The sequence below is a fragment of the Ctenocephalides felis genome, unplaced genomic scaffold (genome assembly GCF_003426905.1).
Source record: "Ctenocephalides felis isolate EL2017-DRISC unplaced genomic scaffold, ASM342690v1 CF-g0.4_SCAFFOLD_01886, whole genome shotgun sequence".
Classification (NCBI taxonomy): domain Eukaryota; kingdom Metazoa; phylum Arthropoda; class Insecta; order Siphonaptera; family Pulicidae; genus Ctenocephalides; species Ctenocephalides felis.
Genome location: NW_020538040.1, coordinates 47,095,124 through 47,167,212, shown reverse-complemented (window position 1 = coordinate 47,167,212; position 72,089 = coordinate 47,095,124). Strand labels below are relative to the sequence as shown.

The 72,089-nt window shown below is 28.4% G+C and overlaps 5 protein-coding genes and 1 long non-coding RNA gene across 6 annotated transcripts in view; 5 read left to right on the top strand and 1 right to left on the bottom strand.

The window, feature by feature from the left end:
* Positions 1–224: 224 nt before the first annotated feature.
* On the top strand, positions 225–1,306 carry LOC113375018 (maternal protein exuperantia-1-like). Its single transcript, XM_026614971.1, has 2 exons — positions 225–588; positions 666–1,306. The coding sequence occupies exons 1-2, from the start codon at positions 225–227 to the stop codon at positions 1,304–1,306; spliced, it is 1,005 nt and encodes a 334-aa protein (XP_026470756.1).
* Positions 1,307–17,567: 16,261 nt separating this feature from the next.
* LOC113375017 (maternal protein exuperantia-like) lies at positions 17,568–18,740 on the top strand. The gene has a single exon (XM_026614970.1). It carries the CDS (start codon positions 17,568–17,570, stop codon positions 18,738–18,740), a length of 1,173 nt encoding a protein of 390 aa, XP_026470755.1.
* Positions 18,741–30,913: 12,173 nt separating this feature from the next.
* LOC113375016 (maternal protein exuperantia-like) lies at positions 30,914–32,032 on the top strand. The gene has a single exon (XM_026614969.1). The coding sequence runs from the start codon at positions 30,914–30,916 to the stop codon at positions 32,030–32,032; it is 1,119 nt and encodes a 372-aa protein (XP_026470754.1).
* A 15,501-nt stretch (positions 32,033–47,533) lies between these two features.
* On the top strand, positions 47,534–48,715 carry LOC113375014 (maternal protein exuperantia-like). Its single transcript, XM_026614968.1, has one exon. It carries the CDS (start codon positions 47,534–47,536, stop codon positions 48,713–48,715), a length of 1,182 nt encoding a protein of 393 aa, XP_026470753.1.
* Positions 48,716–63,545: 14,830 nt separating this feature from the next.
* On the top strand, positions 63,546–64,724 carry LOC113375013 (maternal protein exuperantia-like). Its single transcript, XM_026614967.1, has one exon. It carries the CDS (start codon positions 63,546–63,548, stop codon positions 64,722–64,724), a length of 1,179 nt encoding a protein of 392 aa, XP_026470752.1.
* A 7,023-nt stretch (positions 64,725–71,747) lies between these two features.
* The window catches only part of LOC113376821, an 18,668-nt gene continuing 18,326 nt past the window's right edge, over positions 71,748–72,089 (bottom strand). The window contains exon 3 of the long non-coding RNA XR_003367060.1: positions 71,748–71,894. This is a non-coding gene — a long non-coding RNA (uncharacterized LOC113376821). The remainder of the gene's footprint in view (positions 71,895–72,089) is intronic.

Sequence of the window (72,089 nt, the reverse complement as noted above, 5' to 3'; positions counted from 1 at the left end):
GAAAACAAATGACAAACTCGCAATCTGTCGTTCGATAAACAAATACAGAGTAGAAATCAAATCTCATTCTAAAATTAATTGATCGGGGAATGTTTACCGTTGTAACAATGATTCGGTAAGCTCTGAACAAGTATACGATTGACTTTTAAACTCACCTTGTTTGATTATTTTCTTACATATAAAATATTTGACAACGTTTCAGAGGTGATCAAAGTAAGGACAACATGGTGAAGCCAGAGAGTAAGAAAGCTACAGAAGGCAAAAAGCATAAGCCTGAATGCCTTCCAGCAGGAAAATACTGTCTTATCAGTTGCGATATGGATACAACTAGACGGAGGTTAACAGATGAAATATTTCATATAGCAGCGTACAATTTAAATAGACAATTTTCCCAATACATCATGCCATATGCAAATTTAAACCCAAGTGTTAAACGAAGACATAATATTCGTGTTACATCTGATGACCGTTTTAGAGTTTTGAGAAGCAATATAAACAATAAGGTTATAAGAACGAAGTCAGAAATATTTGGGTTATTAGATTTTTTGAATTGGTTAGAAGAAGTCAACTCAGAGTCAGATGGAGCAGGTGTAATTCTCATATTCCATGAACCTAAGAAAATTGTAAATTTTAATTGTATGTTAAATCTTACATGCTCTTACAAGCTCTCCAACGTTACGATTTACTTGGAAAGTTTAATGAAATTGTTAAGGGTTTTGCAAATGGACATGAATTAGCCGAAAAGAAATGTTCAACTACCATGAAGTCTTTTAACCTTAAAGTTTTATCTAGAGTTTTACTAGATCAAAAAGAACAATTCGATAATGCTTCAAATAGAGCAAAAATTATTTGGGAAATAGCTCAACATCTTGGTCAAGGTAAACAAAAGGACTTAGCAGCTGGTATTGAAGATCCAAATCGTGTAATATTAGACAACATGGTAGAAGTAGTTCGCCTGTATTCTTATCCTACTTCTGTAGAATTAGGTGAACTGAAAGAACTGCGCAAAGTAGCTGAAAGAAGCAGTTCATTTCAGCCAATATTTAGTGCAGCGGGCAAAATGAATTATCGGGATATTCAGCACATAAATGCTTTAAGATCAGTATTGGCTGAAGGCAAATCTGATTATAATACCATGAAAAGTACATATGAAACAGATGGAAAACAAGGCCTAATAAAGGAATTGACCAATTTGAAAATTACAAGAAAAGATCAACAACATGATTTATTAGAGATATTGGACTCCCATTTTGATCCAAAACGTACTGCCACTTTCCCCAATACAAAAACGCAAAAAAAAAACTGAAAATAGGAAATTAAAGAAGACTGTTAGCAGTGATGATAGTGGAGCTGTGTCTCTTGATAGAACTAGAACAACTTCTCCTTTAAAAAATGCTGCAGATTAAACTGTGAAGACTAATTAATTTTAATGCCAGATAATCTTGATTTTTGATATACATATGTTGGTATGCAGTTATGAATTTAATATATTTAGTAAAACTCATTCAAAAAATCACAATTCATATTTTTTAAAGTTGATTTAAGAAATCTTAATTTTTGTTTATTTTGTTTTATTTAGAGTTTTACGATACATTTTTAACTCAAAACTTTTCATAAATTTAGTTTTTGTTAATATACAGAAGTCGTACAGATTATGTTTATATGGATTGCGATTTATCGGGTTGGATTTACTAAATGGACATTATTGAATAATTTTATTTTAAATTGTGCCATATATTCATTAAACTTTTTCTTAATATAATCTTAAGATGTTTTATTTATCTTGCAGAATGTATGAATTTATGAAAAACTATACATTTGAAATTACTTGAAAAAATACGAATTGTTTAATTTTTTCAACTAAAAATTGATAATTTTGTAATAAGGGAATACTGCAATTTATTGTGTAATGTGATAAAAAGTAAATACTAGTGGGGCGCATGGCATCGGGCCTTAAGGCAAATTGCTGGAACTTCCCATACTAAAACTTATTTTTTTAAAAACGATTAACATTTTTGAAAAAAAATTACTTCAAAAAAATTAGATTTTTGAGAAACTATAAATTTGTCAAAAAATTACTTTTTTTCTAAAAATTTTAAAAAAATATGTTTTTTTTATTTTGACATATTTTGGAAATTCTGAGCTTTTTTTTCAAAGCAATCGTACTGCTTAACTGTATAGAGACAAAATCTCGAAGCACGTAAGTGCCGCGTCGCGCGTCTAACAAATAAACATTGGTACGGAACCAATAAAAATGTAAACAAAATTTATACTTGTTTTTAAAATCTCTATAAAATATCTAATAATTTGATGTGCATATGTCTAATGATCATTTTTGACCGCCAAATGGCATTTTTCTTTTACTTTTTTCATTAGATCTCCGAAACCGCTAGACCTGCCTTTATGAAAATTTGATCAATTCTTCATCTTGTCAATACAAGTGAAATGTTTATTGAATTATTAAAATCGGACCTTTTTCTCTTAAAAACTGAGTTACCATTTTTGGTACTTTTTGCCCCGTATCTTCGGAACGGCTAGACCTGCCATTGCCAAAATCTAATCAACATGTCTTCTTATCAATACGAATCGAATGTTTTTTGAATTATTCAAATCGGTGTTCCCAAAATTGCGACGAAAATTTGTATCCGCACACACACACACGCACGCACATACACCTACATCATTTTTTTCTAAAGTATGCCAAAATATTCAGAAACCTTTGAAACGTAATGCTAATGAATAAGCTTTGAATGAAAAGAAAACAAGACATTATAAATTCATTACCTAAAAGTTTCAACAAAATCCGCTTTGTTATGAATTTAAACATTTGGCCAGACTTTGGACCTGGAAAATCACATAATAAACGAACATAAGGAACGAAGTACGTTCCAACAATTTAGAAGATTGTGGTATATAAAATTAAAATAGACTTAAAGTCAATATGGACAACATACGGCATTTTTCTTCGGGGTAGCTCAAGTCAAATCAACAAACATTTTGCATAGGTCACAGAATAAAATTCTTAATAAAATATTAGAGGTTTGCAAGTATGCCAAGTGGGCTGATCTACCAAAGTCGAATATATACATAATAAACGAGACTTAGGGACCGATTCCGCTGCATAACATGCCAATGTTATGGTTCAACTTGCATATATTATACTACTGAATTATACTCAATAATGTCAAAATGTCGTTTATTTGCTGTGCATTCAGGCGTTTTACACAAAAACTGCAACGTCACTTGTGTGTTATGAAGCTGAGTCAGAAAGACACGGTTATCTAAGATCTTTTCTTTCGACAATTTTTATGAAACTGTTTTTGGTAACAGATATGGCCTTATAAAACATACTAAAATAATACGGCCCTACGTAAAAAGTTTACTTTTAAAAAATCATCAACCTTTGAAAAAAATAGTGGCGTTCTACAAATTAGTTTAATTATATAAATTAATTAAAATTTATAATAATAGGCTACAGTTTTAGGACATACAAGCACACGTGCCTGTGCACTATAATTAATATAATTACAGAAAATTAAATGTGTTTGAGAAAATTTATTTGGAATTACCAATGTTTAGAATTAAGTGGAAGCGGAAGCGAAAACTTTATTTTTGAAATAAACAGTTACAAATTTTATCTGAATATTTGACTCATTTTAGTTGACTAATTATAGGTCAATTATTACACATTTCGGGAAGTTGACACTTTCCACTCGTTTTGCTTCTTGGTTTAAAACCAATATTTTATAAATCTGTATTCTCTACATAATTAGCTCTATTCGTCATAATAATCTAACATTTTAATAATATTAAATCAAATTTTCAAGATACGATTCAATTATACTTATTATTGTATCAACACGAGCCGAGCCAAAATATTATCACAATTGCGTAAAAGAATTTTAAATGTTTGGAAAGCAATCTTCACGCTTGTACGTGAGTTCGGTAATTTTGATAAAAATAACATGAACAACGTTTTTCGACGTTAATGCCATTCCAGAAAATCCGTGATAAATAAATAGCGAGTTTTATTCGTGCGGTCACGTCGCGGTTATTGCGTGCGATGTGACACGTGCAACAATGTAGGGTGCCGTTTGGGCGTTAGTTTTTGGCAATCCCGCAGCAATCAAAAATTAATGTCCATTTCGGGAATGATTTATACGACGGTTGCTGCCGTAAACGAATACGCTGCAATTTGACGGCGGCGGTCAGTCAGCCGACCGGTGCTTTGCGATTTATTTTCGCACGTTAATTGCGCGGCCGATGCGTCGAAACTGTTGTTTAGCTTCACAAGCAGCAGCGATAATAAATAAATTAGAGTGGGCCTCGGTAAAGGATAATGCGATTGTTACAAACAACGTTCTTTAAACATTTCTTCTACTAAACAATGAAACGCGTTAAAAAGTCAAGCCGTACCTCGTGCAAATGTATTCTTAAAATTACTAGAAATAACAAAAGCTTACCTTGTGATTGCGATTTTCCCTCACATAGTCATTGATTTGTAGTAAATTGCTGGCGGTAGGAATCGATTAGATGCATATGTGTCACAGGGTAAAGTGTCCGATCTCTATTTACCTGTAGGATATGTATATATGTAATTTCGGCTAAAGGATAATACATAGTAAATGAACGTCGTATAATCAAGTTGATTAGACACGTAATGAAGAATTACATAGTTTATTTAAAACTTTAAACACATTTTTCTTAAAACTATCTTTTTTGATACGGTACCCACGATTTCTCAACTTGTACTGAACTGATTTACTTGAATTTTTTTCTTCTTTATAGACTTTTCATCATGAATAAACTAAGCTCATCCCCAAATTTCAACTTTTACCATTTTAAAAAAATACGACAATATTAAAAAAAAATGTTTTTACAGTCGCTATTTGCGAAAGAAAAATCTTTGTTCTTGTCCGCTGTTTATACAAATGCGACAATATTCTAGATATTTTTTTCTTCAAATTCTGAAAGGTTTACCCCTATCATGGGTACGTGACAATTTTTGAGACCCACTACCATTTTGCTAGCTAGATTTATGACTTTTCTAATTTTTATTTTATTTCTGTATTTTTAAATTATTATTTAATTACCTAAACGATAGTAAAAATATTTACCTTCTCACGGCCTTTAAAAAAATACAAAAAATTCATGCGTCTAGACTAGAATAGGGTAGGTCGGGTTAAAATGCTCTAATTTGTCTTTAAGTAATTATACTGCCTAAACTAATTAAATTACAACAAAACACATAACACAAATAACTATTATACTATGTTCAGTAAATATAAAATTCTCAGATAATGCCTAATTATAGAAATATGTTTTTTTACTATTTTTCTAATTATAATAGAATTATTTTAATTAATTTTTTGTAAAATTGTTTTTTGAGTTAAATTTACATTTTTGTGTACTTTTTTATTGTTTACATCTTTGCGAAGTTTAAAGATCAGTTGATGCTTTTTTACCCCAATCACATGTACGATTTATAACGGTTATATAGAAAAAAATATGAATTTTAACTTAAAATTAACAATTGTATATTACATCTACAATTACAAGACAATTACAAGACAATTACAAAACCGATACCTAACAATTATATTTATTAAGGTCTCCTAAACTAAACAACATATTAGGTGATTTCCTGATTTTAATTCTAATTAATCAAATTATAGAGACTACAATTGAGTCGTTAAGATTTTAAAGCAACAGATGCCTCACCAAGTACGTCGAGTGATAAATATTTTAACTATTTAATTGTGAAAAATAACTGTTGTTTAAAAAAGTATAAACTCACCATCATAGTGAATAAATTTCTAGAAGTAAGTATTTAAATTTTAGAAAAATTTAAATTGAACAATTTAATATTAAATAATTTCAAGCAAAATTTCAAATAATCAAATTCAATTTTTTTTATTTTATTTTATTTTATTTTATTGGCCTCGCTTACTCGAGCATTTAGCCACCTACATTATTCTATACAATCATATATCTTATACAATTTTCAATATTATACTATCTTCTCCAAATAATCATATTCTTTATATACTTCTTAACTTATGTTCATTCTTCTTTCTTCTTCTTTACTATCTTCTCATTTCGTCTTCTATACACTTTCTCTTTTTCTACTATATTTCTCATTTCATTTTCTAAATTTTTCTTACTTTTATACATTCTGATTATTTTTACATACACATTTTTATTACAATACATAATGCTATTATAATTCCAGATTAACTACTTAATATTTTTCAATTTCTTGGCGGAGATTCGAACTCAGAACCTCCAGCGTTTGAATCGGAAACGCTACTCTGTGAGCTAATCCCGCCATAAATTCAAGATTATTCTATTCGAAATGTCTCGTTTCACAAATAAACATTTAGATTTTGCTCTACGCCTCTGTGAAGTTCAATTACATGGTCCTTTCTGAGGAATGACCAGCTTCCCATCTATGCTGTTTGGTCCCACATGCCAACACGATAATAAACGTATTGCGTATGACAATACCGCTACCGCAAAGCGTCCATTTCATGCATCTACATACAATTCGTTATTGCGAAATGGTAATATATATCAATAATTAAATTTATAATCATATTAAATCGAATTCATTGTATGGACAGGCTGTCACGTAAAGGATTTCGCAAAAATTTAACAAAAATATTTACTAAATTATAAATGTTAACCCATTTTCAAATGGATGGAACACGATATTGTTCTGTAAGATTGTTAAAGCTAAAGAAAAATTTAGATGTCTGCAACTAAGATATCACCACAGATGTTATTTGGAATGAAATAGGGAAGACTGGGTCCGTTTTTTTTCAGGGTACAGAAGTGACAGTCGTCATAGCAGCTTATCTATACATATTTTGAAAGAGGGTCCTAAGGGAGAAAGTTGAAGTTCCTGAAGATTATTGCATGCAGCAGGGCTCTACATTAACATGAGCTGTAGACCGCATTGACATTGTGTTTAAAGACAGATAATCCACGTAGACAAATGTTCAAATTACTTTTTATTTTACTTTTCTTCCAGCTGTCTGGTATATGAGATTCTATCAAAAAACTTATTTAATTTTGTGTCAAACATACGAGAAGATAATGTGAACGAAAAAAATGTAAACCTAAAAGCGCATTAACGTAGAAAAGGGCAATGAACAAAATTCGCCCAGAAAACTGATTATTTGCAATACACATCTATAGGATGCAAAATTATTTTGTTATATATTATATTATTTATTATCACCATAAAAAGTTATCATATAAATAATGTATTGTAATACAAATGGACACGACCCTCTTCTCGTTGAGTATATGTTCAAATAACTTATAAAAACATCTTTAATTTATTTTTTTTTCTTACAACATTTATTGATGCAACATTTCTCCTCATAGTACTCAATATTTTACATTACATACAATGTATAATTAACTAATTCGATGCTTTTGTAACTATTGTATTCGACAAAACCACAAAAATTTCCATTTCATTGTTAAAAGTTAATCTTACTAAATTGTCCCAAAGTTCTACAATGTTACTGAAAAAAATTGAATCCAAAATGTTCCGGCTCAAGTTACTACGAATAGCAAGTAATATATTCTACAAGTGGCGTGCAGTTTTAATATAGCACATATTTACAAATAAAGTGACTTTATCCGGTATAGTAAAATAAATTTAGCTTTAAGGTGCAAAAGAACTATCTCAACAGTTTAACAATCATTATCAAATTATAACACATATCAAACAAACAACTATCTGACTATATTCATTAAAACTCTCACATAATCCATCATTGCAAAAATGCGTTTTTTTGTTGTTTTTCAAAAATTTGTAATCTGGTTCTTTTTACTCTATAATTGGGGTAAATTGAAACGACAGGAAGCAAACAATTAAATTTTTGTATTTAAATTTTAAGAAAATTTTTACAAAATAACAGCTACATTATTCAAGAAATGCAAAATATAAATTTTATGGTTTCATTTTTGTTTAGAGATAATAATGGGTTCATAATAAATATTAAAAAATAACCTTTTATCAGCGGAGTTGGAATAGGTATTTATTATCTTTTTTAACTTAATTTACTTTTTTATCTGCTTTTTTTACACTTTTGCCGGGGTATAGGTTCAGTTTGTCTATTTTAGCCTACCCAGGTGTAAACATTTATGAAGGTTATATAAAAAAAATTGTTGAATCTAAAATTAACAATACATCTTATAAAACAATTAAACAACAACAAATCATATTATAATAAAATTCTTTACGCTAAAATATTTAATAAACGTCTTGTACAAGAATTAAAGTAAAAATTGTAAGATAAGTAGGTACTGTATGACAGTATCTTATCTTGTCAGAATAAAAGTAAAATTAGTCTTTGCTTTGATTAAAACTTTCATATATTTTTGTTTAATAATAAATATATGCCCTGTAAATATACATGCAGTAATGGTACCATATTGTACGGATAGCACTATAAACTTTTATTACACAAATTACAGTTTTAATAGCAAACCACTTTAAATTAAAGCAAACTGTTGAATGTGCATTTCATAATTTGCTAGATGATTGTGTACTATCGCTTGACTTTAGCTTTTATTTTATATGTGCATTTTCACTGTGCAGAATACCCTAGTGAAAAGATACCCCGTAACCACAAGGGTAGATTCTAATAAAGTGCTTCGAGTAAAAGTTGAAAGAACAAAAGCGATCATGAATAAATTGCTTTTAACTGTATTTGTTATATACACGATTCTTCTGTCATAGTAATGAACGAGCAAATTGCATATTAGTCTAGATATCGAGTCAAAGGATGTTATTGAAATGAATAATATTACGATATTGATGTTATTCGAACTAATATTATTGTAACATATTCAGTATAGTGAGCGAATTTTGCTGTCATATGCAGAATTATTACATGAATTTATATATGCAGCAAGCGTTATATGCGTTGTATTAAATTTTAATAAGCATTGTATCAGTAAGATTATTAATAATGCCTCTAAATATTATATATTTTTGTGATTATAAGGTTCGGTTATATGAACTATAGTTGTCATTAGTTGAAAAAACTACAATAAACAAATTTCATAGTGAAATTAAGTATATAACTAAATTTATATTTAGGCTGAAGCAGTGCTCATAGGTCCGCGTAATAGAAAGGTCCACCACCAATATCTCAAAAATAATTTTTTTTTAACAACAATATTTAAAAGTAGAAGGCAAAAGATGTGAAACCAGCTATCACCTTAATACAAGCAAAGTCGCTCTCAGGAGATGAAAAGCTTTGTTAAAAACTTTTAACAAAAGTATTATCTTGTCTGCGCTGTTTAGTTTATGACACATATAGGGTAAAAAAGGCCAATTAGAACTTAAACCTAGCAAAGGTATCAATAATAAAAAAAAGTAAATCAAGTAAAAAAAACAGTTTTAAAATTGAATATTCCTGGCAAAATACCAGATCAAGGTTATATACAATGTTATCTCTGTATAAATGTGCCTATAAAATTTATATTTTACATTGGATGAATAATGTAGCTATTAATCATTAATATTATTATCATTAATCCCCTTAAATTTAGACACATTGAATCAGTTCGACATCTGCATACCCAGCCTAGGGCACCTAAATTAAATAAAAGTAAATGACATTCTGGCTTAGAATAAGTTTAAAAAAATTTCGCTGGTATAATTGACCCAATTAATAAAAAATTAAAATTCAGTTTGAAATGTCATGTTTTCAGAAATTTTGACAGGGACCATTAACAAAATGTTGATGATTTGTTAGAATAAAGTAACTTTTTAAACCTTCAATATGTTAGTCTAATTTAAACATTACATCATAATTTATTAGTATTATTTTTTTAAGAATTAATTGCGAAAAAACGTCCCAACCCATCTTTAACAAAACTAATCAGCACGATTCTTAACTAATACTTTTCGAAAGGTTTTTAAATTTTCAAAATCTCTCGAAATTTGGCACTCTTTTTACAATTCTAAAATCAGCTCGGCCAACAGTGTTTAAAGTTTTGCCATTGATGCAAGTCCTTATCTATTTTCATTGAATTATTATTAAATTTGGAAATCGCTATATCCGTTTTTGAGAAAATTCAGATGAAAGGTAAAATTTTGGAATAGAACCACATGCACACTTATTCTAGCTTCGAACTCAAATGATTCAGAATGACTTGAAACGTCGAGAAAACAAAATACCAAATCTAGAAAATATGCAAAATTCTGATTTTCTACAAGAACTATACGGGAAGGAGATTATAAATTAACTTGAAATGAAATATATAAATGAAAAATATACCCATTAATTAAATCGGCGTGTGAAATCATCAATTCTGCATGATTTACGAAGAATTTTTAAATTTTTATCTCACACTTTAAACATTTATTGTTTTGTTACCGAATATTTGACTGTTACTTTTAATTAGCCTCATTTATTTCTTGTTTTTATAAGCGCTCTTAAAATTTTATAGTTATAATATAAATCTTATAGTTATAACGATTGCTTACGCCAATGGAAACATGTGACATGGTGAATAAATAGAACAAAAATAAGATCAATATAGAAAAACGCGAATCTGTTTGGATCAATCATAATTTACAATAGTAGTTATATTTTAAATATAAAAGTATTATTTATTCTAATTCTATCAAAATTAAATGAGAAAGCTTGATAGAACCACAAATCTATCAAGTTCTTCAATAAAACCATCATTTTCAACATACACCAAAAACAACAATATTGATATCTATTTTTTCTTACTATTAAAGAAATTAACTTTCATACTGTAAATTACCCTTCACATTGTAAATTAATATTTCAAATTTGAAAGTAGGATTTCAAACAATACCACTTTATTGGCTTCTCAAAAAGTTTCTTATATTATTCATTTAACAAATTGATTCCTATATAGAGCTCAGTTTTAGCCAACTCTAACTTCAATTAATTTGTTAATTGCGCTGCACAATATGGCATAGTGGCATAGTGACGGAAGCGGAACTATCCCAACTTGCGTGATTGCTAACAATAAGCCACACTATTAATTCAAGAAGTTACTCATACACTTTCAATTATCAGGTGAAAACTATTTGCTTTTAACGCAATACTGCTCTCGACCATTAAAATGTAGTGTGTATCGTTTCAAAACAGATTCATCAAAAAGTTCAGAACAAATTAGTTGTTGAATAATTGGTGATTTAATTTGAATTCTACACGTGACAGAAGTCAAGAGCTCTCTATATCACTTTTGATAGGTTTTCAGGTGTAGATTCATAGTAAATTATAAAAAATCAAAATATATTGTATTTGTTGTATATATATATATATATATATATATGTTAGTGGCAATTCTCCTCCAAAACGGACTGACCCATTTTTAAAAACACTTTCAGTATGACAAAATCGGACACACTGCATTTTTCATACCCATAAAGTGTTGATCAATCAACTTTTTCACCAATTTATTTTATATTATTTTTGCAGACCTAAATTTTCACCATCATACTCACCTAACACAGTTTAATTTTTTATATCTTCATAATAGTTGAATTATAGTTTTCTTTGTGTATAGATCTCGGTTTATTTTAATTTAAATATTTTTAGTTGACGAAAATGCTAATTTTTTTCTACAACAATATTTTTTTTTAAAAAAAGTTTATAGACAGTTTATTCCAGTTATAGTTAGTGTTACTAGTGACAGATGGTTTATTCCGATAATGATGCACAAATATTGCAGATAGAGCAAAACATATATTGCAATCTTACCGAAAAAATATAAAACTTGAATATTTAAAGCTGTAAATACAACAGTTTTTGAAAGACTGTTAGATACTTTACAAACCTATGGCTCTAATTTTTCCAAAAATTTATTATCTCCTTCCTGTATGGTTTTTGTAGAAAATCAGAATTTTGCAAATTTGCTAGATTTGGTAATTTTATGTTTTCTCTACGTTTCAAGTCATTCAGAATCATTCGAGTCCACAGTTAAAAAAGGTATGTAAGTGTGTAGGTGTATTTATTCCAAAATTTGACTTTTCTTCTACATTTTCTCAAAAAAGGATATAGAAATAACCATTCAATGAAAACAAGGAGTTTTTGAAACATTCGATTTACTAGGCATCGCACAGGCATAATTCAAAAATACATATTGGGAGTTCACTTCGGAAAACCGCATCTATTCAGTTGAAATAAAATTAGTTTCAGATTATTAATGTGCGCCATGAATTATATGTGACATGGTTCGCAGTGGGTAAACTATTCATAATATTTGTGTTAGCTAACCCTTTACCTTATATACTACATATATATATATATATATATATATATATATATATATATGTATATATATATATATATCATAGTAGTATTTTTCAAATGCTTAATAACGTTCACATCAAACATCATTTACAGCCAATATGTATCGTACAACACAAAATAATTAAAAACATTAATTATATCATTTACGACGTACTGACACCAAATGCCATATGAAATGTATACCTTTTATTAGCAAAATGTTATAAAGCTGATCATATTCACGGATGGTCGTAAATGTTATACACTTCGAGGGAGGTGCATTAGTGAGAGCATCGGGAACATAGAAAATCTAATAAATAACTTTTATTTAAATCTTTCTTTAATTCTAATATCTTAAATCTTTCTTCAATAATCTAAAATTTCTTTATAGCAAACACATTTACTTTTCATAACGGCATCACAACTAAAATTATATCTATCAAGCGCTTATTGCGAGCTTTTATGAGAAAAATTAAATACGACAATGACAATTCAAAAAACCCGAGAACTATAAAATTTGTTTCATAGTAGATTTTTATATCCACAAAGATGTTTACATTTCAAATATCCAATACACAAGTAGAAAGTTGACATGTAGGGCTAAACGTATATAAAAAAGTAATTACAATCAATGATGTTAGTATTTCCTACTCTTTCCCTATTTTTCAGTTTTTAGTTTCACCAAAGAATAATCAATACCTAACTCACTACTTCCTTAAAAATAACCAATACCAACCAAATAACGCTTTATTTCTGCACTTTATTTGAGCTCAGTTTATATTTCTTAAATATATATATATATATATATATATATATATATATATATATATATATATATATATATATATATATATATATATATGTTCTATAAGCGATTTTGTTTATATATAGCAATTTGATTGTTTCTTGAGCATTTTTTTTTGTCTTTTACTCAATTCGTTTTTGTCAATGATAATAAAAATCCATTCATTTATTTCGGCAGATTTTCGAAGAATATTTTTTGTCAATGTTTTGGCATCAGAATGTATGAATAGCAGAAAATGATAGTGCCGCAAATATTTTAAAAACACCTTAGTTTTGAATATTTCGTAACATTATTGCAAGAGTGGGATTCCTGAACAACGACTAAAAATGGATTGAACTTTATTCTGACAAAGAAATATTATTGTTAGTATTGATATTGAAATTCAATTACCGTTGTATCGCCCAATGCAATTATTATAAATACATATATATATATCAGTATGATCTAATGATAATTCTATTTAAAAGATATTATAGAAAATAATGAAGATCTAGAAGTAATTCTTGAAAATATGAACTTTTCAAAATAATTGAAACAATATTTTTTCATTTATTATACTTCTTTGATATCAAACTTTTATCTCGAGAGAATTGCTATTAGCTCTCTATCGAAATTTATATAGATATATTTTACTACAATTTTACGATACGGTTTGTCCCCAAAAAATTAGACAAAATAATTACTATTAGCAACGGTGTCATGTACGCGTAATAAAACATACTGATAAGGAAGCTATATTCTTTTACGACTGTTTGGCGAATATTAATATGAAAGATGGCATATAAAGTACTACGAGGAAACATGAATAAAGAAATATTTCCTGAAAAAGGACGTCGATTAGAGGCCAAATAGGATTTTTGGCATAAGCGATGTTTAAAAATGTGTTTTTTAGCGCTATGATTATTTTTATTCTCATACAAATGAATTTCTTTATATCAACATACTTTGTAAAGGTAACATTGCAAATGGTAGTTGAATTTTTCTCATAAATTACTAATGAATGTATATTAACTAAATTATTAATTTTGAGGCTGGAGCCTATCGTAGTTACAAGTTCTTGCAAAAATATTCTTTTAAAACATTTGGTTTAAGGCAAATTAGTGTATAAATGGCATAGCTAAATTATGTGATTTGTGCACATCTTGACAAGAGACTAAAATAATATCTATTATTATTGATTACGGCTTGCTTATGAATAAATAAATAAATAAATAAATTGATGTAAGACAGTATGAGGATGAGAGAAAATTTCATGTCAATCATTTGGATAAATTTAGTATAAATTTATAAATCTTTGCCTCTTATTTGATGTATCGCCTAAGAAGACCTTATTCCTATACGTCTATATCTACACAAAAATTTGCTACCCGAACAAATATATGATACATATTTAATTACTAGAAAGATGTTTGTTTGTCGAATTGGATTAGGAAAGTATCTTATTGTTTATGTACTTCAATGTACAAGCTGCCCCTCATTTTAAAATTTAAAAAAATAACCGTATAAATTATACAGTATGTTTTCGAATATCTAATTAATTGCACGAGAAGAGGAAAATGTTTCAATTATAAGGGAAGACGTAAACATAAATCCGTAGAATATATATTTGCATTTAAAAACTATACATCCTACGGCCGTGAAAATTTGGGAAACTGTTAGGTAAACCCAGAAAGGATTTCATATATTTTTGCAACTCTAATTTTTCACCCTCTTACTACAAACTTATTTTAACCTTATTTAAAATATTTTTTTAATGTATCATTTACTAAAATATATGCAGCTCCCAATTCCTTCATATAAAGAAATAACTATTTATAACAAAACTGCATTTTTATGTAAATTTTTAATCGATTGTATAACATGGCAATGTGTGATAGGGTACAGCTAGTTTATACTTATATTTGTATATGTTTTTTGAATATTTTTGACATTAACGTTCAGCTTTGTAATTTTTATCTAAATATTTTTAAGTTTTATCTACTTTGTATAGAATAAATAACAAAAAAAACAACTTAACTAAAACTGTTTATTAACCGTCCTGAAGTGAATTGCTTGAACTGAATCATATTTCGAATAATTGCATAGGATTATTTCTATACATTATTTAGCAAAAATGAATTTAATTATAAATTGGTTATGTAAATTTCTATTTTATAGCAGCTAAACTATATTATTCAAAATATCGCGTTTATGCATTTCATTCAGAGAGGCTGCATAGATTAGAAACTTAAAGCAAATGATTTTGCACATTCCGAATTTCCTGGCTCTGTGCCATTTGTTTGTTCAGTTATTTGGTACATTGCGCTAGCTTCCTGCATTGTTATTTATACTAGAAGTTATTTAGAAGTTCTAGTACGAGTGGTAAACTATATTCCTGAGTGTAATATTTTCCATAGACATATTGAACTCTTAAATTTTTAGTAATGGAGTTAATATAAAACAATAGTACCGGATGATATAGTAGTAATTATATTTATTAATGAGAGAAACAAATCTACAATACATCGTAGTTATATAGAAGAGTAGCATATTTACATGACGATATTTATTTTTTTTAATGTGAAGCCTTTTAATATATATATACGAATTTAATATATATTACATTTAATATATTTATAATAGGACGGGTCGATTTAAAAGTTGCTTAGGCCCATATGATTTTTGCATACAATGGATCAAAACAAGATACTTTGCTGAAGAAACTATATCTCAAAATAAATTCTGATGTCCCGTATATATATATATATATATATATATATATATATATATCATTGTTTATGTAGAAGTTATATCCACTTTTGAAAGAAAATATACAACCATATTATGTTGCCATATTTGGTTACAATATCGAGTAGCAATATGCAGAAGAAAACGTATCACATTAAACTTCCCTGATTAAAGTTATAGTTTAACTCAACTCACAAAACTGCCCTCGGGTAAAACAGGTATTATATAATGATAATAATGATCCGAAGGTCTAGAACCGTGAACTAAGTCTCTAAATTGATACAGAAAAGTTTACTATGAGATTTTTTGTTGTTCGTTAACTCGAGAATAATTCGCATTTAAAAACATTTTGTATCTCTATTTTAAAGAAAAATCGGAGATTGTGATACCATATTGGCATAGTAGAAAATTTGCACAACACCGCTGATCACCCGATACATAGAGTGTACCAATAGTAAATTTAGTTTTGGTTTTCAGTACATAATAAAAGATAATAATAAAATAATTTAAGATTCAGTTTAGTATTAAAAAAAAATCTGCTCTAGTTGGCAGCATTGTTAAAATTAATAATGGCCACGTTGTGATAATGATATCAGTTCCCAAGAATAGGGTAGAGCGGGGCTAGAAGAGCCGCGAATAAAAAGGTTTGCCACCGATATCTCAAAAACAAGTAAAGCTAAAAATTTTTTTAACAATAATATTTAAAAATCGAGAGAAAGATGTATAACTATTTATCATCTTGATTTTTACAACGTCTCTATCGGGAGATAAACGGCAATATTTGAAAATTCATAACAAAAGTATTTTCTTTTGTTGCTAATTTTTAATCACCTATATGTTATTTAAATGTTTAATAAGATGTATTGTTATTTGTAAGTTCGATTCAATAGTATTAGGTTAGTTTTTTTATATGACCTCTATACAAGTTTGCATGTGGCTGGAGTAAAAAAGACCGGCAGAACATTTCCTCTGGAAAAGGTGCGAACGATAAAAAACAGTAAACTAGTGGGGAGCATGGTATCGTGCCTTAAGGCAAATTGCTGGAACTTCCCGTGCCGTAATTAAATATTCGAGGAATGAAAATAATCAATAATTGTTTTGAAGATTATTATTATATATACATGCTGTAAATTTATAAGTGCTTGAGCGATGAGCGTATTTTATAAACAACTCATGTGTACGTTTACAAGAGTCCTTTTTTTTAATTTTTTTTTTTGATTTTTGAATGTACATTTTCCTACTGTTGAAAACTTCTATTGGTTCGAGTGTAACTCTACATTTGAATTTTATTATCTATTACTTTCTTACTTAATTCTGAATTCCTAATCCGTATGATGATTAAAAAATGATCAAGTTAAATGAAAGTAGAAATTAAAGACAAATCTATCAAAGTGATATTGATATGTCTGGTTAATATAAAGCTTGATGCGTATTAAGTTTCACAATATTAAACATTTAGACAGATGATGCCGAATATATTTTTTGTAAAATGTTCTGAAAACAAATGACAAACTCGCATTCTGACGTTAAACAAAAACGGTGAAATAGAAATAAAATCTCATTCTAAAATTAATTTATCGGTGGATGTTTTCCGTAAATAATTCAATTAATATACAATGATTCGGTAAGCTCTTAACAAGTATACGATTGACTTTTCAACTCATCTTGTTTGACTATTTTCTTACAAATAAAGTATTTGTCAACGTTTCAGAGGTGATCAAAGTAAGGACAACATGGTTAAGAAACCAGAGAGGAAGAAGGCTACTGAAGGCAAAAAGCATAAGCCTAATTGCCTTCCAGCAGGAAAATACTGTCTTATCAGTTGTGATATGGATACAACTGGACGGAGGTTAATAGATGAAATATGCCATATAGCAGCATTCACTCCAACTAGCCAATTTTCTCAGTACATAATGCCTTATGCAAATGTAAACCCAAGTGCCAGACGTAGACATAATATTCGTGTTACAACTGATGACCGTTTCAGAGTTTTGAGAAGTAATATAAACAATAAGGTTATAAGAACAAAGTCAGAAATATTTGGGTTAATAGATTTTTTGAATTGGCTTGACGAAGTCAAGTCAAAGTCAGATGGAGCAGGTGTAATTCTCATTTTCCATGAACCCAAGAAAATGGTATCTTACATGCTCTTAGAAGCTCTTCAACGTCACCATTTATTTGGAAAGTTTCATGAAATTGTTAAGGGTTTTGCAAATGGACATGCATTAGCCGAAGAGAAATATTCAGCTACCATGAAGTCTTTTAAGCTTAAAGTTTTATCCAGAGTCTTACTAGATCGAGAAGAACAATTCGATAATGCATCAAATAGAGCAAAAATTATTTGGGAAATAGCTCAACATCTTGGTCAAGGTGAACAAAAGGACTTAGCAGCTGGTATTGAAGATCCAAATCGTGTAATAGTAGACAACATGGTAGAAGTAATTCGCCAGTATTCTCATCCTACTTCTGTAGAATTAGGTGAACTGAAAGAACTGCGCGAAGTAGCTGAAAGAAGCAGTTCATTTCAGCCAATATTTAGTGCAGCTGGGAAAATGTATTTTCGGGATATTCAGCGCATAAATGTTTTAAGATCAATATTGGCTGAAGGCAAATCTGATTATAATACCATAAAAAGTACATATGAAACAGATGGAAAACAAGGCCTAATAAAGGAATTAGCCGAATTGCAAATTACAAGGAAAGATCAACAACATGATTTATTAGAGATATTGGATTCCCATTTTGATCCAAAACGTACTGCCACTTTCCCCAATACAAAAATGCCCAAAAAAACTGAAAATAGGAAATTAAAGAATACTGTTAGTAGTGATGATAGTGGAGCTGTGTCTCTTGACACAACTAGAACAACTTCTCCTTTAAAGAATAAAACTGTGAAAACTATATAATTTGAATGCCAGATAAACTTGATTTTTGATATACATATGTTGGTATGTAGTTATGAGTTTGATATACTTTAATAAAACCCATTCAAATAATCATATTTCATATTTTTTAAAGTTGATTTAAGAAATCTTAATGTATAACATTATTTTGTTTTTATTTAGAGCTGTAAAGTTTTATGATACATTTTTAGCTCAAAACTTTTTATAAATTCAGTTTTTGTTAATATCCAGAAGTCATATAGATTATGTTCATATGGATTGTAATTTATCGGTTTGGATTTACTAAATGGGTATTTTTGAATAGTATTTTAAATTGTGCCTTATATTCATTAAACTTTTTCTTAATATAATCTTAAGATGTTTTATTTATCTTCCAGAATGCATGAATTTATAAAAAACTGTACATTTGAAATTACTTGAGAAAATATGAATTGTTTAATTTCTCAACTGAAAATTCATAATGTTGTAATAAGGGAATACTGCAATTTATTGTGCAATGTGATAAAAAGTAAATACTAGTGGGGCGCATGGCATCGTGCCTTAAGGCAAATTGCTGGAACTTCCCGTACCAAAAATTATTATTTTTTTAAAAACGATTAATATTTTTGAAAAAAATGTACTTCGAAAAAATTAAATTTTTGAGAAACTATAAATTTGACAAAAAATTATATTTTTTGGAAAAATTAAAAAAAAAGTTTTTTTTATTTTGACATTTTTTGTAAATTCTGACCTTTTTTCAATGCAATCGTACTGCTTAACTGCATAGAGACGAAATCTCGAAGCACGTAAGTGCCGCGTCGCCGTCTAACGGATAAACACTGGTGCGGAACCAATAGGAATGTAAACAAAATTTATACTTATTGTTAAAATCTCTATGAAATATCTCCGAATTTGATGTGCATATGTCTAATGATCATTTTTGACCGCCAAATGACATTTTTTTACTTTTTTAATTAGATCTCCGAAACCGCTAGACTTGCCTTCATGAAAATTTGATCAATTCTTCATCTTGTCAATACAAGTAAAATGTTTTTTGAATTATTAAACTCGGACGCTCCGTTCTCTTAAAAACTGAGTTACCATTTTTCGTACTTTTTTCCCCGTATCTTCGGAACGGCTATTCCTGCCTTTGCCAAAAACTAATCAGCAAGTCTTCTTATCAATACGAATCGAATGTTTTTTGAATTATTCAAATCGGTTGATCGGTGTTCCCGAAATCGTCGACGAAAATTTGTATCCGCACACACACACATATATCTATTTTTTCTAGGGTATGCCAAAATATTCAGCAACCTTTGAAACGTAAAGATTTATGAAAATTTTCAATTTCTATTTTTTTTGCGATTGCTATAACTTGCCCTACGGGAAGTTAATTAAGGTAATGAAAGTAAATTAAGATGAAAAAAAAACAATTTCTCAAAAGTTAAATAGTTATTCAAACTTTTCTGATGATTATTTCTGACAAAATACCAGATCAATGTTATATACCGTGCTATATCTGTAAAAAATATACGTTGTTTGAATAATGTAGCTATTAATTCGTAAAATCCCTTTAAAATTAGAAATAATATTAAACATTGCACCTGTTATCCCTCTGACTGTCCCATTTTACTCTGTCTATGGGGTAAAAAGAACAGGTGACAAACACAAAAAACACATTTTTGCAATAATGTATTAGCTGGGAGTTTTACTGAACATAGTCAGAAAGTTGTTTGAGTGATATGTGCTATTTCACAATGTACTTACTCAAAATCAAATTGGACCTTTGTGCCCCGCCATACCCTTTATACACAAATAGATAACTGTCAGCTATCGTAACTTGAATTGTAACATTAAGTCAACAAACATAAAACAAAGTAGAACGTAATGCCATACGTTCTTTATAACAAAGTATTCTAGAACTCCATAAAAATTTCATTTAATTATTCAGAGTTCAAAAAAAAGTTGACATGATCCCGACTTGACGTTTTATCTGCTTCTCGGTTTTTGTGATATGCTACTTGGCTCGAGTAAAAAACTAAGAACACCCTCAAAAGGGTATGAACTGATAACATTGTGTTTCCTGCATTTTACTTTATATTCTTTTATGAAGCGCAGTTCTTTGCAGAGAACGGTGTAGTTGTACACATGCAACAGGAATCCACATGCAGAGAGTTATTATGTTTGGAAAAAAAATAACTATCGCGTTGTCGAGCAGTTACGTAATTTAAATCCGTTGTTCTGTGGACAAAGAAGTAACGGATTTAATTGGAAAAAGAGGTAAACGTTGACGATATTTAAAGCAAATATGGCTGTAAAATTACTTTTATCATTTTTATGGGGCTCGCCCGTAGGTAAGCGGTTAAGAGCGACGGGACTTGTTTCAGAGGTCCCGGGTTCGATACCCACTTCGAGCAGCCCGTTGTCAGGCAACAGTGACAACGATTTTCACTTGAAAATGTAGATAGCAATATGTTTTCAAGTGAAAATAACCCTTGCCCGGCATTGCTGCACCAATAAAATGTCAGCCCTATTAGATTAATTCTAATAACAAAATCATCAAATATAGATGGATTAACCATTGGGTTACCATCTGAAAAAAATACGGAGTAAGAAAAAGTTTCAGCCCAACAGCTCATAGGACGTAAGGTTCTGATTGCTGTTCAAAAATCAATAATAAAAAAAATCGTTTTTATGAACATCAGTATTTTTTCTTCCATATACAATTTTTAAGAATAGTTGTTAATCATTGTACAAAGTTTTACCAAGTAAGAGGGCAAACGAGTATTTTACTATAAAAAATTGGTTAGAGCGAGGCTTAAAGTTCCGCTGGCAAAAATGATCCACCGCCATTATCTCAAAAACAAGTATAGAATATTTCAACAATTTTAGTCTAAAGTAAAAGGCAAACGATTTTTAACCAGCTAATGCCGTAGTTATTACGATGCCGCTATCAGTGAATCAAAAGTGTTTTTTTTTTGTTGGTTTTTTTGGTTTTGAGCTCTTATTTAGTTTATAATAGCTGAATATAATTTTTAAGTATACGTCATTTAATTTTTTATAAGATGTGTTGTTTTTTTTATTTAAGAGCTTACACGTGGGTGAGGTAAAAGAATCAACCAAATCTTTATACTGATAAAGGTGAAAGTAATAAAAAATAGTAAATAAAATTAAATTAGACTGACAAAAGCTATTTTACAAGTGATAAATTAGAACAATTATTATACCAACTCTGCTGAGAAATACCTCCGATAAAATGCCAAATCAATAATAAGTAGTGTGATATTTATAAAAAATGTTACCATGAAAGTTGTATTTCGCATTGGTTGAACGAATGATACCTATATATTATTTGAATTATAGGTATTATTAGTTGAACTATATAGGTATTATTTCGTATTATTCCTTCAAAATTAACAAGAGGAGATCAGAACTATTTGCCTCTTAGCTGTTTTCATGTCAAAATAATTTTTACTAATCTATTACAATGAAACTTCATATCTAATTTAAAAAAATCAATCACCATATGAAAACACAGTTAAGAGTATAAAATCTTTGTTATAAGATTATTTTCTGTGTCAAGGAAATGAAAAATTAGTAAAAGCTTAAGCACATATAATCGCTTGCACATATATAAAACATATAATTATGTTCACCATTTCCAACGCGTTTAGAAGTTTCTGGAATTTCTTACAAGCGATACTCGTGTATTTAGATAAAATTTTGTTTTACTTTATTTTCCACTATTCAACAGAGTATTACAGAAAATAGCGTGGGATTTTTAAGTCTGGCTAATATACAAGTATCATGTTTAATCCTTGCTAGAAGCATGCCGTATGTAAGAAAAATAAGATGAATTATATAACATGAAATACTAACGATATAAACCAAAAATTTAATAAATGACAGAGTAAAATGCATTTATAGTGAATTTTGTATAGCATCTATACAAAATTCGAGGATAAAAAATAATTTGCTCAATGCAGATTCATTATTTTTCATTAACTACAAATTGTGAGTTTTTGTAAGAAAAATGTTCTCAAGAGTTTCACTTGCAAAACAATCTAGAGATTTTGCTTGCAATTGCAACTAGTGAAGTAAAGGCAATTGATCATCATCAGAATAGAAATTAATTTTATAAACTTCATTATAAAACTTTATGATAAATGAATTTTTGTTATACACAAAAATAATATATTAATTAAAGTTTTTTTTTATATCTATTTATTTATAGCAATCAAGATACAATTTATCTTATAAGCTATAGTGACAAAGGAGAAAAAAAATATAATAAAAAATATAATAATAATAATAATGAATAAATAAATAAGTAAATAAAAAATAATAATAATTATATTAAAGAAAAGGAAAAAAAAGAAATAATTAACTAGAGTTCTCTCCAATAAGTGAAGCCTGGTGTTTCATTTAAGGTATATTAATTAAAGATGAAGAAAGAAACGTTCTCTGAGAAATAAAATAATGAAGACTGAATATAAAATAAACAAATTCTACACATTTTGAATGAATCTTTGTATTTCAATATCAACAATTATAAGCATTTTTAGCAATAAAAATCTCGATAATGTAATTACCATCGTTTTTTACGGTTGTGTCGAGTTACATAACGGTGTGATGAAGTTAATTCCTATAAAATGCAAAATAATTTGCAAATTATAGGTTACAGTTATGGGTTTATAATTCATTTCACAAAAAATCATCAAGTGACCCTTTGGTAGATGCATGATACAACCTTTAATTTTTGAAGTTTTTAGATAAAAAACATTAATTTTTAAGTCATTAAAAAAATGTATTGTTATGATTTGAGTGTAATCAATTTGAACATTATAAAATCAATTTATTTTAAGTGACATTCAAGTAATTAGGTTGAGTTAATAATGGCATGATTGGTGTAGTACGAAGCGGAAAAATTTTTTTTTTCGGTCTACACGTAGCCACATGAAAATAATATCAACACCTTGCTTATAGCATCAAAAATTTTTTTTTTATTATGATTATTGTGATTACAAGTATACCTTACAATAATGCTTTTTTATGATAATATAAATACAATGTTATTTGTGCGACATACAATAAAGCACAATTAGTCAATAGTTGTTTTGAATTAAAAAATTTATTATAATGAACTATTTGTCGATGTAATTATTTTGTAACATCGGAGTAAAACTTGTCACAAGAGAATTTACAATTTACAACTTCAACTTATAATAACAATTAACCTGTATCGCACAAGCTATGAAACAAGATTACAGAATACAAGATTTATTTTCTCAAGAGTTACATGATTCTGATAGAATATTTCAAAATATGAAAATTGGACTTTGCATTGCCTAAAATATAACGATGGATATAATAGAACCATTTGTTGCCGGAGGGCTTATTTCTATTTAGAACACCTGAATCCTCTACCAGTTAGAGAAATTATCCTATTTTTTTAATTTAACACGCATAACATGTGTGTACGGGTGTCGACGGGTTGACAATTTAAAATGACATCGATAACTAGTCAATAATTACTGCTAATGAAAACGTCGAACTGCAAATTACATGAATGTTCATTTCAGTCAAAGTTTTCAAGGGTAGCACAGTAACATTTGAACATATTACATTATGTAATATGTTCAAATTCTACTGTGCGACGACTAACTTATGTTAGTCGTCGCGCCAAATTAATCGCCGACCTAAAAACTTAAAAAAAACACTAAAAATTTTAACATTTCCAAATTGTACATTTTAAGTGTTACTTTGAACAATAAAAATGTTGACAATGTAAGGACTGTTAACAATATCCCACCCGAAGCGCAATGTTCAACGAGAGTAGCGCAGTTGCACCATGTAATTTCCGTTGTAACGTTACAGAACGCTACGTCTTGCAATTGCTAGAATAGTGGAATCGTGTCGTACGCAGAAACCTTGTCGATTTATTTAATTAAATATAACGAGTACAGTAAATATAGTGCTCGCTTTTGATATCATTTAAACAGTGCGATTTTGTGAAATATTGCTGGTAACGAACAGAAAAAAGGATAAGAAAAAAGAGAATAAGATGTTTAAAATATGCTTACAAACTGTTACTTGATATCGGACACTACTCTTTGATAATTCTTATGTGCTATACTGAAGTAGTATGATACATTTGTGGAATATCTCTAATTAAAATCTACGATTACTGCTCTATTATTATTAAACTAAGAAAAAAAAAGAGTGCGCGTAAAGTTCACACGCGATTGTAGTAAAACTTATTTGTAATATAACATATAACAATTTTGAATAACGTTCATCAGTAATATGAAAACACTCGTGACGCACACATTTTTTAATGTCAACCATTATGCATTATAAATATAATGTCAACCATTATATTCATATAATAATAAATTATAAATTATATATTTATATTAGCATTAAAAATATTTATAATATTTGAAAACAATAATGTAATTAAAGTCATACTTCAAATACGACACGATCTGCAATTAGGATTTGCCTATAGAAATAATCTCCATTTTGATAACCTCAAAAATATATAGTAACCATAAATAATATAAATTACTTCAATAAACTTACGTTTCTTACACGGCACAGGTTTTTCATTTGCTTTATTATTTGCACTATAATTTTTATGGGGATAAAATATTCTTCCGATCCACACATGTTTTATTAACTCAAGATTTGTACTAATATTCAACCTTAAAATGTAATCGAAAAATGAACATGCTCACGCTTTCGGTGACGTACGCACGTTCCCTCATCTATGTACGCACGGGTAAAGTCACGCATACAAAGAAGCCTCGCAGAACGCATACAAAGAATCGACGGTATAGAAATGATCTCATCGAGTGCGAATGACGAATCATTGGCACTCGACCTTGCCGTAACTCACTTCCGTTGCATTTGTACGGATTTACACCCATGTCGCGCCTAAAGAAGTTTTACTTTAATATAATTCACAACCTAAATTATATGTTTCTAACCAATTGGATTGGTTTTACCATATTTTATTTTCCAGTTCACAAATCGTTCAGGTACACTGACAAAACAATGAAACCCCAGTATAAGAGTTCACAAATTATCAGCATATACCGTGATTTGTACATTTGAAAGACAGCAGTTACATTCAGCAGAGCAATATCATTAAGGTCATTTGCAAACATGAGCTTAAAATATAACTAATAGTATTATTAATTGCTTTATTTATGTGCTAAATCATAAACTTGATTTTTTTCCAAAAATATAGAAGATTGTATTTAAGTTAATTTAGCTGATAATAAATAACAAATTTAAGAAATTCAATAGCTTACTTCTGATATTTTTCAAATGATATAAATTCATAGAGGCATTTGAAAATAAAAAATATAGACTAAAATTGCTCTAGTTGAATCTCTACCAGAAACGTCCACTACTAATCTCAAAAACAAGTAAAGTTGAATTTTTTTAACAACAGTATTTGAAAATAGAGTGGAAAATAACTAGCCATCATCTTGATTCTCACAACGTTGCTATTGGGAGATAAATGACAATGTTTAAAAATCCATAAAAAGTATTTGTTTAAATCCCTTTAAAATTAAATCGTCCAATTTACCCCGCATATAGGGTAAAAAAAACAGGTTACAATATTTGAAAAATAGCAAAAAATGCATTTCTATAATGATGATTTATCTCGGAGTTTTACTGAACATAGTTAGATAGTTGTTTGTTTGATATGTGTTATTTGTTGTGATATAATTAGTTTGGTTTTACAATATAATTATAAATTCAAATTGGATTTAGTTATTAATGAGTTGCTTTAAATAAAAAGTTATTATAAAACTTCACTTGAAAATGATATTATCGGAAATAATAAATGATGAATTGCAAAACATCTTTTTTTCAACAATTTTATTTTCAACATCGCATGATAAAATAATCTCCAAAAAAATACACAAATATACTCGCGACCAAGTTTCAAATTATCTACATAATATAGTTTCCAAACTCGTTCCAAAAAGTTGATAATATTAAATTTACACACCACGAATCCATTTTTAGGGCATGCCAAAATGTTCAGAAATCTTTCAAGCATACAAATATTTGGATTTTTTTTCAATTTTTTTGCGATTACTATCACTTACTCTGCAAAAAGTTGAAAAATAGATTCTTATATATTGAAAAACTTGCATAATAAAATCACATTCCCTAAGTAACTAAAATGTTTGAAGGGTTGAAATTGATTATGAACTCTTCTGCGTTTCAAAAAAAATCTCCAGGTCACAATGACTCATTTGTTAGAGAATTAATTAAACTTTATTCCCAATCTAAAAATCTAAGTGTAAATTATTAAATACATTGTCTAGTACGTTTGAATAAACAGCCAATAGAATTTTCCTATCAAAATTTTGAATCAAGTGCTTCGAATCTTCGGCAGTATAAATCTTTGGCGTATACTACCTGCTGCGCTATAAAAATTGTGGAAACAGACGAACGCTCCACATTGTGAAATGCCCGCGTAGTCACTTTATTTTCGAAACGTGACTGTTTCCAATACAATTTTATTATAAAGCTCCGCGCGATGTAAAATACTCTAGATGTAAATTATTTGTGAAAATATTTTCGATCTTGCAACGGTGACAATACTCGTATATGTTTATTTCCATTCCATGCAACCACTATTAAAAATACTGACGCGAGAATAGATTTTCATGCCGTGTGAAATGCCATTGTAAATGTAAGAAAGAATGAATTGATAAATTATTAGTATTGTTCAAGATTATTTTTGATGCATTATTGTAATTTTTTAGGGTTTTCATTATGTATGGATTGACTTAAAAAAAAAAAGATCCCTAAAGTATCGTATAGTGATGTTTGGTTCTAATTTCATTTATTGTTCAAAGTTAGCCAGACAAGCTTTGTGAAATCACACTTCTATTTTTATCCAAAATAATCTTTAAAATATTTGAATTTAAATAAGAAAGCAAAACTCACGTGAAGTGTATTTTAAAACAGAACAAAATATAGAAGTAAAGTATGCATTAGGTACGTCATAAGAGATAGTTTTTTTTTTTCAAAATGCTAAATTTGTAATATACAGTCGTGCATTCAAGAAATTCTATTTAACAAATAAAAATAACTCAATTATCGGTTATTTATTTGTTTATAAGTGGATGAGAGAGAAGTTAGAAGGTTTACCTTGCTAACCTCTATTTTATAGAGAAACCGATTACTGAATTTGATCACACAAGATCCTTTTCGATATCAGTCAAAATATTCTGCAAAAGTAGAAGAAAGTAGAAAAGCATAGAAAAACTATTTTATGTAGGTATATATGTAAACCGAAACGATACGGGCAATAAAATTTCTGAAACGTAAATACATCCAAATAAAAATATTTTATAAGGGCGACTCTGCTGTTTTAAAGCTTATGGTAACTCCGGCTACAAAGCATGACGGCATATTGAAATAGTACTATCAGGAACAGAATTTTTATGCTCCAAACATTTCTGTGTCGTAAAAACAAAACTGTAGCGATGACGGAATCTTTCAAAAAACATGTCAAAAGCATATTGTTGCGTTTTAACCACCACGCTCCAAATTGTCTACTAAATTTTCCGCAAAAATATTTTTGTTAAAGATAACGGTATAGAAAGCTAGTGGGGCGCATGGCATCGTGCCTTAAGGCAAATTACTGGAACTTACCGTACCGTAATTAAACGGTTTTGAAAACAACTCATGTGTACGTTTACAAGAGTCCTTTTTTTAAATTTTTTTTTTGATTTTTCAATGTACATTTTCCTACTGTTGAAAACTTCTTAATAATGGTTCGAGTGTAAATCGAAATTTGAACTTCATTATCTATTACTTTCTTACTTACTTCTGAATTCTTAATCCGTATGATGATTAAAAAATTATCAAATAAAATGAAAGTAGAAATTAAAGACAAATCTATCAAATTGATATTGATATGTCTGATTAATATAAGGCTTGATGCTTATTAAGTTTCGCAATATTAAACATTTAGACAGATGATGCCGAATATATTTTTTGTAGAATGTTCTGAAAACAAATGACAAACTCGCATTCTGACGTTTATTTAAAACAAATACAGTAAAGTAGAAATAAAATCTCATTCTAAAATTAATTAATCGGTGAACGTTTTACATTGATACAATGATTCGGTAAGCTCTTAACAAGTATACAATTGACTTTTAAACTCACCTTGTTTGACTATTTTCTTACATATAAAATATTTGTCAACGTTTCAAAAGTGATCAAAGTAAGGACAACATAGTTAACTTAACTTATAAGAGCTTTTTAAATTATGCGACGAGCGTATTTTATGAAGAACTTATGTAAGTTGACAAAAGTCCAATTTTTAAACTTTGATTTTTTTGATAATTTAGAAATTGTTTGGAAATTTTGAAATTTTTTTTTAAAGTTTGAAATTTTTTGGAATTAAAAAAAAAACGTTTTTAATAAATATTTACAGAATATTACAGAACAACTTTTGAAAATAGTCGATTTTTTTTTAAATATCGAAATATTCTCAAATTTTTGTAAGAAATCTTTTTTTTTAATTTTCAAAATTTAGATTTTTTTAGAAAATAATTAGAATTTTTTGAAACTTGATTTTTTTCCTTTGCGCTCTATACCACCATTTTGCAAAGTTGCTTTTTGCAAAAACGCCTAGCGATCGAGTACGACCCGAATAATTTATTCAATTTTATAAATTGCTTATTCCATACTGTCGAAAATGTCGGGGACATTTGTTTGAACCATATAAGTAAACTTCAAAATAAAAAATCTTGGCACGGAACCCAAAAAAATTTACACAAAATGGGTACACATTAAAATTTCTATAAAATATCGGCTGATTTGATGTACATATATCCAATAAACGTTTTTGACCGCCAAATGACATTTTTTTTAACTTATTTTTATCGAGAATCCATAACCGCTAAGCCTGCCTTTTCAAAAATTAAATCAGTTATTCATATTGTCAATACAAGTAAAACGTTTTTTGAATTATTAAAATCAGACGCTCCGTTCTCTTAAAAACTGAGTTACCATTTTTAGCATTTTTGCCCCGTATCTTCAAAACGGTTAGACCTGCCTTCACCAAAAACTAATCAGCACGTCTCCTTATCAATGCGCATCAAATGTTTTTTGAATTATTTAAATCGGTTGATCGGTGTTCCCGAAAATTTGTATCCGCACACACACACACGCGCGCACACACACATACATCCATTTTTTCTAAGGTATGCCAAAATATTCAGAAACCTTTAAAACGTAAAGTTACATAAAAATTTTCATTTTCGATTTTTTTGCGATTACCATAACTTGCCCTACGGGAAGTTAAAAATCATTGCAAAATACAAAAAAAAAATCAAATTTTAGTATATATATATATATAAAAGATATAAATATATTTTAATTCATCGTATAATAATAAATATATATTTTTCAATACAATACTCAAAATCATTTGTATATAAAATAATAATTGCAAAAAATTGTTAAATTTTTTTTTTAACAAAAATTAATAAAGCGTGTCGATAATTATGTGAATCAACTTCAGTGTTACTATCAGTTTTTTACTTTTTGCTTTAATTTTTTGATAAATTTTCGCTAATTTCATTAATAATTAACTTCCCATTGGGGCGCAAAAAATCGAAAATGAAAATTTTTATATATCTTTGCGTTTCAAAACCTTCTGAACATTGTGGCATACCTTAGAAAAAATGGATGTATGTGTATTTTAAACTTTTTTATTAAACTTTTAGACGGATGATGCCGAATATATTTTTTGTAAAATGTTCTGAAAACAAATGACAACCTCGCATTCTGACGTTTATTAAACAAATGCAGTAAAGTAGAAATCAAATCTCATTCTAAAATAAATTCACCGGTAAATGTATTCTGTTGATACAATTATTTATATACTATTAATGGTAAACTGCATACTTTGAAATATAAGGTAAGGAAATTTTTAAATTGTGATGAGTATAATATATAATTCGTTTTTGCTACTCATTTGCGTAAATCGAATTGGATACCGTTTTTAGTAGGCGGTAAGCTTTTAACAAGTGTACAATTGACTTTTAAACTCACATTATTTTACTATTTAAACATATTAAATATTTGTCATATTGTATATATAAAATATTTGTCAACGTTTCAGAGGTGATCAAAGTAAGGACAACATGGTTAAGAAGCCAGAGAGTGAGAAGTCTACTGAAGGCAAAAAGCTTAAGCATGAATGCCTTCCAGCAGGAAAATACTGCCTTATCAGTTGTGATATGGATACAACTGGACGGAGGTTAATAGATGAAATATGCCATATAGCAGCATACACTCCAACTAGCCAATTTTCCCAGTACATCATGCCATATGCAAATATAAACCCAAGTGCTAGGCGAAGACATAATATCCGTGTTACATCTGATGACCGTTTTAGAGTTTTGAGAAGCAATATAAATAATAAGGTTATAAGAACGAAGTCAGAAATATTTGGGTTAATAGATTTTTTGAATTGGCTTGAAGAAATCAAGTCAAAGTCAGATGGAGCAGGTGTAATTCTCCTATTCCATGAACCTAAGAAAATGGTATCTTACATGCTCTTAGAAGCTCTTCAACGTCACCATTTATTTGGAAAGTTTCATGAAATTGTTAACGGTTTTGCAGATGGACATGCATTAGCCGAAGAGAAATGTTCAGCTACCATGAAGTCTTTTAACCTTAAAGTTTTATCCAGAGTCTTACTAGATCGAGAAGAACAATTCGATAATGCATCAAATAGAGCAAAAATTATTTGGGAAATTGCTCAACATCTTGGTCAAGGTGAACAAAAGAACTTAGCAGCTGGTACTGGAGATTCAAATCGTGCAATATTAGACAACATGGTAGAAGTAGTTCGCCAGTATTCTCATCCTACTTCTGTAGAATTAGGTGAAATAGAAGAACTGGGCAAAGTAGTTGATAGAAGCATTTCATTCCAGCCAATATTTAGTGCAGCTAGCAAAATGAATTATCGGGATATTCAGCGCATAAATGTTTTAAGATCAATATTGGCTGGAGGCAAATCTGATTATAATAGCATGAAAAGTATATATGAAACAGATGGAAAACAAGGCCTAATAAATGAATTGGCCAAATTGCAAATTACATGGAAAGATCAAGAACATGATTTGTTAGAGATATTGGACTCACATTTTGATCCAAAACGTACTGCCACATTCCCCAATACAAAAACGCCAAAAAAAACTAGAAATAGAAAATGTATCCATTGTCTCTTGACACAACTAGAACTACTTCTCCTTTAAAGAATGTTGCAGATAAAACTTTGAAGAATAATTAATTTTAATGCCAGATAAACTTGATTTTTGATATACATATGTTGATATGTAGTTATGATCTTAATATACTTTAATAAAACGCATTCCAAAAATCATAATTCATATTTTTTAAATTTAAATTAAGAAATCTTTATGTATAACTTTATTTTGTTTTTATTTAGAGCTGTAAAGTTTTATGATACATTTTTAGCTCAAAACTTTTTATAAATTCAGTTTTTGTTAATATCAAGGGCATTATTGAATAGTAATATTTTAAATTGTACCTTGTGTGCATTAAACTTTTGCTTAATGTTTTTCATTTATCTTGCTGAATGTATGAATTTATGAAAAACCATACATTTGAAATTACTTGAGAACATACGAATTGATAAATTTTTCAATTGAAAATTGATAATTTTGTAATAAGGCATTTTTTGCACACCATCTACTCAAGCAAAATGTTTTTTGGATTAATCTAATCGGATAATCCGTTCTATCAAAAACTGCGTAACCGTTTTTACACCCTTTACGCTCCATACCTCCAAAACGGCAAAATTGCCTTTTGCACAATCGGCTCGCGATCGAGTACGAACCGAATGATTTTTAAATTTAATAAATCGGTTATTCCATAGTGTCAAAAATGTCGAGGACATTTTTTTGAACCATATAAAAGAACTTCAAAATTAAATATCTTGGTACGAAACCTAAAAAAAATACACAACATGTGTACATAATATTAAAATCGTTATAAAATATCTGATAATTTGATGTACATATGTCCAATAAACATTTTTGATCAGCAAGTCTCCTTATCAATACAAATCGAATGTTTTTTGAATTATTCGAATCGGTTGATCGGTGTTTCCAAAATCGTCAACGAAAATTTGTATCCGCACACATACACACACGCACACACATATCCATTTTTTCTAAGGTATGCCAAAATTTTCAGAAACCTTTGAATCGTAGAAATATATAAAAATTTTCATTTTCGATTTTTTTGCGATTACTATAACTGATTGTTAGTAATTGATTTTTAGTAAATCCTTATAATGGATTACACCTGTTTTTACAGATATATTTTTAATAAATAATATATATATATATATATATATATATATATACAGGGCCGGTCCTGGGGTCCCCAGCGCCCGCATGCAACTTTTTTTCTAGCGCCCCCCCTATTAATTTTAGCTGTTTTATAGTTTATCATTAAAATCATATAAATATTTACATATTTGGTAAAAATTAATTTTTAATTATTCTGGATTTAGTACACAATAAATAAGATATAATCTAAAAGCGTATAAAATATATTGATTTTAAATTTGATTATAATCAAATGTTCTTAAATTTTCAATTAATTTTAACGTATGTACAGTATTAATATTTTGCTTTTAAAACATTTTACTTATTTATTACGCGATTTATTCTATTGAGCAAATCATGCCAAGAGAGCTAAAAAAAACTAGTTTTTCATTTTCAATCATAACACTCGCATTTCATGTTGGATTTTTTAAATTTTAATTTAATTTAATTTTTCATCATTTGCAATATCCAACATTGCGTCGTAAACTTCTCCTTATTGATATCGTAAGAGCCGAACTGTATTTATCCTTGCATTCCCGTCATATTCAGAGTATCGGATTTGTTGTTTAAAAGTTAAATTTTTAACGTATTTTAGAAGTATTGTCCAGAAATCAGCAAAAAATGCAAAGAAATTACACATTTCATAGAACTATATTAAAAAAAAAAACTTATTATATGTGATATGCATTATTTCTGCATAGTTAATAATTATTAAATTTATAGTATGGACACCACTAGGTATAAAAAAAGCCCTAAGAATTTTGTTCCAAAGCAAATTTTGCTTCCATTTATCATATTTGTTGCATTTCCATAACCCTAACCACGCATGTCTTCAACATTCAAAATTGATCAGATTCTAAAAATTTGCAACAAAAACAAAAGTTAAAATTCATTTTTTCTAAGCACCAATTTTTCATTTTCCCGATTATATTTTGTTTAAACTAAATCAGCTTGCAATTTTTCGTCAATAATGCCCAATAATTAATTTAATCTCTCGCAGGTTTGCGCTTAAGGGATTGAACACTAGATAATTTTCGATTCCACGGTAACTTGAAACAAAGAAAAAATTGAATAAGTAGATTATCCAATACACAGAGCAGTTATTTACTAATTTGCAGAGTTATTAATCGGTTAATTGTTTCTACTGATATCACATTGCAAAATAAATATGCTTTTTGTGTCTCCGTATCCCTAGTTAAGTTAGATCGTTTATTATAATTTATTAAGTATTCTAGATTTTATACAAATAATTCTAGATTTTATATAAAAAAATATAAATATTATATTATAAATTTAATTTCCGAAACTCGTTTTGGCGCTCCCTAAGGCGTGCGCCCGCATTTTTTGCATGCATCGCATGCAAGACAGGACCGGCCCTGTATATATATATATATATATATATATATATATACATATATATATACTCTGAGTTACTTGGAACATCGAAAAAACGTAAAATTAGAAAAACAGAGTTTCTGGTAAAAATATGAGTTTCTCTTTGGGGTTTATGCTTGAAACCATATAAACAAATAAAACGGATTCAACTTGTCTAGAGTTTATAATCGTTGGAAGTCTATTGATATACTAATAATGCAGAACATAATATAGTGTACAGAAAAACAATTTTCTACATCAATTATCACCAAAGTTAACCTTACAGAATAAAAACAGTCGAATTTCAAGAGTACTCGCGTAGAAAAAACGTAGTAATAGTAATAATTAATTTGGCTAATGCTTAAATTATAAAAAATCGTTTCACTTCATTTTGAATTTATGATAAACAGCATGTGCATCTTATCTCTTCACAATTGGAAACATCCGCTCATATGAGATTGTTCAGAATACATACAATAAAACCGCAAAATGTATTTATTATACCGCTCAGCTCATATTGTTCCCTCCCATATACATAAAATACAATGATTTGTAGTTATAGCTAAAATACTGCGGTAGGTTCTGGAAGCAAAGAAAGGAATTTCATGTAACCGCATAGGTACGCATTTCTGAGAGTTGAGTATAACTAACAAACAACATACACACACAGATATATATATATATATATATATATATATATATATATATATGTTTGAGAAATAATTTCTTATATTGATTTTCAGTATTATATGTAAGTTTGCTTTTATTCAAATAATAATAATAAACATCATTGTCTGAAGTACCATTTAAAAATGAGTATATCATTAACTGGAGTATATCCATCAAATCAAAACCGTACATTAGGTAATTCGTAATTCTATTAAGTTTTAATTGAACAGAATTTGAACTACGATCCAGTTGTTCAATTTGATTGCACTGTCAGCAAAATTGATTGAGTGTTTATTCAATAAAATTGGTTTGATACATACAAAATATATTGCATTGCGACAAAACAATTTCGCAAGATGCAAAGAGATTTCAATATTATCGAATTGGTAGTTTGATAGATATTGTCCATGCTAAGACATTGAAAGTTTAAAGTCTATGTCGCAATATTTAAAAATACAACAATTATCTCTTAACTACTCTATTAATTAGAGAAGTATAAATTACGATTATATACATTCAGTGGAAAAAGTGCACGGCGTCTCCACCGTATTTATGAAAATAGTATTTATTTTCAGAAAAAATAGAAAATAATTAAATTTGTTAAAAATATTTTAGTAATATCTATAAACAAAATAAAAAAAATCATGTAAAAGTATGTAAGTATGTACAAGTATAACTAGTATAGGTGAAGTAAATGAAGAACCGAGGAATTGTATGAGTAAAAGAACAATTAAAAAAATACGAGAAATAAATACTTTATATATATATATATATATATATATATATATATATATATATATTTAAGACCCTTTATTAAATTGACCAATTCAAATAAGAGTCAGTTTCACTACAGATTCAAAAAAACGTAACGCAGAAAAACATTAAAATTTTAATTGGTACGGATAAACTAACGTGTATGAAATGGGGTTTTAAATAAGAGCGTCCTTGAATCATGCGATGACCTCAATACAACAGGTTTCCCACCCTGTGTGATATAGTCATCGACTGTATGATCTGGCACTCCGCGCCACAGTATATATATGAACCCGTGCACACTTCGGTCTCTCTCTACATGGACACTGTATGTATGAGTTGATTTTATATACCTGCTCATTGGTCCATTCAACCTCAGCATTCAGGCATAAGAGCTGAGTTGTGGATTTATATTCTCCAATTCGAATAATCGTTATTCAATAACAAGAATCATTAGTAGGGTGAGAAAGTTTTGATAATAGTACTTTGATCTTTGGGTACAAATAATCAAGACGCCAAATGAATATTATATATATATATATATATATATATATATATATATATATATATATAACGGATAACCTGCACGATGAATGATCCTAACTTCAACTTAAGTCGGAAATGTTTAGTGTATAAATGTTTACAACGATATTTGTAACTAAAACAGTTTTAAAATGTTTTTCAATTTCAAGTTTGTGTATTGTTGTATTACTGACAAAATGTTAGGAACGCGTGATCGTACTAAACCTTGTGCAGATAAAACTTATATTTGTACACATATATATATAATATGTAGACATATAGTATAATTATATATACATACAAAATATTTAAAAATAAATAATTACATCATAGATAAACAATCGCGATCAAATTGAATTTTTATTAAAAATATTTTTATAATATAAAATCTGCAGATTATATAAAATCTACATAATTACAAATTAAAACAAAGATGAATACAATGTTAACAACAATAATAATCCGTTCATTGCACTTTTCAAGAGAATAAAACGCAGATGCTAATTTGAAAAAAAATATAATCATTTTCGACAAAATATATTATAAAAAAATATGAAAAAAGAAATAAACATTCGTCATAAAAATGAATACATGCGAGCATATTTATATGCATAAATCTATCATATTTATGAAAAACTAGACCACCTAATATCTATAGTTGAAAAAGTATTCAATTTGTTTTGATATGCGTTTTGGTTTCTATAAAAACTCTATTCGGTGTCATGTTAAAAACCTATCGGTGCCATAGTAAAAATTTGTTACAAATCTGTATTATAATTCATAAATTCCATAGGCTTCTATAAGTAACAATACCTTATAACACTCAAAATATTTCAAAGATCTTCATTAAATAAATGTTTTACCAAAAAAGTATCGTGTTTCACATATTTCAAACATATTTCTTCTTAAATGCTGTTTGTTCTATCTATAGTTCCTTGATATTCTCTTGCAGATTATAAATTATAATCTGTTTTCTTCTTTTATTAATTTATTATGAATTTAAAAGACGGAAAGCTCGAGAAATAAAGCTTAAGATAGAATATCATGCACTTCTAGTATTACTAAAGGTAAAAATATATTCTATTCATTCTCAAAATACGGAAAAATATCTAAAGTATACAAACACTTATCTTGTATTAATTTATAAATATTTGTAGTAAGTAAAAAGTAACAATACTCGATAATAGACTGAATAACAATATCAGTGTAAACAATGTGACAAAATACTATCATTTTTTGCTGGAGATGTCAATGTCAAGCTTTTTTCGAAAGCATATCGAACATTGACTTTTAGATAAAATAAATTTAACAAACAATAATTCTTAATCAAGTACGAGATATTGGCATTACTATTGATGCAGCTTTCTCAAGAAATTTAGACGATTTGTTGACTGAATTTATGTCTTTCGCTTTAGCTATCCCAAACCAACTATATCATATTTAAATAATGATAGTCAAAAATGTTATTTAAAATATTAGTATAGTGGTTAGCATTAATAAATGTATGTGTTACTAGTGTTACCATATTACCAATAAGCGATACTTTAAACTCTTATATAGTCAATTTATTTTTGACTAATTGTCATCTTATACAATAGAAAAAGTTATACTCCTTCGCGTGTGTACCTTACGCGCACTCTTATATGTAGATTTGACTTTAGTTTGAATTTGGATATTTTACACAGGTTTAGTTATTTATTTATTTTAAATATATAGCCCACAGATTTCTTCCAAGAGGACTCAAAAATACAATTATTTTACATAATGAAGAACAAATAAAATATATACAAAATTACAATATATGGTTATTAACATAATATGCTCAACATAAAATTACATACAATGCAGAATGTAACAATATTATTTATAAACAGAATAAGATAAAATAATGAGATATTTGAAAAGAAAATAAAAAGGTTAACTTGTGCAGATGGAGATTATTCGATTAGGTGAAGTGTTGTGAATATCTATTTCATTATTAATTAAGTTAAAGTTAGAGGACATAAGTAAAATAGGCGAATTTAAGAGAGAATTAGATTTCGGAGTAGGATAATTGAAAAATAATTGTGAACGCGTAGATAGCCTTGGAACATTAAAGGATAGTTGATTAATTTATGTATTATTATGACAACATTTACTAAACTGAAAACTCATTGTGATGAAAACATTGAACTCAAAGAGTATACACATTAGGTCCTTAACATGTATATTTTAAAATTGCTTTGCTCACAGGGGTTCAAATAATTTTAAAATGATAAAAAAGATCTCTGAAAGTTTGAGCTCTTAATATTAACTTGAAGATAGTCGGCACTGCAACCAAAGTCTCTGATAGAAATAGAAGCTGTAAAAAATGAATGGGTAAAATTTAAGTTGTTTTTTAGAACTTTATAACTTAACCACAAGTGAATCCACATTTTGAGAATAAGATTTTATTTGCTTATTTTAAATATAAATAAAAAAAAATTATAATAAAAAATTTATATATTTTATGAAATAAATATTTAATTAAGAAGATGAACTATAAAACTTTGGTTGGAGTGCGAACTATCTTGAAGTTAATATAAGGAGCTAAAATTTTCAGAGAATTTTTTTATTATCAATTCGGAAGCTTTTGAGCTCCTGGGAGCAAAAAAATTAAAAAATATCCATGTTAAGGACTACCCTAATGCACATGTATATTAGAGTGGTCCTTAAAATGATCATTTTCGAATTTCCTTGCTGCCAAGGGCTCAAATGCTTCCAAATAGATAAAAAACAACTCTCTAAAAGTTTTACCACTTAATATCAACGTTTAGATAGAGCGCAATTCAATCAAAGTTTTGTATGGAAATAGCATGTAAAAATTTTCTAAAATTTTAAAAATGTTTTTTAGATGTAATTTACCGAACGAATGAATGAATAAAACTCATTCATTTGTCGCTAAGTTATACCTAAAACATTTTTTTTTTAATTTTCAATTTTTTTTGCATGCTCTTTCCATACGAAGTTTGATTAAATTGCGCTCTATCTAAACGTTAATATTAAGAGCTAAAATTTTCAGAGAATTGTTTTTCATATATTTGGAACCATTTGGGCCCTGGGAGTAAGAAAATTCGAAAATGATCATTTTAAGGACCACCCTAATGTATATATATATATATATATATATATATATATATATATATACGTACATATCAACAGTGAAATTAAATTATAATCGTCCAAACTAGTATTAATCTGCCAACGAAGTATTTAGAGTAAAAATTTAGTATTCATGCACACCTCAGTATGCAAGTTAAATAATCCAAGCAGTAAACGTTAGAGAATAGTCTGGCTATTACTGGGACAGAGAAAATCGAGCGCAGAGGAGCAAGCAGGCCCCCACGTACACAACACGGCTCGGCGCGTAAATGAAAATCAATAAGCATACAGCCACCGCTGGCAGCGGCGGTGGCACAGCCAGCAAAACGCTAGGCTACGGAAATCGTCTAACAAGCGTTCGACCCAGAACATCTGAGCCCCGAATGATGAATAACTAACGATTGGAAACTGAATGAATGTAAAACGTGCCAAATCAGTAACTAAGTTCAATGATGATTCACAGTTACGATTTCCCCGTGTATACAGCCGGTAAATCTACAGAATACACGATTTCAATAAGTCAGGAATGTGATTGTAGCTAAAATCATTTGCACGTTGGTAACTAACTGCTGTTTTGTAACAAGTATTAGCATATTCCAAATTTTATTAGAAAGCACGTGATAGAACTACGAGTCAAAAACTATTAAATTTTTAGCATGCTGTATTAATAAAAAAAAACATTTAACGTGTGTAAATACCATTAATAATTAAATATAATAACTAGTTGACAGTAGCATTTAGTCTTAAGGAAAGTTGCATTAAATTCCCGAAATGTGTAATAAAGTTTTGGCTTAGTCAACCGAATTCGAGATTTAAATATTTAGATAAAATTTTGAGCTATTTATTTGGAAAATAAAGTTATCGCTATCAATTGAATCTAAATATTCCTATTTTTAATTGATATTTCTCAGACATGTTTATAATATCTGTAATTATATTTTATAATGCATAGACACTAGTAATTGTGCAGTCGTTTTTAACAAAACGAATTTGGTTTCATTCGATTCAGACCTTCAGGCTTGAACCGTCGAGAATATAAAATTAGCGAATCGGATTTTTTGATGAAATTTCTCCTTTATGGGTATGTTAAAAAAAATAACAACGTTGTAATTATTCACGATCAATCTATTAAAAAAACAGTCTGTAATAATAAAATACACTAGTTTTCTTTTACTACTAAGTAGAAATTTATCATACAACAAATATATAAAAGTGGTGATTACATTGCAAAATATTAAACTAAATTGTAATAAATATATCCGGTGTTTTATTAACGAGAAAAGGATTTGTATTTGAGTAATTGTTCACGTGATTAATAAATTTTTGTGTTTTTTAAATATTTTGTCAGAAATCATACTCAAAATTAAATTTTAATAATATTTTGTTGTAAAGTAAAAATATATTTTACGACAAATATATAAATGTGTTAATTATAATCCAAAATATAAAAGTAAATTAGAAAAGACATATCTGGTGTTTTATTAACGACAAAGTAATCTGTATTTGAGAATTATTTCACGTTGTTAAGGTAGAGTGTTTTTTTATTTATTTAAAAAGAGATGATACTCAAAATTAAATTTCATTAATTTTATTTTATTGTTGAGTAAAAATATGTCACATATGACAAATATATATATGTAGTAATTAGAATAGAAAGAGGCTTGAAATTCCACTACGATACAGCTAAAAAAACAAAGCTTTTTGAAGATATACAACTATAGTCATCATCTTGATTCTCACAACTTTGACATCAAGAAATAAACGGGAATGTTTTAAAATTCATAACAAAATTATTTTCATTCGTAGTTCGTTTTTTTTTCGTTCTGAGCACTATTGTTTAGTTTACGAAAACTCGTTATTTAATTATTTTATAAGCTTTATTGGTATTGATAAACCAGATTCAACAGTTTTTTTTTTTACTTTAATAAAAGCTCATATGTCGGCGGGGTAAAAGAATCAACTGATCCTATACACTGGAAAAAGTATAAATAATAAGATAATAGTAAATGAAAAATTAATTTAAGTTAAAATAAGAAATAAATTATAGGTTATGCCAACTCTGCCGATACATATTTGTGACGAAATCCCTGATCAAAGTTATATACCGTTTGATCTATGTAAGAATGTTCCCCACCTTGCAATTTGTATTTTGCATTGGTAAATAATGTAGCTATTATTTCGTAAAATTCCTCAAAAATTGAGAAGGAAACATTGGACCTATTTGCCCTTTGGCATTCATAGTGACAGGTATTAAAAAATAATAAAAAAAATCATTTCTGCAATTAGGAATTATCTGGAAATTTCACTCGATAGTTGTTCAACTGAGAAGTTATGTATTATGATGTAGTATATTTGGTTTAGACAAAATTTATTTTGATAATTTTTCATGCGCCATCCTACCCTATATATAAAAATTACATATTAGATATATGTGCACTACTAAGTAAAAAAGCCGTCAGCTTCGAAGAGCTAAGAGCTTTCGATCCCCTGCTGGTCTTAATATCCAGATTCACCTGTATATATATATATATATATATATATATATATATATATATATAAGCTCGAATGTTTAGTCGTCTAGATCTCTGCAGTTTACGTGACCGATCCGAGTTCGATTTCCCGCAGAGTCAACGCGACATTGAGCTATAGCAGTGTCATTTATTAATGCGGAAACATTCAGTGATATGCTTCTAAGTCTATATAACATGTCTGGTTACTATGATATACATACATAGTCTCTATGATAAAGTACCTACAATATTAAAAATTTCATCAACATTTACTTGAAATAGATTTCCGTCGATGTGCTGCTCACTAATCATAATAAATATTAATACAAGTTCAAGTTCAAAAAGATATTTCAATATATAAAATGTATACTACATTAAAGTGCATTGGTACCATAAGTTGTCTACTCTTGGGTATAATACTTCTTTATTAGATATTTTACATCAGTACATTTATATGCAATATAAAAAATGACATACATATATATTACTATAAATTCGGCTTAATTTACATTGTTTCATGGATACTTAATACAAACATTTTTGAAAAAAATTACTAGCCTTGAGTACATAATTGGTTTGTCCAAAGCTTCCATTTTAAATGCGCCACAGCGTATTTAAATATCACAAATTTATTTCATAGATATCCGATTAAACTTTAATAATAGAACCATTACGCAGTCCTTCATTAATGCAAATATATTATAAACACAATGGTTGTTTCGATAAATATAATAAATACATCGCGGTATTGACAAATGATATTATACATAATCACAAATTGGCTCAATAATTAGCTATTGAAATAACATTTTGTTGAATAATATTTATTACAATGATATTTTTAAAATAAAATGGATTTAATATTTACATTAAACAATTAATAAAAAATTAATTTAATTTAAATTAATTATAATTTGTCAAAAATAATATAAATAAAATTGTAGCGAATTGTTTATATCCAAGTGAATAAATAATCTGATCAAGATAAATAGTAAGTGCAGTTTCATTTTATATCTTGTTTATTGAAGACATAAAAGGACTCAACTCTATTTGTATAAGGAAGATAATAAAGATGAATCATAATAATGGAACATATTTCATTCTAAACATTTTATACGATCACCATCAAGTACATGAAGTAATATGATCTGAACTTGAATCTATCGAATAAAATAATGCGAAAAATATCAATAGTAAGAATGGTTTCACATTGTGCTTATTGTACATACGAATTTATATGTAAAGCCGCATGAGAAAATTCGTAAGCCACTGTATTTGCTTAACAAAAGTCATAAAGATGAATCGTTATAAAAGATAACATTTTAATTTCAAACATTTTATAGAAGTACCATCATATAGATCAAGTGTGGCCCAAGATTCGATGCTCGCTTTGAGCAATCTGATGTCAAGCAGTAGTGACAACGGTTTTCACTTGGAAATTTATTTAGCAATATGTTTCCAAGTGAAAATAGCCATAACTTGACATTAAATGCCCTAAAAAATTGCATAATTTTTTACCAAATAAATAAATTCATCACTAAAAATTGTAATAATAAATTCAGTATAATAAAATCAGTAGAATTTGTAATAATAAAGTATGAGCCTATGGATGGGATAATTCTCTGGATAAATAAAAAACTGACTTAGTTAAGTAAATCATCAAATCTCATAGAAGTTTTAAGTTTAGATTGCTGGTAATAAAATAATATAAAAAAGATGAAACGTACGATTGTAATATATGTAATGAATAAATACTCCTCAAAAAAGAAATTTGCTTTTATGGAATTGCAATGTATGTATCACAAAGAACATATTATATATATATATATATATATATATATATATATATATATACATATATTATATATTCATACCAAATGTTGTAATGTGGAATTTGGAATTTGGAAACTATGTCACAATGAAATGCAATTTTACACAATAACTTTTACTTTTTGGCTACATTTACAATACTTGATTTTTTTATTTACAACAATAATTCAATATAATTCGACATGAATATAATTTGAATTCAATATAATTCAACTTCAATTTCTGAACCACGCGACAAATTCTGTCCGATTAGGTAAAAAGCTTTCTTCGAAGACAGGCTTTTTGCTATAAACTACCATTTTTGCAAGCAAATTAGCACTTTTTTATATTTTATTGTCATTTTTTTTTCAACCGGGATTTTTGCAAGCAAAATAGTTTAATTTAGATACTGCACGGGGTCGCGAGTTCAAGCCCCAGCTGGGGGTAAATTGACTACGTCGATTGTAGTAGCAATGTTTGTGTTTTGTTGAAAATATAGATCAAAAATATGTTTTTAATTGATATATAGGCCATATTTGGCACTGCGGTGTAAAATGGCAATGGAAAACCTCTCACATTAATATTTCCTGAATCGAGTAGGAGTTTAACTCAGGTCACGGTGCTGCCCTAGAGCAGTACTACCCATTATTTTTATTATATACATTTAGCCCGGTCAATTTACGTTTTCATGGTTACTATAATTCATAATGAGCTGTAACTTGGCAAAATTGTTTAAAATAAATCTCGTAAGTTCTCATCGATCCAAAGCGAGCTAAAGAAAATAGCACCAGGTCAAAGGTCACAAAAATTACCCTTTTGCGATTTTTAGATAAATGGCCCAAGTTATTATAAATTATAGTAACCTTAACCCTGATTTTAGGTTTAAATTGACCGGGTTAATATAAATATTCATAATTACTAGGAAGACGGAATGAGATACAATTAAATATGCCAAGTGGTCTCGTAAAATTATCATTGCCGAGGAAACAGAAAGTTATATAATGAAATAAAATAAATGATAATGTAAGTTGGTAGGAACACATGATTTATTTGTTCGATTCAACGTTGACAATGGGAACAACTCGTACCGCGACAAACGAGCTTTCGTGCCAGAGTCCCAGTGAAAATATGTTGAAAATCAGTGTAGCGCGAGCATCGGTTCATTAGCAGCCACCAATACTGCGACGTGCGTTTTACTTTCCAATTCCGTGCAAATGAACGCCCAGGACATAATATAATATAATATAATACTGAGAACGCAACGGACGGCACGCAAAGTATATAATTTGTAAGAGATAAGAGATTTTACGAAGCAAAAAGACGATAATGGAATTAAATATATACTGCGGGAAAAACCTTAGCGATTGAGAAGGATTTAATTATATGCAAATTTTACGGTTTAAGTTATAAAATGTATGATGTTTTGTAAAAAAATGTAATAGAAGAAATAAATTGAACTAGTGGTGTATGGTCATCGTGGCTTAAAGTAAATTGCTGAAACTTCCCGTACCAAAAATTATTTCTTTTAAGATTAAATTATTTTGAAACTGAAATTGTTTGATTTTTGAGAATTGTTTTTTGAAAAAAAGAATTTTTTGCTAAAGCAATCGCGCTGATCCAGCTGCGTAGATACATAATATGAACCCATAGAAATGTAAACAAACTAATACTTATTATTAAAATCTCTATAAAATATCTGATAATTTTATGTGCACATGTCTATCATTTTTCATCGCAAAATGGCATTTTTGTTACTTTTTATACTCGATCTCGAAAACCTCTAGACCTGCCTTCCCAAAAATTCAATCAGTTCATTTTGTCAATATAATACGTTTTTTGAACCATTTAAATCGGACGCTCCGCTATCTCAAAACTGAATTATTATTTTTGTCACTTTTTGACCCGTATCTTCGAAACGGCTGGACCTGCCTTAGCCAAAAACTAACCAAGACGTTTACCCATCAATGGGAATAGAATGTTTCTTGTATCATTGAAATCGCTTCAATTGAGTTCTCGAAAATTTGTATCTGCACATTCATACATACATACTACATACAGAAACTAATGTATAAAAAGGTATTTCTAAGGTATACCAAAATGTTCAGAAACATTCGAAACGTCAATATTAAAAATATCATTTCCGATTTCATTGCGATTAAAACAATATACCATACACGAAGTTAATAAATTTAATTTATCCTCTGATTCATTAATTTATTAATTTAGATATGATCATGATTATTAGAGTTACAATAAATTATTAATAATTGCAAAATGTATCATAATTTTACATATTGAAATTATTAAATCATGAATGATTCATAAATACATCATTAATACCTACTTCTAACAACAACTGACAAAATTATAAAATCAATGATTTGGATAGCGGGCAATTACTAAATAATTCCATATAAACTTTGTTTATAGTTTAAATGGTAATTAATTATATTAAATAGTAATTGTTAGAATGATAAGTTAAGGTAATTAATGAACTAATTATTACCTGTATTATATATATATATATATATATATATATATATATATATACATGTGCACAATACTTATGCACATGTTATAACATATATACACCGTATTATGCGATAAATGTTGAAAATTAATATGGCATTTTTCATGCCCAACAAAAAGTAGAGTACATTGACTTCGCAACTAAAACGTAATTTGCTAGTGTACAAGAACGCAAAATTAGATTTTCGAATTTAGCTAGCGTTAACAATACATTTTTAAATACTCAATACCTTGGGTTAATATTTCATTTTCGAACAAATGTGAAAATCTGTAGATAAATTTTGTAAAAAATGACTTCTGAAATTAGTATATCTTATTTCGAGTTTTAAACGAGACAGCATATCAAATGTTATAGAAATGTAAATTAAAATAAAAAGACTAGTGGGGCGAATGGCATCGTGCCTTAAGGCAAATTGCAGGAACTTCCCGTACCGTAATTAAACATTCGAGGAATGAAAATAATCAATAATTGTTTTGAAGATTTTCAAATAGATTATTTATTATAAATACATGCTGTAAATTTATAAGTGAATTTAAATTGGGCGATGAGCGTATTTTATAAACAACTCATGTGTACGTTTACAAGAGTTCATTTTTTTAAATTATTTTTTTTTTTTCAATGTACATTTTCCTACTGTTGAAAACATCTTAATAATGGTTCGAGTGTAACTCTACATTTGAATTTTATTATCTATTACTTTCTTACTTACTTCTGAATTCTTAATCCGTATGATGCTTAAATGATCAAGTGAAATGAAAGTAGAAATTAAAGACAAATCTATCAAAGTGATATTGATATGTCTGGTTAATATAAAGCTTGATGCGTATTAAGTTTCACAATATTAAACATTTAGACAGATGATGCCGAATATATTTTTTGTAAAATGTTCTGAAAACAAATGACAAACTCGCATTCTGACGTTAAACAAAAACGGTGAAGTAGAAATAAAATCTCATTCTAAAATTAATGCATCGGTGAATGTTTTGCATTGATACAATGATTCGGTAAGCTCTTAACAAGTATACGATAGACTTTTAAACTCAGCTTGTTTGACTATTTTCTTACATATAAAATATTTGTCAACGTTTCAGAGGTGATCAAAGTAAGAACAACATGTTTAAGAAGCCAGAGAAGAAGAATGATACTGAAGACAAAAAGCAAAAGCCTAACTGCCTTCCTGCCGGAAAATACTGCATTATCAGTTGTGATATGGATACAACTGGACGGAGGTTAATAGATGAAGTATGCCATATAGCAGCATATACTCCAACTAGCCAATTTTCCCAATACATCATGCCTCATGCAAATTTAAACCCAAGTGCCAGGCGAAGACATAATATTCGTATTACAACTGATGACCGTTTCAGAGTTTTAGGAAGCAATATAAACAATAAGGTTATAAAAACGAAGTCAGAAATATTTGGTTTAATAGATTTTTTGAATTGGCTTGAAGAAGTCAAGTCAAAGTCAGATGGAGCAGGTGTAATTCTCCTATTCCATGAACCTAAGAAAATGGTATCTTACATGCTCTTAGAAGCTCTTCAACGTCACCATTTATTTGGAAAGTTTCATGAAATTGTTAACGGTTTTTCAAATGGACATGCATTATCCGAAGAGAAATGTTCAGCTACAATGAAGTCTTTTAACCTTAAAGTTTTATCCAGAGTCTTACTAGATCGAGAAGAACAATTCGATAATGCATCAAATAGAGCAAAAATTATTTGGGAAATAGCTCAACATCTTGGTCAAGGTGAACAAAAGAACTTAGCAGCTGCTACTGGAGATCCAAATCGCGTAATGTTAGACAACATGGTAGAAGTAGTTCGCCAGTATTCTTATCCTACGTCTGTAGAATTAGATGAACGAAAAGAACTGCGCAAAGTAGCTGAAAGAAGCAGTTCATTCCAGCCAATATTTAGTGCAGCTGGCAAAATGAATTATCGGGATATTCAGCACATAAATGTTTTAAGATCTATATTGGCTGAAGGCAAATCTGATTATAATACCATGAAAAGTACATATGAAACAGATGGAAAACAAGGCCTAATAAAGGAATTAGCCAAATTGCAAATTACAAGAAAAGATCAACAACATGATTTATTAGAGATATTGGATTCCCATTTTGATCCAAAACGTACTGCCACTTTCCCCAATACAAAAATGCCCAAAAAAACTGAAAATAGGAAATTAAAGAAGACTGTTAGCAGTGATGATAGTGGAGCTGTGTCTCTTGATACAACTAGAACAACTTCTCCTTTAAAGAATGCTGCTGATAAAACTGTGAAGACAAATTAATTTTAATGCCAGATAAACTTGATTTTTGATATACCTATGTTGGTATGTAGTTATGAGTTTGATATACTTTAATAAATCTCATTCAAATAATTATAATTCATGTTTTTTGATTGATTTTTGATTTAAGAAATCTTAATGTATAACATTATTTTGTTTTTATTTAGAGCTGTAAAGTTTCATGATACATTTTTGTAAATTCAGTTTTTGTTAATATCGAGAAGTCATACAGATTATGTTCATGTGGATTGTGATTTATCGGTTTGGATTTGCTAAGTGGGTATCATTGAACAGTATTATTTTAAATTGGGCCTTATATTCATTAAACTTTTTCTTAATAATTTTTATTTATCTTGCTGCATGTATGAATTTATAAAAAACTAGACAATTGAAATTACTTGAGAAAATACGAATTGTTATATTTTTCAATTGATAATGGATAATTTTGTAATAAGGAAAGGCTGCAATTTATTGTGCAATGTAATAAAAAGTAAATACTAGTGGGGCGGATGGCATCGTGCCTTAAGGCAAATTGCTGACCCGTACTAAAATTAAAAAAATATTTTTTTAAAAGATTAATATTGGTGAAAAAATTTACTTCGAACAAATTGGATTTTTGAAAAACTATAAATTTGACAAAAAATTACTTTTTTTGAAAAAAAAATTTTGACATATTCTGGAAATTCTGAATTTTTTTTTTCAAAGCAATCGTACTGCTTTAACTGCATAGAGACGAAATGTCAAAGCGCGTATGCGCCGCGTCGCCGTAAAACGGATAAACATTGGTACGGAACCCATAGGAATGTAAACAAAATTTATACTTATTATTAAGAGTAAAATATCTAACAATTTTTAACTTTTTTCACTAGATCTCCGAAACCGCTAGACTTGCCTTCATGAAAATTTGATCAATTCTTTACCTTGTCAATTCAAGTAAAATGTTTTTTGAATTATTATAATCGGACGCTCCGTTCTCTTTAAAACCAAGTATCTTTGAAATGGCTAGACCTGCCTTTGCTAAAAACTAATCAGCACGTCTCCTTATCAATACGAATAGAATGTTTTTTGAATTATTCAAATCGCTTCATCCGTGCTCCCGAAATCTTCGACGAAAATTTGTATCAGCACACACATACATACACGCACACACACACATACATCCATTTTTTCTAAGGTATGCCAAAATGTTTAGAAGGTTTTGAAACATAAAGGTATATAAAATTTTTCATTTTCGATATTGCATGCATATATAGACTCAATCACAGTTTTTTTGTCCCTCGGCCCATAAAAGAGTTATTCGAGAAACAACGAAACTATGCGAACAACTCTTCAAGTAATTAAGCGTCATGAAGTATTTAAAATAATACGGAACTTAATTTTAACCAAGTTACTCCAAAAACATAGGGTCTTTAAAATTAATCTTTCGTATTATATGAATCATATAACTATATTTCACCGCTATTTTGCAGCTGCAACAGTGCGTCAAATCAGATCTGTTTAAATGTTGCACCGACTATGCAAGCCGACTAACAGCTGAATTTCTGTGTAATTACGCGGTTCGTTTGTGTTGCCCACGTTGAATTAATTGGTACCCAACCAAGTTTCTGGGCAGTGCGCACTTTGACGTCGGTGAAGTGCATTGATGATTTCTACCCGTTAATTGATAGAAAATTGAACAGTGCTGTGAACAGCATAAAAGATAATTGAAATTTGTACTATACGATTTTCTCCGGTAAGAAAAAGAAAATCGGTTTATATTGATACAACATTCACTATAAAAATATTAAGATTGCTGTTAATTTTCTGCCAGTACTTTGTACTAATCCTGATCATATGCTAAATCTAAGAAAGAATATATAAGTGAAATTAAGTAGGGAAATCGGTCTGTAGTTATTAATTAAATCACGTTTACCTTTTTAATAGAGATTTTGAATTTTGGATATCTTAAGTTAGTATCTTAATACATGGATATATATTAGGGTGGTCCTTAATATGGACATTTTCTTGCTCCCGAGGGCTCAAATGGTTCCAAATTGATAAAAAACAATTCTCTGAATGTTTTAGCTCTTAATATTAACTTTTAGATAGCACGCAATTCAATCAAACTTTGTATGGAAATTTTTTTTAAAATTAAAATTTTTTTTTTTTGTATGACTTAGTGACAAATGAATTAAAAGTGAAAATTTGTGTCATTTTTATTGAAAATTCGACGCTCTGCAAAATTTTTGAAAATTCTTTCATGCTCTTTCCATACAAAACTTTCAGAGAATTGTTTTTTATCAATTTGGAACCATTTGGGCCCTTGGGAGCAAAGAAATTCGAAAATGTCCATATTAAGGACCACCCTAATATATATATATATATATATATATATATATATATATTTATATATATATAATTAAAATTTGACCAAAAGTAATATTTTACTGACCTTGACACGTTTTATTATTTTTTCTATCTTCTACATAGTATTTTTATCACATGAAATATAGTTCTTGCTTTTCCTAGCCCACCAGTTCCTAAAAGATAAAATATTTTGTTTAATCATAATTAAAAGATGTTTCATAAACTATCCAAGCAAATGAAATAAAACGTATATAAACTTTATGCAAACTATGTTCAGCTTTACTAATAAAACAGTTTGCCTAAAATATCCTAGAGATACAAAAATTAAAACTAGGGATAAAGTGTACTACTAATATAACTTCGAAAAAGTTGTATTCAATTTCTTAGAACTATCGGATAGGTCATTAGCTATAGGGGACGTTAGAGATATGGTGTTTTTTTTTTTTTAAATGGTATTTATTGATTTAATTATATTAAAACCAGTCTCAATCGTTTTTACTCATATCTGGTTCCTTGACTACTAATAAGATAGTGTTTTAATTAAATAGAAACTATAAAAACATATTTGATATGTAAAAATGCAACTTATTACAAAAACCATTTTGTCCATATTGTAATGTCAAAATGTCATGTAGAAAAGGACATACTAAGATTTAAAAAAAGCAATTAAAAAAATCTGTTTGTTCTCTTTGGGTCATTATCATTTAAAGTATGAACCCAATGGGTACAAAGTCATACATCGTAAACAACCTTCGCTGATCACAGAACGGAAAATAGGGTTTTGCAACAAATTTAAAGCTACTCTTTTCACCACATTTTTAGGTCTGTTTTAGCGATTATTTCTTGCATACTTGGAGTAGAGGGTAAGAGCCAATCACCTGTGACAGGTTTGAATTTTTTTCCTTGACCTTATAATGCTTGAAAAATAGTATAAGAATGTCATTTTATCCGAAATTGAACAAAAATCAATAATTAGTCCTAATAGGCCAAACACCTGATTATTAGAATAAATGATCGAAATCACTAGTGAAAGTTGAGTTATTATAATTGAAATAATTCCGAATATCCATCATTCTGTCCGAAATTGAAAAAAATCAATAATCAATCATAATTAGGTCAAAGACCTGATTATTGCAATAAAATTGAACGTAATCACTAGTGACTTATAATTTATTTTAGTTGAAATAAATACAAATATAAATAATTAGGTCCACAAAAAAACCTAAGAGAAGCACCCCAAAATAAACTTTTCAATGCGCAAAACACGTTTGAACTGATTACTGCGACAAGACAGACAATGACGCTCAACATCTGACAGGATTGTTATTATAGAATTTTTTCATGAAATCCACTTAGTCGATATACCATCAAAATTCTTAATGTTACTGATGAACTAGTTATAAACCTTTACAAAAAATCTGGAACAGTTTGTTTACATTTTAGTTTTTTATGTAATAAAATCACTAGTTGCACAATATGTCTAATACATATTTGATTTCGTAAATGTCGATTTAATTTACTTTGCAAAGTTTTACTTGCAATGGTTAAGTACGTAAAATTATAGCTATCTCCTAAATGTGATGGCATTAATTACTGAATATTATTATATTAATCCTTATATTCAATAATTTATACATATACAATGTTTTTTATTTGAAAAGTACCAAAGGAATCGATATTTTGATTTACAAATGAAGGAATCGATATCTTTTTATATCTCATACAAGATGATCGCGTAACCAACATCGAAGTGAAAATTCATTAAATTATAAGAAACATTAATAATGATAAATATTTAAAGTAGCTAAAAAACTAAGGATATAAAAATGGAAAAAACAAAAAATGCTATACACAACTACAAACTTTTCATCATGGACCTATCACACAAAAATTTATTCTCTAATTCGTAATAATTTTAATCCAATAACGTAACTCCATATATAATTAAGGTTAAATAATTTTCATATTCGATACAGATAGAATATTTATTTGCTATAAACCTTCAATCGAATATTGAAAAATATGTTAATTATAATAAATAATCCACCGATATTATAATAGTATTCCGATTGTCAATGGATTAGTATAATCACGTTTAATATCCAATATATTCAGTGTTAATCTCTAAATTTATGAACGTAAATCAAACAATTTTATCCGGCCGACATATGTTATAAGCTAACTTGACATAGAGAAAACAAACGATTAGGCAAACAAAACTACTGAAGCTAAAGCGAATTCGACGTTTAACGTCCGACGATGTTTGCAAATTGCAGATGGTCGTATGATATTATTCTTGCAAATATTGAAAGTAGCCAGAGAAAACGGAATACAAAACCCATGCATTTTAAATTAAATTAATCAATTTCAATAAATATATTCAACTATAAATCTGTAATTCTGTATTTCGTTACAAGTATCAATTGAATGAATGATGCTCGGTGAAAACTGCATACGTAGTTTCGTATTCAGATATTCAAAATTACGTAAGCACTTCAAAAGTTATGAGTGCAGTAGATTTATATCTGAAAAGTTAAATTATGACGCTGTGATATATGATATTATTTTGTAATATTTCAGTGCTTTACACGTCAAATTGTAAAATATATTTGATGACATTATTAGTTGATAGACATACAATTTTAGCAGGAAAATCGTAAAATTTCAATAAATGATAACAAATAGTGTTTTTTACACTGATGACTTAATATCGAATTTTATTTAGAAAGAGAAAATATACGTGATGGAACTTGACTAATGTGAAACAAAAGAAGTCATTACGAATTTAACTCGCATACTGAAAAAATGTTTTTTTTTTAAATAAATTTTGATCTTGAAATAAAAATCAAGCATATATTATTGCGGTAATAACTGCTAATAGATTGAAAAAATGATATTACGAAAAAGACGAAATCCAGTTATCATTTTGATATAACTTATAAAATATGAATATTTTTGTGAATAACTAAGAGTAAGTGGTAGGCACGTAGCGTGTTGTAGGATTTGAATGGTGCTATTAGTATTCAAAATTAACAAAAGTTCATTGACTTTCATTAAAAACTGTTGCGGCGTAAAAGAAAAAAAAAACAATCGATTTATCAAAATTTTCCATCAAATTTTTTTATCGTATAATGTAACGACAATAAGCATTGTTGCCGAAGAGAGCATCTTTGGGACAAAATTCCGCGTTCTAGACATTTTATGTTAGTTTTAAAATTCTTCAATTAAGTTCACGAAAGACATATTTTGCTAAGAATCATCTTATGTCCCTAACGTAAACATTTCAACTAATCAATTTCCTTACAGTACCAATAAAGCCCTGAAAATGGAATTTATGATTCGAAATTAGTATTTGAAAAATGCAGATCAAGTTATCTAATATTTTATAGTAGATATATATAATTTATAACTATTTAAAAGTGAATTTTATCTTACATTCTAGCTAAAAGTATAAATATATTCCAATTTATTCATAGAATTTACTCTGATAAAAAAATTGATGTTATCTAACGAAGCTTGCGACAAATTTATATAATTTAGCGTATTATAGTAGGCAATGCACAAATGCTATAAACACCTATTGTAAATTTGAGACCATTCCAACGAATTATTGACTTCCCTACCTAATTTTCCAATAGTGAGACGACTCGAAAAAAATTGGCCAACAGATACAACTAAAATTATTTTGAATTTATGTTAGTTTCCTACTTGTGAATCACTCATTGGAGAGATTACATAAACAATGCAATACATTAATATTTGCATGTGTTATGTTTATAATACTTTACCAAATAGCTTATGAATTATTTATTATTATTAGTATTTTCGATTGCTGTTTAATAAATATTTGAGAAAAAAAACTATAAATGTATGTTGTTCTGAATTAGAGAAGTGCAGTCTATATTGTATAGGTGGACGAATGGATGGATAGATGTGATCATCGCAACACAGTGATTTATTTTATTATCTAATATTGATCAAGCACGTAATATATTTTGCTTGAGCTTTTCTGAATCCATCTGTCAGCTTTATATGCCTAGTAAATTTTAGCGTTGTTTGCAGATGTTCATCTCAGATTATGAGCACGCAATCGTCCCCAAAACTTATATAGTACTGTTTAATATTTAATAGCGGAGCATTTGAACACTGTGTCGAAGGAGATCGCACCAGGAACTGTACGTGACTTTGCATAATGCGGTCTACTAAGTCTTAGCTTTATAGTTTCTCTTATTAGGTTTTGCGCTAAAATCAAGATTCAGATAATTTTATGCAAATTGAAAATATTTAGCTCACATACTCTGTGGCATCTGTGCAATTATGCAGATAAAAATAATAGTTATACTGCAGCATGAAATGCAAAAATCAAAAGATTGCAAAAATAATTCTATTTCTGCCTTCTTTAAATATAAATATTTTTTTATTTTATTAACTTCCCGTAGGGCAAGTTATAGTAATCGCAAAAAAATCGAAAATGAAAATTTTTATATATCTTTACGTTTCAGAGGTTTCTGAACATTTTGGCATACCTTAGAAAAAATGGATGTATGTGTGTGTGTGTGTGTGTATGTGTGTGTGTATGTATGTATGTGTGTGTATGTATGTGCGGATACAAATTTTCGTCGACGATTTCGGGAACACGGATCAACCGATTTGAATAATTCAAAAAACATTCGATCCGTATTGATAAGGAGACGTGCTGATTAGTTTTTGGCAAAGGCAGGTCAAGCCGTTCCGAAGATACGGGGCAAAAAGTTCCGAAAACGGTAACTCAGTTTTTAAGAGAACGGAGCGTCCGATTTTAATAATTCAAAAAACATTTTACTTGTATTGACAAGATGAAGAATCTATAAAATTTTCATAAAGGTAGGTCTAGCGGTTTCGGAGATATAGAGGAAAAAGTAAAAAAATGAGCCATTTGGCGGTCAAAAATGATCATTAGACATATGCACATCAAATTATCAGACATTTTATAGAGATTTTAACAATAAGTATACATTTTGTTAACATTCCTATCGGTTCCGTACCAATGCTTATGCGTTACACAGCGACGTGGCGCTTACGCGCTTTATATTTTGTCCCTATGTAGTTAAAGCAGTACGATTGCTTTGAAAAAAAAAGTTCAGATCTTCCACAATATGTCAAAATAAAGAAAAAAAAAATTTTTTTTCAAAAAAAAAAAAAAATTAAAAAAAAAAAAATTTTTTTTAAAATTTTTTTTTTAAAAAAAAAAAAACTAATTTTTTGTCCAATTTATAGTTTCTCAAAAATCTTATTTTTTCAAAGTAATTTTTTTTCAAAAATGTTAATCGTTTTAAAAAAAAATAATAATTATTGGTACGGGAAGTTCCAGCAATTTGCCTTAAGGCACGATGCCCTAATTGCCTTAAGACAGAATTCCACTTACAGCTAGTTACACATAATAATAATATACACATAAATACAAGTACTCTTATATGTTTGTACATAACATATAAAGTGCAATTTAAATAGCAGAATTCAAAATTCAGACACCGTCAAATTTAATGTAATTGTTTTTACTAAGCTTGTAATGAAACGTTATAGTTAACCCTTTCTCTAGAAGCGTCACCTAACGGTGACATTCGCTTGAAGATCTGTGTGTATGAGAGTCGCCTCTAAGCGACATCCAATGTGTCGAGATCTTAGATCCAATAATTATCATTCTAAGTTAGCCCTTTCCACTCGCGAATTTCTAGTGGAAAGTTTTAAATTCCATGGAATTATAATTTGATACAGTGCTTCAGTTTTTTCAAAAATACAATTGTAAATTTTGAAATACGTTCTTATCGGTAATGATTAGTAAATTTAAAATGTTCTGTGTAAAGCATGCATGAGTGGCTTGCTGGCTCTTGCATAAGTGTCACTGACTTCTTTAAATACAAGATTTTTTAATATACATAAATAATACATGGAATAAATTTTTAATTTATAAGACCAAATCAATCTTAATTAAGCTAATTTAATGCAGTTAATAGCGATAAATAAAGCTTAGCAGTTTTCGTTAACTAATATTTAAAATGGTATGTGATTCACATAACTAAATATTTATAAAGTAGGATAGATTCATAATTTATAATTTCGAAAAAAAAACATTCTATCACTCAAAGAGTAAAGTATCCAAAGAGTAAATTTCAAAAGTTTATACAGATTAATTGATTTGAAAAAATGAAGATTTGAAAATTGTTTTCCCCGGAATATTGATAAAGAACTAATGAAATGGAATAAAAAAAACATTATAAAGTAAGTAACTGAATAAAACTTTCAAGTCAATTATAATATATTATTCATTAAATTTTTCAACATTTATTATAATCGATTAACGGCCGACATGGTAATACCAGTTAAAAACAAAATGCTAAATTCAAAATAAACTATTTCGATCTCCGAAACTGTTAGAACTGTCTTCCTATAAATTGAATCAGTTCTTCATTTTGTCAATACAAGTAAAATTGTTTTTTGAATTATTAAAATCGGACGCTCCGTTCTCTCAAAAACTGAATTACCATTTTTGGCACTTTTTGCCCCGTATCTTCGAAACGGTTGTATTTGTCTTCACCAAAAATTAATCAACACGTCTCCATATTAATAGGAATCGAATGTTTTTTTTTTTTGAATCTTTGAAATCGATTGCACCGTGTCCTCAAAATAACTGACGATCTGAACACTATCTCTCTCACACACACAGACACACACATACATCAATTTTTTTTCTAAGGTATGCCAAAATATTCAGAAAACAAACAGAAAATTTTTGAAATGTAAATATATATAATGAATTTTATTTTCGAATTTTAATTGCAATTACTATAACTTTCCCTACAAAATTTTAGTAATTGTTAATATGTATTACTTATGAACTATAATATCTCGAAAACATGTGTTTTACTCAAAGTTTAAATTATATGTAGTATGTGAGCTTTTTATATTATATATTTGCAGAACAAATAAAGCCATTTAACTCATAATTTTAAAAGCAAGAAAATTAATTTACAGTTAATTTAGTGCTTTAAAAACAGTTTAATTAAGAGTTTACAATATAAATCAATTACAATTTTTAAAACATTTATAAAGTTTGTGAATTAGCCATCAACCCCGTAAATACACTCTCAAAGTTTATTTTAATTGAACTTTAAATAATGGCATGGAATAAAAGCCTGTACTTTAGTTTTTGCATAAATTAGCTTTCGGAGTAAACCGATCGATTTCGCGAATATTTCATACCATATCAAAACATTTTCGCTTGGTTATCGCCATGGTATTACGCCAGCAAACAACATAGGGCAGTGCCGACAAAAACATAACCTTAGTTAGTCAAAGTACATAGGCTAATGCGGGTCCATTAGCTGTAGCCAAAAAGTAATGGCGTAAAATGATTTTCTGTGTTACGTAGCACCGAGCGTAGAGGGCACCCTCCCGAAAGGCGAGGGCGTAGAGGGCACCCACACCGCCTACGAGCAGTAAAGTCCGGCCGGGACAGCCCTTGTGCGACATACACGCATGCACGATATTTATCATTGCATAAATGCCATCAAACCGAGACCCCTGGAAGGGTGAAACTTAGGGTACGTGAAACTAAGAGTCAAACTGACAATGAGGGAAGCACTATAGATACTCAAGTTAAGACAGATTATATATTCGCGGTTTAAACCATATTTGAATTCAACACTCTATAAATACCACGATTTCAATAGTCTGGTAATATACAAATAAATATATAATGTAAAGATACAAATTTTTATGTCTTTAACATATTATGAATTATGTTACCGACGATTCAAATGAAAACTACATACTTTTATAATTTATACAAAAATTAAAGTACAGGCTTTCATTCCATGGCATTATTTAAACTTCAATTACAATAAATTTATAAATCTTGTAAATGTTTCAAAAATTGCAATTCATCTGTAAACTGTTAAATAAACCGTTTTTCAATCTCTTAAATAACTGCAAATTTTTCTGCTTTTGAATGAGTTAAATAGCTTTTTCTGAAAATATACAATGGAATTTAAAATCCTCGCATTTTATATATGATTCAACTTTAAGTAAAATACAAGTTTTTTTGGTAACTATGTAATTCTAGTCTAAAGGCTTGCACTTTTTGTGACTTTTGAAAGGCCATGAAAAAAGTCAATCGATATTTTTACTATCCATTTTTATAAGTTATTAGATAATCTTTTACAAATATGAAAAAAAAAAGAAAACAATAAAAACTTCGGCAAGTGATGTAGTGGGGGAACTCAAATAATTAGTAAACTTCAGTTGACGATATTAAAAAAACTTACGGCTTTGCACAAATTTAGAACGCCATACTCCTACGCCTAATTTTAGCCTTCCAAAAAATGCGATAGAATAAAATATTTTAATCGAGAATGCCGCATTAGTATGAACTATAGTTAAGTTAAAAACGCTCTTTTCTCACGAACAGTTACTGCCTGAAATTATTTTTATTACAACTTTCTTTGATATTCTCGAATTTTCAAAAAAGCGTAAAAAGAGGAATGAACGTAGTTCACGAAGATAAGAAAGTCTAATAAACAAACAAAAAAATTAAGTAAATCGGTCCAGTAGAATTTGAGAAATCGTATCAAAAAAGACAGTTTCAAAAAGAAATTTAAAATTTAGCAGAAAGGTTATCGTAATCATTCAAGACTAACCTAAATTATGAAAAAAATCTCATATAGATATTCTTGAATAGTTCAATTTTGATGATATAGAATTAATATATAACTTGCATACTAGAATTAATCATTTTTAAAAATTACATTTGCATAAATTGCTTTCATTTGTTGAATGTGGTTGTAATGTAAAATAGATAGTGTTGCAGATGTGTATTCGAGTATTATGTAAAAAGTAAATATTGAATTTATAAAAATGATCAATAAAATTAGTTAATTTCGGTTTAAACACTGTTTAAAATGACTGACTTTTGTGATTCAATATGGTAAACTTCGTATAATTACCTCAAGTTCGTTCGTTACATACGTTAATTTATTACATATACGTTAATTTATTACATATTTATTTATCTTAAGGATAGTTAATTAATTACATATTTTTTTATCTTAATAATATGTAAGTTCAATGAATATTACGAATATTGAATATCTACTTTTAGAAATGTAATGAAATAAATAACACGATTTACAATGAATTGACTAAAATATTCATATCAAAGATGGTGATCTTGAATGAGAGAGAAAACCGTACGTAATAATTATTCGAGTATTGTATTATAAAAAAACTTATATTTAGTAACTGTAATAAGAATTTTGTTAAATAAAAATCTCTGAAAATTACTACAATTTTTTAAGTCTGCAATTGTGTCATATAGAGACAGTTTTCTTTAATGATTAAATGTACGGCATATTCTGAATTGAGAAAGATTTTTAGAAAAATGTTAAGCTAGATAAGGTATGAGGCAAAAAAATATTTGGATTTTATTAACCAAAGACATATTTCAAAGAACTAACATAAAATGTTCATAATTATTGCTAAGTTAATTATAATTTAGCTATTTGGAGAAATCCCTAGCAGTCTAAAAACAAATTGAAACAAAATTTAAACAGATAAACTTTTAATATGATTTATGTATATGAATTTAATCTGGAGCACTAATCCAAGGGTAAATCAATCAGTTTATCTTGCAATGACGACTCAATGGAATGATTTTTTACATTCAGTAATATTTTTAAAACTCAGAGCAACAATATGCACGACTAATTTGAACTAAAATTATTCTTTATAAAAACTCGATAAGTTCGTGAAAAAACTTATTACAAAGTTATAATCAAATTATTTATACTTTCATAAAATGTAGATTCTAATGGATTCTTTCAATATTTTTAATACTTTCAATAATCTTATGTGACAAGAGCTCGATTAGTATGTATTAATTCAACAGCTTAGCAGTTTTAGATAATACAAAAACTTTTGAAGTGGATTATTTTCATGCAACATATTTAATAACGCTTACGAGGAACTTACGTAGAAGTTGAGTGAAAAAAGTTTTAATCTATGAAGTAATTAGCAGAGTAATTAGCGATTGGAGTGGATTGGCATTAAATTATTTAGCCATGATGTTTTTTGTAATATAAAACTAATGAATACAATTTAGATCTGTAGTATGATAAATATGTGGATTATTCATGCATTCATGCGGCCTACATTGCGCGAGTACATGCAAAGCTTTTATTAAATTGCATTGAATTGAATAAAACATTCATTAAATGGTGAAGAATGAGAGGCCTTTTAAATTAAATTATATACGCATTTGAGATTATTAATATACAGTAATTAAATATCAGGAGTAATTTAGAACGATGTATATCTTTTTTGATACAGATTGTATCTGTAAAAACTTATTGCGTTTCATATATACATACATTATATATATATATATATATATATATATATATATATATATATATATATATACAGTAGAATCCGATTAGTATGACGCCGGATATATTGACAACCGCTTATTATGACGCAATCGCACTAAGAAGTTTGGTTTCCATATAAAATTCCTTAAAAAAACAGCTGTCTAGTCGGATATATTGACATCGCTTACATTGACATGTCGCTTATAATGACCCATTTTTGCAAAAAATTATGTCCAATTATAATGACCGACATGATTTTACATGATGTGGCTAAGTCTACGAAAGCAATTGATATATCTTTTGTGCATAATAGCACTAGGGACTGTTTTAAAATTATGTAAAGAAATCAATCAAAAATTTCTGATTACTTACATTAATAAATCTAAAATATATATAAAATAAAAAAATGTATATATATAATGTAAAGAGTATATATTACAATATAATCTTCATTTTGTGTAGGTATGACATTAAGTTTAAAAGTTGCATCATGATGTCAAGCTACATTTTTCTTAAAAAGAAACTTTTTAACTACCTTAAATAGCAATTTGGAGAGAAAAGGTAGCACATGACTAACTTTGACTTTACATTTTTAAATTATAAAAACTTTAAGTGATGGGAAATAAGTTGGTTCGTAAAAATAACTTCCAATGTCTTTGTCAAGCCAATTATCACACGTCATCGGTCGTAAGTGAATTTTCCACCTTATGTGATTGCGATTGTTTCAGCACTGTGTTTTACATATAATACATATAATATTATAGAAATTTATATAATATACATATAATATTATAGAAATTTATTTAAATAGTATAAATAGCTTAAATTATTGTTTAATATTACAAAATAAAGTTAAGTTATTCTTTTGCAGTAAAGTATATATATACGTAAACTAAGTTATTCTGGAAATTCAGGAAATATGAGAAATCACCTTACTAAGTTAAAAGATTAATTTGAATAAAATTATGTATATTTATCTATATTTTTAAGTATAAAATGAATATGATTTCTGTCTAATATGATGATTTCCTAAACGATATAGGAGACTAATTTTTTTGTTGCGTAGTGTCAGCCTACACTCTTTCACCCTTTTTCGAAATTAAATATAGTACACATCACCCTTTTCAATATAATATATATTTCATATCATCCTGTTTCAAAATAATATTTATATAGTTATAGATATATATATATATATATATATATATATATATATATATATATATATATATATATATGGGGAAGACTGGGTACGCTTGAGCCAGGTTACGGTTGTGACAGTAGTCATAACAGCTAAAGAATACTGATTTTGTGATAGAATCTGAAAGGAGAAAGATTAAGTAAGTTTGTTGAAACAAGTTTTCATCATTGAATTGAGTCTGAGCCCTACATTAACATGATTTGTGAAACAAACTGGTTTTTAAAAGACATTTTTTGTTCGATTTCTTTTAATAATAACTGTTACTTGTATACATATAGACCACTTTCTTTGCTATTTTGCTGTAGTTGAATATTTAAGTAGTTAACTACCAGCAATTGTAGTAGTAGTAATTGACATTGACATTTTTTATTTTTCAATGTACATTTTCCTACTGTTGAAAACTTCTTAATAATGGTTCGAGTGTAACTCTACATTTGAATTTTATTATCTATTACTTTCTTACTTACTTCTGAATTTTTAATCCGTATGATTCATTAAAAAATGCTCAAGTTAAATGAAATTAGAAATTAAAGACAAATCGATCAAACTGATATTGTTTTGTCTGTTAAATATAAAGCTTGATGCTTATTAAGTTTCACAATATTAAACATTTAGACAGATGATGCCGAATATATTTTTTGTGTTAAATGTTCTGAAAACAAATGACAAACTCGCATTCTGACGTTTATTTGAAACAAATACAGTGAAGTAGAAATAAAATCTCATTCTAAAATTAATTAATCGGTGAACGTTTTACATTGATACAATGATTCGGTAAGCTCTTAACAAGTATACAATTGACTTTTAAACTCACCTTGTTTGACTATTTTCTTACATATAAAATATTTGTCAACGTTTCAGAGGTGATCAAAGTAAGGACAACATGGTTAAGAAACCAGAGAGTGAGAAGTCTACTGAAGGCAAAAAGCTTAAGCATGAATGCCTTCCAGCAGGAAAATACTGCCTTATCAGTTGTGATATGGATACAACTGGACGGAGGTTAATAGATGAAATATGCCATATAGCAGCATTCACTCCAACTAGCCAATTTTCTCAGTACATAATGCCTTATGCAAATGTAAACCCAAGTGCTAGGCGAAGACATAATATCCGTGTTACGTCTGATGACCGTTTTAGAGTTTTAAGAAGCAATATAAACAATAAGGTTATAAAAACAAAGTCAGAAATATGTGGGTTAACAGATTTTTTGAATTATCTAGAAGAAGTCAAGTCAAAGGCAGATGGAGCAGGTGTAATTCTCATATTCCACGAACCTAAGAAAATGGTATCTTACATGCTCTTAGAAGCTCTTCATCGTTACCATTTACTTGGAAAGTTTCAAGAAATTGTTAAGGGTTTTGCAAATGGACATGCATTAGCCGAAAAGAAATGTTCAACTACCATGAAGTCTTTCAACCTTAAAGTTTTATCCAGAGTCCTACTAGATCGAGAAGAACAATTTGATAATGCATCAAATAGAGCAAAAATTATTTGGGAAATAGCTCAACATCTTGGTCAAGGTGAACAAAAGAACTTAGCAGCTGCTACTGGAGATCCAAATCGCGTAATGTTAGACACCTTGGTAGAAGTATTTCGCCAGTATTCTTATCCTACGTCTGTAGAATTAGATGAATTAAAAGAACTGCGCAAAGTAGCTGAAAGAAGCAGTTCATTCCAGCCAATATTTAGTGCAGCTGGCAAAATGAATTATCGGGATATTCAGCACATAAATGTTTTAAGATCAATATTGGCTGAAGGCAAATCTGATTATAATACCATGAAAAGTACATATGAAACAGAAGGAAAACAAGGCCTAATAAAGGAATTGGCCAAATTGCAAATTACAAGGAAAGATCTTCAACATGATTTATTAGAGATATTGGACTCACACTTTGATCCAAAACGTACTGCCACATTTCCCAATATTACGCCAAAAACAACTAAAAATAGGAAATTAATTAAGATTGTTAGCAGTGATGATAGTGGAGCTGTGTCTCTTGATACAACTCGAACAACTTCTCCTTTAAAGAATGCTGCAGATAAAACTGTAAAGACTAATTAAATTGAATGCCAGATAATTTTGATTTTTGATAAACATATGTTGGTATGTAGTTCTGAATTTAATATACTTGAATAAAACCCATTCAAATGATCATAATTCGTATTTTTTTAATTTGATTTAAGAAATCTTAATGTATGACTTTATTTTTTTTTATCTGCTGTAAAGTTTTATGATACATTATTAGCTCAAAACTATTTCAAATTCAGTTTTTGTTAATATCCAGAAGTCATACAGATTATGTTTATATGAATTTTGATTTATCGGTTTGGATTTACTAAATGGGCATTATCAAAATAGTATTATTTTAAATTGTGCCGATATGTTTTATTTATCTTACTGAATTTATGAATTTATGAAAAACTATACATTTGAAATTACTTGAAAAAATACGAATTGTTAAATTTCTCAATTAAAAATAGATAATTTTGTAATAAGGAAGACTCCAATTTATTGTGCAATGTAATAAAAAGAAAATATAATTTGAAAGGCAGGTTAGCATTCAGTTTTCCAAATTTTTAAAATATTAGGAAACTAAATGTGCCATATTCTGCCCTCTTAAGGAAGTGCAGAAGATCATTTATGATTTGCTATAATAAACTTGATAAGGCTTATCTTGAAAACAATATAATTGTGGCAAATATGTATAAGTCGATTTTCACACAAGAAAATTCCAGTGATTGGAAGTTGAATATATATATCACCTTTTTAAAATGTTTGTAATTTTTAAAATAATGTAGAGCGGGGCTTAAAGTTCCGCGGGTAAAAGTTTTTACATGCTTGTACAGCAGCGTCACTCCTTTCGTAGTGAAAAAGGAAGAACTCAAAAAATGTGGCAATTATTTACTGAACACTTTTCAGATTAGGTTCATCCGCTAATAAAAATATTTATGAAATTATCATAATGATTACATAATATCTATTACGTTCATGTATAACCTCTATTACTAAAAAAGTAATATTACCAATATTTCTGTTTAATTTGCGCATACTCATATGTATATAGACATTCTATAATTCCTATAGAATGTCTGACTTACATATGAAATAACGACGGTAGATAACCAGGTATAATTAACTGTAATTAACACGATTTGTGTAGAGGTGTGTAGTAATAAACTTCCCGTAGGACAATTTATAGTAATTGCACAAAAATCGAAAATGAAAATTTTTATATATGTTTACGTTTTAAAGGTTTCTGAACATTTTGGCATAGAAAACATGGATGTATTTGTATGTGTGTGTGTGTGTTTGCGGATACAAATTTTCGGGAACACGGATCAACCGATTTGAATAATTCAAAAAACATTCGATTTGTATTTATAAGGAGACGTGCTGGTTAGTTTTTGACGAAAGCAGGTGTAGCTGTTCCAAAGATACGGGGCAAAAAGTGCAAAAAATGGTAACTCAGATTTTAAGAGAAGGGAGCGTCCGATTTTAATAATTCAAAAAACATTTTACTTGTATTGACAAGATGAAAAACTGATTAAAATTTTTGGAAGGCAGGTCTAGCGGTTATGGACTCTCAATAAAAATAAGTTAAAAAATTGCACATTTGGCGGTCAAAGATGTTTATTAGACATATGTACATCAAATTGTCAGAGATATTTTATAGAGATTTTAATCATGTGAACGCATTTTGTGTAAACTTCTTTGAGTTTCGTACCCAAAGCAAATAATTGAAATAAAGTAAAATATAAAACATAGATAATAGTTATGTAGTTTGACGCATGACTAATGAATTGGAAATGACGATTTTTTAAATCAATGATAACACAGATATACATTGTCGAAACGTACACATTAAATATTACAAATATTTATTGTTTGGCTGTAACATTTTTAATTGCAATTTCATACTGTAGTCTCGGTGAAAGTTATTTCGAAGTGAAAACAGATTCCATTATTGCAAAGGCAGGCCGTAGAGCGAATGACATTTAGAATCAGGTTTCTTAAAACATATAACCAACATTAGCAAGATTACGCTCCACAGTAACAAATTTAGTCGCCTTAAAATCCGTTGGAAATTCAGCAATTACTAAAACAGACACGCTCCGAGGCGCTTACAGTCCACCCATGTGGCTTGTGGATACCTAACGCCCTTTGTCCCTTAGGTGCCTCTCGTAATGTAAGATTACATTAGTATAAGCACGATGGTTCTTAATGTGCTCCAACAATTACACTCTATTACCAGATGTCATACTTATGCCCTCTACTGGATTCAATTAGCATTCATTCTTACTCTATTAAACACTTGAAAAATTGTAATACTTTTTCGGAAAAATAATTTAATTACATTGCCGCGCTGCTTGAATGGTTTTGTGAATGTTCTTGATGCTAAACCTAATAACATTTATCTTGCAAATTGCATGTAAAAAACCTAGAGTTAATTAAAGTTTTAATTAAAATTACACTAGATGAAATAAATAATTAGAATTTTTAAATATGATGGTAAAACTATGTATAAAATTAAACAAAAATAAAACTCTTATTTACATAAAACTTTTATTCGCTAGATTTTGAAAATAAACTTTCAAAGCTTAGAGAACTTAAGAATTGTGACATCGAGCATATAACCATAATAAATAATTGTCTTTTTAGATACAATTTTAATAATCATTATTGTTAATGAATGCTTTTAAAAATTAAAAATGCTATTCATAAAAAACTAAAAATCACAATAATAAATTAGTTTCCTCAACAATTCCAGGCCGCCCAAATATTTGTTGCACAAAATATTTCAAGATTTTCCTATCACTATCGATAAAAATGTATTCAAAAATTAAGAATTTTACTTCTAAAAAACTAAAAACCACAAGAACAATTTAGATTACTCAATAATTTAACTCAATCAGATAATATTAAAATAAGAGTCGACACATCAGACGTCGTCTATAGGCGACACTCGTACACACAAGTCGCCAAGGGTAAAGAGTTGATTAAAAATAATCGAACTGTATTGAAAATTATATAATTTCAAATCAAAAATGTACTAGGCGGAAAACATTTGCAACAGACAGCACAACTTTTAAAACAGAAATTATATTGTGAAAATATAAAAATTGAAAAAAATATATATAAAAATTAGAAATTAAAATAAAATTATAAAAATATATAAATAAGGGAGATTAATAAGAGTGAATAAAATATAGCCAAATACATAATCTCATTAGTTGAATCCTCCCAAAACAATCTTTTCATTTAAAGTTTTTTAAATAATTTATTAATAAATATACTCATTCTGGTTGTTATATATATACAAATTTGTGAAAATATGAAGAATATTTTGTCGGTTAGCATTGACTTGTGGTTATTTCCACACATGGCCTTCGTTGGTGGCCCAATTATTTCTTGGCACAAACATGCCATAAATCTTATCACCCTGAATAATATTTTGTAAATACAAATTCTCTGAACCTGATCATATTATTTATTACTATGCACTTGTACAAAAATTTAAAGTTCAAATTTATATTTATTTTTCATATATAAATTTTGGAGACAGAATTTTAAGCTAAATTTACTTTTACATTAATTATTCACTGTATGCTATACTGGATACGGCTGTGCCACTTTTTTTTGATCAGCCATAATATTTTTAATCTACCAGTTAGCTGGGAAAAAAATAAGTAGTAATTTAAACATTTATATAATTGAAAATACAAAAATACTATCTTTAATCACAATGGAGTGGTCATAAGATCAAATAATAGAAGAAAAGGGCTAGTATCACAATCTGTCACATCCCCAGGACGGTTGTGATAGACATAAAATCAGGGTAGAAATCCACAGTTGTAAACACCAAAATAATATAAAGAAAAATTATAGACTAAAACATCGAACAAAATCATTTTTTGACTCTTTAAGCGCTGACTCAATGCAATAATGGAAACTTGTTCGAACAAACATACTTTATCTTTCTCGCTTTGCATCCTATTTCAAATCAAATCCGTTTTTCTGTTATAAAGACTTTCTCTACTGTACCTTGGCACAACCGTACCAAGTCTCCCCTACTTCCCACGTAAAGTTGTCATTGCAACAATTTTATCCCATGCCTCTGGAAATTTTACGTGAACAATTTCATACATTGGATTAATAAAATGCTCGATGAAAATACCGAAGCAAAAATACACGGAAAACGCACAGAACGCAGGTACTCGTACATCGCGAAAACTATCTGCATAGCGTTATGCAATGTAGAAACCTTTTACTCGGGGCTCTTTTTCCCGGACGTTAATCTTGCATATATTAGCGCGGCACAAAGAAGATTTACCACTTGTTTTATGAGAACGACCGTCTACTAACCCTGCAATATCTTACTTCCAATTTAAAAGCTCACGCTTTAAAACCCACAGATGAAAAATTATAACGCTAAGATTATTATAATTAGTAAAACAAATTTATTCGCGTAATAAGCGCAGTATTCTAGAGCGGTAAACTGAAACATTATCGTCTTTATGTTCATTATTCGTTTGAACATTTTTGCGAACGAATAATAATTTATTGTGAGATAAATATTTCTATTTGTTTATTTTTGTTTGTTTTAGTTTGTTTGGACTTGTATGAGGAATTGTATTAAGCTTTTTAACCTTTCGTTTATTAGAATGCAACCCTCAATCGTTTATTTTCTATTCTGATTAATTTCTTAAATATATTTTTATCTAATACGTAGAGATATATAAAGCCAAATCGCAATTTTCACTTAATATCATAGCTTAGATCTAGAAACTCGAATTAAAATTTGATAACTTTAATGCTTAATAATACTGTTAGCCCCAAGGGGTATTGAACCCAAAACCAGTGGTAGTCAGTTTACGTTCCTGAGCCGGTCCACATGAGCACAAAATTTTTTAACAACAATATTTGAAAGTAGAGGGTTAATGATGTATAACCAGCAACCACCATAAATTTTACGACATCGCTATCAGGAGATAAACAACTGCGCTTGAAAATCTCTAACAAAAGTGTTTCCTTTCGTTGTTAGTATTTTGGTTGACTGCGAGACAGTTTTTAGGTTTACGTTATAATAGTTTGTTTTATAAGATATACTGGTAATTTTAAGTTAGATTTAAAAAATGTTTAGAAATAACCTCTACAATAATTCACATGTGGATGGAATCCAACTGAAACTTTCCTTCAAACTTTACCCTGACAAAGATGTAAACAATAAAAAAATACATTAAAAAGTTAACTAAGTTGAAGAAATCATTTCTACATGAGATAAATTAATAGTTATTGCAACTCTGTGTATTTATTTTAAATAAACTATAATAAATGTTTCTGACAAAAAACAGATCAGTTATATAGGGTGTAAAATTTGTAAAAATGTATCCTTACAATATTTATTTCGCATTTCGTAAAATTCCTACAAAATTGAAAATAAAATATGTATCTGTTTGCCCAATGCCTGTCACTTTTTACTTACACTAGGTGTAAAAAGAAAGATGACAAATTTTGGAAAAACAGCTAAAAAACATTCCTATAATTAGAAGTTGAATGGAAATTTTACTGAACATAGTTTGATAAATTTTTGTTTGACACGTGTTATTTGTTATGATATAGTTCATCCAGCTTAAACAGTATGGTTACTAAAAGTCAAATTGGAACTTTATGCTTGCATATTTCTAAATACGCTTTATACAATTACAAAGGAGTAATTGTATATATAATAATATTTAGGTATTCATATAAAATTATGGATATTTTTGAGATTGAAAATTTGAGCTCTTTTTAGCATAAAATTAACTTAAGAACGACTTTATTACGTTACGTTCTGGACCCTAAAAAAAGCAAGAAATATTATTACTATAATTTTTTTTATAAGATATTAGTTAATGTTTTGAGAACTTTGAGAGAAAAAAATTAGTCAAAGTTTTATTTTTAAATGGTGATGAAGTGGCGATTCTGAAGAAAATTGGCACCTGAGACCATACCCATAATTTCAGCCTTGCTGATAATCCGATGAAAAACATATTTATATATGATTAATGTAGAATGATATCTAGAATGAACTAAGGACGAGTTAAACAATGGTTTTTAACAAATTAGCCACTGCCTGAAAAAAAAAATTACAACTTATTTCAATATTCTCGAGTTTTTTACAAATAGTTAGAATCGAATGATTTAAGCTCACACTGAAGAAAATTCTATATAGAAAACGTAAAAATTTCAGATGAATCAGTTTCGAGAAAAATGCATTTGAAGTTTTGCGGATGAAGGAAACAATCGGATTATCGTGATCAAACAGCTGTATCTTCAAAGATAATTTGAATTTTGAAAAATCCTCTTGAAAACGTATTCTTGAACAGTTAAAATTTGAAAATATCCGGAAAAAACATGATCATTTTTCAAAATTCTAGACCAAAATAGTCTAGTTGCTATTTGTTGAATTTTGCATGTTTGAATCAGCAAATTTTGAAGGCCGATATTGTTACTATAAAGGCAAACTCTCGTTAATTATAATATATGTACGGCCCAAAACCTATTTAAATGTATTATAATTTATTATAGCAAATCTTCTAGACTGTCTTCGTTGGTACATAGATATATATATAGAATGCAATTGAAAACTTCATTTCTGATATTGAAACATATTTATTATTTAATCTACCTAAAAATGTTCTTTGCAGTTTTGTGCACGACAAGTTAAAGATGATTTTATTCCAAACATAAACATCGACTTTCAAAGGTGCATAAAAACATAATGCGGTGCGCATATATTGTTATGAAGACATGTTCTCAAAATTATCAAAAACTAATGATCCTTGCAATATTTCACTTCAATGATAATCAAGGATTACAATATTTGTACTAAATGCTATATTTCGTTATTGCAAGAAGCATTATGAATCAACTACCTAAAAGCCATATTGAACGTAGGAAATATAGTCTAATAGACAAAAAATAAAAAAAAAACAAAGATAGTAAAAACTAGATTAGTTTTTATTGAATACAAAAAATGCAAATATATAACTAAATTCAGAAGCAAATTCAGTTTACTATTTTGTAATAATATTTTTGGTGTCTAGATAAAGTGTGCGGATGAAAACTTCATCATTTTATGATCCACAAGTCGACATCAATTTTGAATACAATGCATCACATAAACTGAACACAAGATGAAGTAATGAAAACTGTCGCACCCATCCATACACGAATACCATTATTACTGTACTGAAATAAAGTTGTAAGTTTTACATAGTACGAATTATTATTCAGAATTTTGAAACAAAATATTTTTATATTTATATATATATATATATATATATATATATATATATATATATATATATATATATATATATATTATATACATACATACATATGTAAGAAAGACCGCAATTCTATATAATATATTATAATTAAATT

What these genes read in the sequence shown, in the direction of transcription:
- LOC113375013 (XM_026614967.1), top strand. Translation starts at nt 63,546, where the DNA reads ATGGTTAAGAAACCAGAGAGTGAGAAGTCTACTGAAGGCAAAAAGCTT.
- LOC113375017 (XM_026614970.1), top strand. Translation starts at nt 17,568, where the DNA reads ATGGTTAAGAAACCAGAGAGGAAGAAGGCTACTGAAGGCAAAAAGCAT.
- LOC113375018 (XM_026614971.1), top strand. Translation starts at nt 225, where the DNA reads ATGGTGAAGCCAGAGAGTAAGAAAGCTACAGAAGGCAAAAAGCATAAG. An exon ending in CTCAGAGTCAGATGGAGCAG is followed by an intron (nt 589 to 665) that starts GTGTAATTCTCA and finishes TGCTCTTACAAG; the next exon opens with CTCTCCAACGTTACGATTTA.
- LOC113375014 (XM_026614968.1), top strand. Translation starts at nt 47,534, where the DNA reads ATGTTTAAGAAGCCAGAGAAGAAGAATGATACTGAAGACAAAAAGCAA.
- LOC113375016 (XM_026614969.1), top strand. Translation starts at nt 30,914, where the DNA reads ATGGTTAAGAAGCCAGAGAGTGAGAAGTCTACTGAAGGCAAAAAGCTT.